Raw genomic sequence first — 72,089 nt, forward strand, 5'->3', positions numbered from 1 at the left:
ACCCTTTTACAACAATGGCATTCCGCCAACATAACTGAGGCCCCGTGGCCAGTAAACAAGTAGATCCCAATCTTGCAGCTCAACCTGCTTAATACCTGAAAAAGATTCAACAACGTGGGATGAACATATAGTCCAGTAGGGAACTCAACATGATCCTCAACAATAACAACTTACAGATAGCTATGATCATGAACACTCATTCTCATACTAGAATAGTAGTGTGACAGTTTATACAAAATATATATATGTTTGAACTTTTCTCGAAAACAACCGTTTCATTCAACACTACAAGTGGTTTGTCTTTCCTTTTTCCTTTCATTAACCCCCATTCCCAATCTTTCATAACATTAACAAAATACTTAGGAAGTAATCTCACTAAGCCCGATACTCTCTTCCATTTCCTATACATACTCAGATGTACCTTTTCAAACATGTTTATCTTTAAAACATACGTTCTCCTCCACACTTTCCAAAAGACAAAAAGACATTTTGGTTCGTTTCCATTGCTATCATAACTATACATGCATATCTTTGTAAAAATATAAATTTACAACCCACCAACATGTATACAATCAACCAATGGAGTAACTCGGTCCTCCGAACTGTAACCAATCAAAATCCATGATATTTTCAGTTACAACGAAACAACAACAATCCCACTTTGTCTACTAGCTATGTGTTTAGTAAGCCAAAGATATACGGAAATAACTACAACCAACTTCGCTCTACTAGCTATGTGCGTAGTAAGCCAACAATACACCTTTTACAACAACAAGCCAGTTTACCAGGCGCTAGCTGGAGGGGTATGGTACCTTCGATTATTAGCGCAGACAGTTCTCCAGGCGCTAGCTGGAAGGTAACGGTACCTTTGATTTTAAGCGCGGGGTATAACACCAACAATCACAGCACATCAAGGCATAACCAACATGTATAATGCATATACATAAACTATCAAGACACCAGCAATGTGTTAAAGTATATGAACACATGACTATCTCCTTCCGAGCAAATATACATATACATAATGTATCTAGCACTTCATCACATACGATGTTCAATTAATCAATGGTAAAATGCATACCCGATAATTCTACACAACCGTGTCATCCTCCACCGATGACCAAGGACAAAACCTCTAGATGCATATAGTTAGTACATCTATTAAAAGACTTAAATATCATGAATCACAAACCCAACAACAATATTAACATGGTAATTAAAGAAACAACTTCCACATGTGTGTTCAACACTCAAGATACAACAATCCAATTCTCAAACTTATTTCGAAAACACTTCCCTCATTTTCACAAAAACGATTCCATTTATTTTTTTGTTATCACAAAACCAACTCCACTAATCTTGTTTCCATAAAATCAACTCCAAAGCCATGGATAATCCCTTAGGCATTAACACCCTTACCACACTCATTTTGACAAAAGAGATTTACACACAATGGTCAACGAACCTCTATTTTAATTTACCCAACCAAAATATAATTTAGGGCTTTTCTTCGTTTAACTACAACATGCTAATTTATATTTTAATTAGCCAAGACAACAATCAATGAAGCCAAAACCATTCTCCACACAACCAACCCTAGGTTTATTTCATGATTTTCAAACAAATCCAACATGGTACAATTTTCATGCAATATAAAAATTACCACATGTCTATCTATAGACGGAGTATTGAAAAAGAACAAGGAAAATCCCTACCTCAAATGGAGAACTCAAATAGAGAAGATGACCCGAAATCAAAGTGCTCCAAATCCCAAATTTCTTGGATCACAACGAAGCCCTCGACGATCAACACACTTCTTACAAAGACCCAAGGTGAGGAAAACACTCTAGCTAGATCAATCCTAAGACAGAAGTTAGGTTTTAGAGTGAGGTGCTCTCCAATGGCTTTTTCGGAAAAGTAAGAGAGAGAAAGGAAATCAAAAAGTGATTCAAAAAGCTGAATCTCGGTGTGTTATACAGGTCGCCCCGCTCGAGCGTGGAAACCCCCGCTCGAGCCTCACTCACAGACTCCCGCTCGAGCGCCAAAAACCCCGCTCGAGCGGCGGATACAACCATTCAGAAGTTTTGCAGAACAGACCCCTGCTCGAGCGTCCAACTCCCCGCTCGAGCGTCTCACACAAACCCCCGCTCGAGCGTCAAACCTCACGCTCGAGCGTCCAACACTACAGAGGAAATACTGGGAAGGTGATTTTCCCGCTCGAGCCCCGAAACCCCCGCTCGAGCGGAGAGGTCAAAAACTGGGCAAAGATTCTAGGTTTTAAAACACAACCAACAAAACCTAACAAGTCCAACACAACCCAAAACTCTAAGATAAAGAGTAAGGGACAGAAAAGAGAATGAGACAACAACAGATCTACGGAACCGAGTCCGGATTATAGTTCAATAACAACAGGGAATACTGGGATCGCTATAAATTGTATTCATTTGATTTGATACCATTTGGGTTTAAGTAAATGCCTTTTTATGATTTATTTTTCTAATTTTCCGATTCATTTTTGGAATGAGAATGGAAATGTGAGGTGTAAAAGATTTTTTTTGAAGGAATGTATCAATAACAATGGGATCTCAAGGGTCAATCAATGGGACCATAATGAGTCAATCAATATATCATATCCAATGTGACCATTAAGGTCTAACAGCAGAGATCTCTGTGTTTCAATTGTCCAATGGGCCATGGTATTATCTCCCCCGTGCGAAGGCCAATGGGTCATGGTATTAATTTCCCCCAGACAAGGGCCTCTTTGTCAATGGGCCATGGTATTAATCTCCCCCAGGCAAGGGTCAATGGGCTATGGTATTAATCTCCCCCAAGCAAGGGTTAATGGGCCATGGTATTGTTTCCCCCAAGCAAGGGCCTCACTAAAGGATATCACGATTACAAATTCAAATGGAACTTCATTCATTAAGGACAAGTAGTACTTCAATAAACCATTCAATCATTCATATATCAATTTCTATAACAATAACATTTTCGAAAGTAAACATAACTTGAACATATCTTTATAAAGTTATTACTCATAGTGGGTCAAGTCGATATAAGGCCTCAGACGTCCACGCATACAAATCACATGACAAAGAGATAATAGAAGCACCATTCAATATTCATTTCATTTTAATTCAACTCTCTTTATGTGTTTCTACCTTATTCCATGACTATATGAGTCTAATTGGTGCCTAAGAATTCTTAAAATGTCATGAGGTCAGTATTTTTTTTTTTTCAAAACCAACAAAATAATTTCCAAACACAATTTCAAAACTTAGACTCTTGCATGAACCAATTTAAATATGTAATTTTATTAATAAAAATGAACCCATGACTAATTTTCTAATTTCTAATACAAAAATCTCTTTGATCATTAAGATTAGAACCAATAACTTCTTGAATATAATAATTTCAAAATTCTTCTTTCTTTGTTTTATAAAATATAGATTGAAGCTATAAAGTCCCTTTAAAAAATATTTACATTTAAGAAATTTAAATCAAAATCAAAATTTTTTTTTTTTATTCTTAAATATAAATTATAATTTATTCCCAAATTTGTCCAAATTTAGATTTAATTCATTTTCTTTATATCAAACCCGCAAATTTTAAAATATGAATTAAACTTTCAAAAGAAATTTCATGATGTATGTAAAAATAGAACCCAATTTCATTATTAATAACAAAAATCAAACTTAACTAATGAATTACAAAATCAATTTCTTAGAATTCAACTAAACTAAATTTTTAATCAAAAACTTAATTTACGATCATAGATGTTCCAAACTGTGTTTAGATTGAATAAAACTTTTAAATTCAATTGCATGCATGGATCAAACAAATTCCAAATTTTCATAATAAAATCGAAACTTTGTCTTACTTTAGGATTAATTCCAAATTCTATAAATTTGATTTATTCTAAAGCTTTTCCTTTCTCTGTTCAAAATATGAGATTGAATTAGTTCAAATTCTTCAAAATCCATGATGCATGTATAATTAGAATATTAAACTTGTAGAATTTACTCATACATGTAACAGTGAGGCTTAATTTCATGCAAGATCACAACATCAAACCCAAAATAATTAATTTCCATAACCATGAACCTAACTTAATCTCTTCATCCTTGTTTTCTAATTGCTTCCAAATTATATGAAATTGAACTCAAACTCATCATTAATTTTAAGTGTAATACATGAATTTTACAAAAATCAAAAATAAATTCCATACCTTAAACTTTAATTGGCTGAAATTCTTGAGCTCTCTCTTTCTACAATGTCTCAACTCTTAAACCCACTCTTTCTTGCTCTAGCACAATGACACACACCCACTTCTCTCTCTGTACATGGTGTGTACTTGAATTATAGCAAGATGGACCCTTCTTTTTGACTTTGAAAAGTTCCTCACCAAGTGATATACACTCTCAGCACCATGCACAAATACACACACCTCATTCTTCCATTACACACCATGTGTGCACATACACACTAGCACATTTCATTGAGGCTCCAGCACATCACTCACATGCAGGCACACACAGTAGATTTCTCAATACACCTACACCCATAAACACTCTCAATTCTGGACTCTTCCATAATTCAATATATAATTAAATTAATTAATTAGGCAACCTTTAGTCTTAATAAATCTTGATTAGCACATAATTTAATCAATCATAACTACTCACAAATCCCACATTTTTTAATTAGTCCAATTGACTCCAATTAAGACCCAATTAATTATATTTAATTTTTATCAATGTGAATCAGATTTTTAATTAGGCTCCCAAAAGGCTCCAAATATCAAATTAAACTTATTTCCATCATCAATTTTGGTTTCTTAGCCTGTGTTTGGTTGTGTTTTGTAATTATGATTTGAGAGTATGAGTTGTATTTTGAGTTTATGGGGTTTGGAATTATGATTTGAGTGTAGAAAATTTGTTTGGTAAAGAGTTTTGAAAATAGTTTTGAAAAGAGTTTTGATTTGAGTGGGGAATTGTTGATGTGACATTTGATATTTGATACAAAAATTTACAACTCATAACTAAGCATACAACTCAAAATTATTTTAAAGCACATAAAAAATTTTAAAAATTTCAGAAAATATTTTTTTCGATTATATAAAAATTAACATATCAATTGCAAAAAAAAAAAAAAAAATCACTATTCCAGTCAACCGGCTGGACGTCTCGTCAGGCAAAATTTTCAAAAAAAAATTCTGAAAAGCGCGGCTGAGAAAGCGGCTGAGATAGAGCTCTCCGCAGAGCTTTCGAAACGTGATTCTAAAACACTAAACAAACATCATATTCAAACTCTGGTGTAGAAAACTAGTTTGAAAACATAAGCAAACATAGATCTTTAAGGCCTTCAATTTCTAATCAAACCCAAAATCCTTGTCAATAAATTTCATATTTAAGTTGGATACCTCATAAATAGATTTAATTCATAATAACCATAATTTCTCAAACCTTATAACATAATTAACATAATTAACTTCAATTTTTGGACCCAACTAATCAAATCTTGATTTTACTAAACTGAACCAAATGTTAATTAAATTTCCAAATGGGTCTGTGTTTAAAATTAAATTGATTCAGCTTATTACTTTCACTTAAGCCATTTGGACCCTTAATTTCAAATTTCAAAATAAATCATTATTAAAATCAAATACGAGTCAGACTCCAAAATTCTCATAAATCCCAAAGTACATTAGAGTAACAACCAAATAGAATTCAAATCTCCTTAATCAATTTAACATAAAATCTTATACATGATCTGGTTAGCTTAATCTAAGTTTTATGCTAACTAAACTCGATTAATTCATTATGAATCGGAATTTTGCCAAATTTCACCACAGGCTCTAAAAGTCATGCTAAACATAAACGTAAAGTCGGTTTTGGTTTCTGGCGCCTCTAAAACTATAAATTCTCAGTTCAAAGGCCAAATTGCAATAGATTTTTCTACACTTAACAGATATAAATTCATAATCGCATAAATCACATAATTAAACATACAAATTCATATCAAACACAACCATATGCATAATTAAGTATATTACGGGTTGGGTCGTCATAGTCTTTCCCCCTTTAGGAAGTTTGGTCTTCCAAACTCAAGTCACTTGTACTACAAATAAAACATACAGCTTTGTCTCATTCCGCTCTTATTTTTATTTTATTTTTCTTTTTTGTTCTCAAGCAACTTCCTTACCACTAAAATCTCGTCACAGGAGTTCAACTCATTATCATTTACTTATAGATTAATAACCCAAATTGGCTTAGTCACCAAAGATTATCATGTAATATAATGGTGTGTCTGGAAGTCAATTTCATAACATCAAAACATAAAACACATCATCCATAAAACTCATATATTTTGTGTAGTTATTCACATATCTCCAAATGATTCACATATTTCCCAAATAATCAAGGCTCAATCTCAAATGATATTCATGATTATGAATCACAATATTCTATCATTGACATCCACATGAAGCCTTCAAAATAGGTTAAGTATTTGATACAATCTTAATAACAAATTCAAATCTTAGTCCACAATAATCTAAATATTAATTTTCATACAATTCATGTGCTTTATTGACAAATGGGGATTCACTCCATTAGTTCCACAAAATGAATCATTTATATTCAGAAGCCAAAAATAATTTGCTTATCACACATTCTAATAATCCATAAAAAGGGCATTGAATTAAATCCATAGTACAACATTTCCAATAGTATAGATTCTCCAGATATCAAAGAAACACTTAACACATAATATTAACCCCAATGATCAACTCTTTTTATAATCAAATGAGTCATGTAAACGAACAAGTCCTGGACTAATCATAAAAATATCTTGCTCACAATGACTTAGGCATTCGAAATAGCGGTCTTAGTACATTGAAGTGTTCTCAGTCTAATTATCTTAGTATTTCAGGTTAAGTTTCATTCATTCGTGCAAATGAATTCTAAACTCTCCAATGGCCAATCAAGCAATTATAAGAATGCCAATTTTAACTTAATACTTCTTGCATTTACTGGACATTCTCATTCTAATTATTTCAACAATTTCATATTAAGAGGTTGTTTGGGATGAACTATACAATTGTACTTTTTGACTTTTTGGATAAAAAAAGTAGAGGAAAAAACGATGATTATTTGGGGTAACTTTTTGACTTTTCACGAAAAAATGTATATTAAAATATTATATAAAATAGCAAAATTACAGTATTACCCCTATGCCCTATTCGTACTGATAGTGCTGATTGAAGGACCAGTACAAATTGCTTTGAAATGCGATGGTGCCTTCAGAACATATATATATATATATATAGGATGAGGCTTCCCGGGTACTGTTGGGCCCGTGGGGGCCCACTACGAGTCCTATTTCGATAATTTGAAGTAGAACTCGTTGAGTACTATATGCTTGTAAAAAATCACGTTGATCAGGCATCGATAGCTATGTGATCAAATCAGTTTTATAGGGAAAAAATAGACAGTGAAGAATAAACGGCTGACAAAATTTTGATTTGATCATATAGCTATCGATATCTGATGTAACGCCCTCAAAAAAAATAACATTAAAGCCAACAATATAGACATGCATTGATATATAAAAGCTCCACATTCCTTTATTCATCAGAGTTCCATTACCAAAAAATATTAGATGTTAACAACAAAAGCAAATGCCCTACGGGCTTACAGCTTTCCAAGTTAACACTTGGTTACAAAAAAAAGAGTACTAACTCAATTACATATTAAGCCCTTGGCTTGAATTTACATGTAATACATCAAAAGAAATAAGACAACAAAAGGATGCCCGCCTCTAGCCTCCCAAGCTATGTCCTTGGAGGTTGCATGCTACCTGTACCTGAAAATGATGTTCCCATATAGGGTGAGCCACAGCCCAGTAGAAAAACACTAAACCAAATATGAACAATGACTAAAAGATTAGCAGTTGATAGATGGCCAACACTGAAACTTTCCCTTATCACACTTTACAGTTTCATGACATACAAGGCCATGTTACAATCCATTTTCTAATTCCTTTCAATTCTCAATTTATAACCATGGCTCAGAACCTGGCCAAACGACTCATATGAGACCGTAACTCATATTAAGCACTTTCCCATTTCATAATAGATAAGCATACAAGCTATATCATCACTTCCATAGATATGCATAAGAGCACTATCACACTTCTAAAGACAAGCATATGAGCTCTGTCAACACATTACTAGATAAGCATATGAGCTCTATCTATGGAGTCCATCCCCTATCTCCTCCCAACAACATCCGGTTTAGAGGTCCATCCCCTATCTTCCCCTAAACCGTGGAGTACATCCCCTATCTCCTCCAACACAACACAATGCATATAAACAATAATTATACACATCATCACACAACACATATATTAATGCATTCTTTCAACCGTCATACTCAATGACACATTCCAGTGATTAGTTTCAGTTTGCCTAATCATCATGTATTGTCTACAACAATCAAGACTATCCTCCACCGATAGCCCAAAGCAGTTATTTCTACACAGAAAATAAATGCAACAATGGATATATAATCAACATTCCAACCAGATGAGCGATAAATAATCCAACTACACCCTTTAACCCCTTCCCTTTCCAATTTCCACATTCTCAATTCAATCCCTCATTTCCAACAATTAATTATGCAAATTAATCAATCAATGTAATTAGGGCATTTTCCATAATTAACATTGCAACCCTTAGGTTCCATTTTCATTAATGTTTCAACATTAATTTCACTTTTCCATGCCAAACATGCATTTAGGTTTTATATAAATAAAAACCCCAACTTTCGTAAAATTACACAAAAGCCCCAAACTTTCACAAAATTACCAAACCAACCCCAACATCTCAAAATACCAAAATTTAAAGACAAAGCCCATAGTGAGGAGTAGGTTATTCCTACCTCAAAGTTAGAGCTCGGATGGAGAAGAGACCAAAACCAAAGTGCTCCAAAGACCAAGATTTTCGGATCAAAACGACGCCCTCGACGATCAACACAACTTTTACAAAGGGCGAAGAGAAGGAGGACACTCTAACTAGATCAAACCCTAGAGAGAAGGGAGTTTCTAGAGAGAGAGGCTCTCAAAAATGGGTTTTAGAAAAAGTAAGAGAGAGAAAAAAAAGCAAAAAGTGATTTAAAATCACCCAGCGGATAACTCATATACGTATGACCCGCTCGAGCAGAGAACACAACACTCGAGCGCCAAGAACAAAAATCTGGACACACTCGAGCGCAATAAGGCCCGCTCGAGCTCCAAGACACAAGAATAAAGCACTTCCGCTCGAGCGCGAAAACCAGTCCGCTCGAGCGTAGATTTCCCCCTCCCAGAACTTATACACAGAAGGTACTACCCGCTTGAGCGCCAACAAACCCGCTCGAGCGCTACCGCTCGAGCGTAAACAAACCCGCTCGAGCGTAAAAATCACATCTGCAGAAGTTTTGCAGGAACACGAAATACTGGAAGTGTGCAATCCCCGCTCGAGCAGATCGTCTAAAAACTGAACAACAAGGAATTGAAACCAAGGCCTAACCAACCTGTAACAACCCTGCTCAAAACATCCTAAAACTCAATCAAGTGGAATTAAAAGACAACAACAAGATAGATACCACTACCAACTTCGCGGAACCGAGTCCGGAATACTACAGAATAGTAAAAGGACAACCGGGATCGCTATAACCTCCCTCCCCTTAAAGAATTTCGTCCCCGAAATTAAACACAAGTTTTTCAAAAATAGGTTTTCTCCATTCTCAACAATATTACGACATAATATTAAGCATTTCGACCCATTACCGGTCAATTCCATCTCTTTTCAAGAGGCATTTCACAACATATATTACAAGTGCATTATCAACATGCAATTTTCTTCCATTTCCAACCATTTCCAACATACATGGTTCAGAGTTCATATCATAATCAATATACATGATACAACATAGCCAACATATGCAATATCATAATCAACTCCCATATCAAGGTAAGTTCTACAACATACTTCCATTAAATCAAAACATTACCAATGGTTTACGACTCAAGACATATATAAAGCTCTTAAGTCCAACAGCATTACAAAATTTAAATACAAGATTACTCATCAATGAACAAGTCCGGATATTTCTCGCGGACCTCCAACTCACGTTCCCAAGTGACTTCCTCCACTTCGTGATGTTTCCACAAAACCTTTACCAAAGGGATGGTCTTGCCACGCAGGACTTGATCCCACCTATCCAAGACCCGAACCGGTCTCTCCTCATACGAGGCACCCTCATCTACCTCCAAGTCGGTCCAATCCAACACATGGGACAGATCCGGCTCATACTTCCAAAGCATACTCACATGGAACACGTCATGAACTCCGGACAACTACGGCGGTAAGGCTAAACGATAAGCAACCTCTCCAATCCTCTCAAGGATCTCAAAGGGACCAATAAACCGAGGGGATAACTTCCCACTCTTCCCAAACCTCATCAAACCTCGCCTAGGTGATATTTTCAAGAAGACATGATCACCTACCTCGAACGCCAAAGGCCTCCTCCTATGGTCGGCATAACTCTTTTGGCGACTCTGGGCTGTAACAAGCCTCCTATGGATAAGCTCAACTTTCTCCGTCGTCTCCCTAACTAACTTCGGACCCAACAAAGGTGCATCACCCACCTCGGCCCAACACACTGGAGACCTACACGGTCGGCCATACAAGGCCTCAAACGGTGCCATACCGATGCTAGACTGAAAACTGTTGTTGTAGGCAAACTCCACTAAGGGCAAGTGCCTCTCCCACGTCCCACTAAAGTCAAGGACACAACCTCGAAGCATATCCTCAAGGATCTGAATAGTACGCTCGGACTGCCCGTCAGTCTGAGCATGATAAGCCGTACTAAAGGTCAACTTAGTACCCAAGGCACTCTGCAAACTCTGCCACAACCTAGCAGTAAAACGAGGATATCTATCTGAGACGATCGTCACTGGGACCCCGTGCAATCTCACTATGTCCCGAATATACAAGTCGGCAAGATGGTCTATCGAATCTCTCACGCGCATAGGAATGAAGTGCGCCGACTTAGTCAACCGGTCTACAACCACCCAGATAGCATCACTACCCCGCTGAGTCCTCGGAAGACCTACAACGAAGTCCATAGTGACATGCTCCCACTTCCACTCGGCAATAGGCAAGGGTTGCAACAAACCTGCTGGCCTCTGATGCTCGGCCTTCACTTGCTGACAAGTAAGGCACTTAGACACAAAAACTGCCACATCTCTCTTCATACCCCACCACCAAAACTGGCGACCCAAATCCCGATACATCTTAGTGCCTCCCGGATGCACCGCAAAACGTTAATGATGGAACTCTCGGAGTACTTCCTCTCGGCAAGACTCCGGCACAAACAGACGGTCTCGGTATCTCACACTCAAGTCGGGATACACCGTCAAACCCTTCTCAACCTTCCCACTGGAGATCTTCTCTCGGAGGGATTCTACCTCAAGGTCACCTCTCTGTGCCTCTGACACTCGAGTCACAAGTGTAGGCTGCGCAACAACAGAAAACAAGGCCGCAGCCTCAACAGATTCGCCCAGATGCAAATCAAACTCGCCAAGTACACCCAACATTCCCCATTCCCGGATGGCTATATAAGCTACATCACTAATGGATTTCCTACTAAGGGCATCGGCCACCACATTGGCCTTCCCCGGGTGATAGTGCAACTCAAAATCATAGTCCTCAATGAACTCCATCCATCTCCTTTGCCTCAAATTCAAGTCTCTCTGTGTAAACAGATACTTCAAACTCTTGTGGTCCGAGAACACCTCGAACCTCTCACCATAAAGGTAGTGCCTCCAAATCTTCAAGGCAAAATCACTACTACTAACTCTAGGTCGTGTGTAGGGTAGTTCTTCTCGTGAATTTTCAACTGACGTGAGCCATAAGCTAGTACTTTCCCCTCTTGCATCAACACACAACTCAAACCCTCTCGTGAGGCATCACAATAAACCGCATAACCCAACCCCCTCTCTGGAATAATCAAAATCGGAGCGGTGGTCAATCTAACCTTCAGCTCTTGGAACGACATTTCACAAGTCTCACTCCACACAAATTTGACTCCCTTCCGAGTCAATCTAGTCAACGGCGAAGCTAGCCTGGAGAAATCTTTCACAAACCGACGGTAATACCCAGCTAATCCCAGAAAACTGCGGATCTCAAACACGCTCTTAGGCTGTGCCCAATCTTGCACTGCCTCAACCTTGGATGCATCAACGGACACCCCTTCCCCGGATACCACGTGGCCTAAGAATTTGACTTCCCTTAGCCAGAACTCACACTTCCCAAACTTGGCATACAGCCTATGGGCTCTAAGCAACTCAAGCACCACTCTCAAGTGTTACTCGTGCTCCTCCTCAGAAGGCGAATAGATAAGAATGTCGTCCACGAAAACGACTACAAAACGGTCTAAGAATTCCCGGAAGATCCAGTTCATCAAGTCCATAAAGACTGCCGGTGCATTGGTACGCCCGAATGGCATCACCAAAAACTCATAATGGCCATACCGCGTACGGAATGCCATCTTAGGAATATCCTCCTCCCTGACCCTCAACTGGTGGTAACCCGATCTCAAGTCTATCTTAGAGAAACAACGGGAACCCTTCAACTGGTCAAACAGATCATCTATACGGGGCATAGGGTACTTATTCTTCACCGTAGCCCGATTCAACTTCCGGTAGTCTATACACAATCTCAAGGCACCATCTTTCTTCTTAGCAAAGAGGGCTGGTGCTCCCCACGACGAAACACTAGAGTGAACAAAACCCTTATCTAGCAATTCCTGGAGATGAACTTTCAACTCAACCAACTCTGCTGGAGCAAAACGATAAGGTGCCATAGAAATCGGCGCCGTACCGGGCACTAGATCAATAGAGAACTCTATCTCTTGGCGAGGTGGCAAACTAACAAGGTCCTCGGGAAAGACATCTGAATACTCACAAACCACTCTCGGCAACACAAGCTGGGTCTCATCACACTCGCCACTCTCAAAGCTAGCAAGTAGACCACTAAGCTCACTCCGCCCTCGCGAATCATACCCCGGTGGCAAAACACTACCAACCCGGTCTCCCAAGAAATGGAACCACTCCCCGCTCAAGGTACATAACGTGACCCTCTGGCGGTAGCAATCGATAACAGCTCGGTATGACGATAGCCAGTCCATACCCAAAATAACATCAAAACCCTTCATGGGCATGACAACAAAAGGAAAAGGAAGCCTATGGTCAGCGACCTCTATATCACAACCTCTAACACCTTGTTTCAAGATCAACTCACCACCAATAGGTGATACCACACAAATAGGAGATGCTAACTGTGCCAACTCCAATTCCAAAACAGATACAAATGCAGCAGATACAAAAGAATGAGATGCACCCGTGTCAATCAACACATTAGCAACCGAGTTGCAAAACAGAAAAGTACCTCTCACTACTGATGGAGCCGGTACTAGATCCTGCGCGGTAACAGCATACACGCGCCCCGTAGGCCCCTGATCTACTTGCTCACCCCTCGGAGCATACGACTGCTGCACTGACTGGGATGACGAAGCTCCCGGATTGGCCCTCGAGGCCTGCACAGACTGAGTTGGCTGATAACTCTGTGTCTGCCTAGAACCAGACGCTCCTGAAGTTGCACTCAACTGAGGGCAATACCTCTTCAGGTGCCCAAGCTGCCCACACTGATAGCAAGATAAGGGCTGCCCCCTGCTCAAACTCTGACTCTGGGGTCTAGCGGAAGAAGAAGGAGCTCTCTGACCTCCGCCCTTCTGTGGGCAAACCGAAGACTTGTGACCCAGCTGGCTACAAGTGTAGCAAGTCAAACCTCCCTGATTACCTCTCCCCGAGCCTGCACTCGGCACCGGAAAGGTCGATCTAGCAACTCCACCCTGAGACTGCTGAGGGTTATAACCCCTCTGTCTCTTGCCATCACCCTAACCCTCCTGGCCCCGCTTGGAGCCTCTATGTTTCTCCTCGTCTTCCTCCTGCATCATAAGCTCCATATGAGCTGCAGCATCCACTAAATGTCTATACTCTCGGATGTAAGACCCATCAACCCTCAACTTGAGGCCCCGCCTCAACTTCCGCTCAAACTCATAACAACGGCGTTCTTCGGATGCCACAAACTCAGGTGCAAACCTGGACAAACTAGTAAAAGTGGCCTCAAACTCTGCCACGGACATACCCTGCTGATTAAGCTGGTTAAACTGATCCTTCAGCTTCTCCCTAGCAACTGCAGATAAGAACCTCTCATGGAAAGCATTCACAAACGCCTCCCATGTACCACCAACACGAGCCTTCTCGTACTTCCACCATTGACCCGCATCTCCCTTCAGCTGGAAGGATGCCAAGGTCACTTTCAATGCTCCGTCCTCGATGCCAAGCATCTCGAACGTCTTCTCCATCTATTCTAACCACTCGTCAGCCTTAAGTGGCTCCTTTGGATCCCCAACAAACTCGTCCGGATTAGACCGGAAGAACTCCCTCTTCAAGAAAGAAGGCCCTACCTCAGCTGCCTAGCTCCCTACTCTGAGAATACCCAAAGCTCCTGCTATCTCTCGGGCCAAGGCACTCATAGCCTGCTGACCCGCTGGCTCAGCCACATTGGCCTGGCCAACTCCCTCCTGCACTGCCGGACTATCATCCGGTAAAGGTACTTCCTGCCTCGCAGGCCTACCATGCCTAGCACCTCTTCCTCGTCCTGACATCCTAATAAAGGTAATACAAAACGTTAGCACATTCACAATGTGCCAAAACTAAACACTCACGTCCTAATGCATGGACAACTGTAATTCATTCCACGTAAGCACATAAACACATAAGCACTTACGAATTTCCTTTTCGGATAATGATAGTCCTGAGGCGTTACTAGAGTTCCGATTAGAAACGGCATTGATCAAGTGCCTTTCCAACAAGACTCCCAGAAACCCAAGGATCCAGTCAACATCCTAGAAATTAAATCCCATACCCATATAAACACATAAGCATGTTATTAATTTAAACACATGGCATATGACACTACACCTAAGTCTTTATCAAGCGAGACAAACCCATTGTGATACTAATCACTTCCCACGTACTCAAAGTATTCAAACCCGGTACGCTTTGATACCAAGTTGTAATGCCCTAAAAAAAAATAACATTAAACCCAACAATATAGACATGCATTGATATATAAAAGCTCCACATTCTTCTATTCATCAGAGTTCCATTACCAAAAAATATTACATGTTAACAACAAAAGCAAATGCCCTACGGGCTTACAGCTTTCCAAGTTAACACTTGGTTACAAACAAAAGAGTACTAACTCAATTACATATTAAGCCCTTGGCTTGAATTTACATGTAATACATCAAAAGAAATAAGACAACAAAAGGATGCCCGCCTCTAGCCTCCCAAGCTATGTCCTTGGAGGTGGCATGCTACCTGTACCTGAAAATGATGTTCCCATATAGGGTGAGCCACAGCACAGTAGAAATACACTAAACCAAATATGAACAATGACTAAAAGATTAGCAGTTGATAGATGGCCAACACTGATACTTTCCCTTATCACACTTTACAGTTTCATGACATACAAGTCCATGTTACAATCCATTTTCTAATTCTTTTCAATTCTCAATTTATAACCATGGCTCAGAACCTGGCCAAACGACTCATATGAGACCGTAACTCATATTAAGCACTTTCCCATTTCATAATAGATAAGCATACTAGCTATATCACACACACCAACAGATAAGCATACAAGCTATATCATCACTTCCATAGATATGCATAAGAGCACTATCACACTTATAAAGACAAGCATATGAGCTCTGTCAACACATTACTAGATAAGCATATGAGCTCTATTTATGGAGTCCATCCCCTATCTCCTCCCAACAACATCCGGTTTAGAGGTCCATCCCCTATCTTCCCCTAAACCATGGAGTACATCCCCTATCTCCTCCAACACAACACAATGCATATAAACAATAATTATACACATCATCACACAACACATATATTTAATGCATTCTTTCAACCGTCATACTCAATGACACATTCCAGTGATTAGTTTCAGTTTGCCTAATCATCATGCATTGTCTACAACAATCAAGACTATCCTCCACCGATAGCCCAAAGCAGTTATTTCTACACAGAAAATAAATGCAACAATGGATATATAATCAACATTCCAACCAGGTGAGCGATAAATAATCCAACTACACCCTTTAACCCCTTCCCTTTCCAATTTCCACATTCTCAATTCAATCCCTCATTTCCAACAATTAATTATGCAAATTAATCAATCAATGTAATAAGGGCATTTTCCATAATTAACATTGCAACCCTTAGGTTCCATTTTCATTAATGTTTCAACATTAATTTCACTTTTCCATGCCAAACATGCATTTAGGTTTTATATAAATAAAAACCCCAACTTTCGTAAAATTACACAAAAGCCCCAAACTTTCACAAAATTACCAAACCAACCCCAACATCTCAAAATACCAAAATTTAAAGACAAAGCCCATAGTGAGGAGTAGGTTATTCCTACCTCAAAGTTAGAGCTCGGATGGAGAAGAGACCAAAACCAAAGTGCTCTAAAGACCAAAATTTTCGGATCAAAACGACGCCCTCGACGATCAACACAACTTTTACAAAGGCCGAAGAGAAGGAGGACACTCTAACTAGATCAAACCCTAGAGAGAAGGGAGTTTCTAGAGAGAGAGGCTCTCAAAAATGGGTTTTAGAAAAAGTAGAAGAGAGAAAGAAAAGCAAAAAGTGATTTAAAATCACCTAGCGGATAACTTATATACGTATGACCCGCTCGAGCGGAGAACACAACGCTCGAGCGCCAAGAACAAAAATCAGGACACGCTCGAGCGCAATAAGGCCCGCTTGAGCGCTCGAGCGTAAAAATCAGATCTGCAGAAGTTTTGCAGGAACACAAAATACTGGAAGTGTGCAATCCCCGCTCGAGCGCAAGAAGACCCGCTCGAGCAGATCGCCTAAAAACTGAACAACAAGGAATTGAAACCAAGGCCTAACCAACCTGTAACAACCCTGCTCAAAACATCCTAAAACTCAATCAAGTGGAATTAAAGGACAACAACAAGATAGATACCACTACCAACTTCGCGGAACCGAGTCCGGAATACTATTGAACAGTAAAGGGACAACCGGGATCGCTATATCTGATCAACGTGATTTTTTACAGGCATATAATACTCGACGTGTTCTACATATTGAATGGTTCAGATTATCGAAATGGGACCCATGCGTATCTCCCATGGGTCCAACAGTACCCTCTAGTTTAATGAATATATATATCTAATTTTTTCATAAGATATATGAAAAGTACCCCCACGGGCCCACACGTGAGCTTGTACCATCACTAGAGGGTACAATTTTGCCTTCTATTTTTTTTTGTACTTTTTTGGTGAATAGTGATTATTTTTTGAGTATTTTAGTAACTTTTAGGCTTTTTATCTTTTATAAACTATGCCAAACAAGCACTAAAATAACCAAAAATCTAAAAAGTCATAAAGCCAACCCACTTTCCAAACGAAATAACAACAAAACAAAACACAAATTTTTTAATGGAAGGTGACATGTCATAATTTCATTGGCTAGTCCAACTACATTAAAGCCAAGTGGGAAACAACAAAGCAGGGCTTAGCGTATGCCGGTCCACTTATCATACGCCTTGTTGTGCATGCAGACTATTATCAAATGCCAATTCAATTCCTATTTCCATTTCCACCCGAACGAGCCTAATGACAACCCTATATATATAGATATATACATATATATATATATATATATATATATGAATGTATGTATTGATTTTGTACTTTCTTCATTCTCTCTGTCCTCTCTCTCTTTCTTTAAAAACCCTAATCATCTCTTTATATCTCTCTCTCTCTCTCTCTCTCTCTGTGTGATGAACTAATCGAATCTTCAAGGTATACTTTTTGATTTCTGCTTTCGAATCTTTAATCAATTTCTGTTTTTTTTTTTTTTTAAATTCTACTATGTATCAATCTTTTATCGAATGATGCAATCTGTTCGTTGTTTGTTTTTTTAGAATTCATGTTCAATTTGATGTGTTGTTAAATTATAAATATTTGTTTATGTTTAGCTATTTTTTTGGTTGGATTTCGCGGGGGTTCGTGTCAGGATCTATAGTGATTGAGCTCTGAGTAAGTTGATTAATCTTTTTTTTATTGCTTTGATTTGCTTCGTTTTTATTTATTTATTTATTTTTGGTCGTAGTTCATTTTCCGTTTGGTAGCTAAGAAAAGGAAATAGGAAAATTCAATGAGATTTCGTAATTTATGTGTTTTTTTCACTAGAAGAGTAAGCTCAATTATGTCTTTTACAATTAATTGAGTCGAGTGATATTCCTTCGTAATTTGGTTCTAGAAAATACAAACTGAAAGGTTTTTCCTTTATTTTCTCAACAACCAAACAATCAAGTTTGTGCTTTTCTTAGCTTAGACACAAATTTAATCATGTCTTGTTCATTGATTCACTCAAATCTGCTAAATTGCTATCTTTGGCGATGAATTCTTTAGTTATTGATCTAAATTTTCTGCCAACTCTTCATACACTATTATTTTGGGAGGTTATTTGGCCTTTCATTTTGGAGTTTAAACTAAATATATAGAGATTCTGCTTAGATTTTCTTTTACCTATTTATATTTTGGTCGATTTATGTAGTCTGTTTTGGATTTGAATTTCATTAGCTTTGGAAATACATGTTTCTTTTAAATTTCACATGTAGCACTCAATTAATTGTCTAACAGACTTTTTAAAATCTGTATCATTTTTTTATCCTTGCTCTCTGATCTTCATTTCATAAAAACTTTATTAATGTAAATGTGTAATTGTTTTGATTTTCCTTTATTACAATGATGGTAATGAAATAATGATTATCTATTATATAATGAAATTATGATCATCTATATAAGGAAACAGAGATCATCTATAGAATGAAACATATTTATTGACTCTGTATTATTGATGTGTGAATTTATTTCATTAGCACAAATTTTTACGAATCAATAATTAGGAAACAGAAATGATTAGAAAACAAACATTAAAATATCCTATATAATGAAATTATGATTATTTATTGAAACAGATTTATATAATGAAATTATGATCATCTATATAAGGAAACAGATTTATTGACTTTGTATTAATTTTAGCATTTTTAATTAATTTGCAATGAGGTTTTATGACATCATATGTTGTCATGAATTTTTTTATGAAATATTATGTGATTTATGTCATTTTTTGATTGATTTAATTCCAGTGTTATGTCAAGAATTTAAATAGAGTTTTATAACTTTTAATTAAATTATGGTGGTGATTATGATATTCATGTAATTATCAATGGATCTCTTGTGGGGTATTATTTCGAAAAGTATATTTCATGTGTAAAAATTCTCAATTTTAGTTTAATACAAAATGCATATATATTAAAATTCGTTGTGTACTGTTTTTACCCGAATGTGTGTTTGAATACGATTCTACTTCGTGTTGAATTGTTACTACAATCCATCTAATCTTGTTTTATTCGCTATTGCAGAAATGATTAGGAAACAACAATCTATCTAGTTTTCTTCGCTATTGCAAAATTGTTATTACAATCTATCTAATCTTGTTTTACGAATCAACAATTAGGAAACAGAAATGATTAGGAAACATACATTAAAATATTCTATAAAATGAAATTATGATCATTTATTAAAACATATTTATATAATGAAATTACGATCATCTATATAAGGAAACAAAGATCATATATATAATAAAACATATTTCTTAAGTCGTGTCTTCTTCCTCATATCAGGTAATGTTGTCGCTAACTTTCTGTCTCAAGCACGCGGTGAAGCCCAACACTCTTTGATCATACCTCGTCGAATTCATCTCTACCTTCCTCTTCGTCTTTGCTGCAGTAGGCTCTGCTATGTCTTCTAGGAAGATGATGCCGGATGCTACAACAGATCTGTCTACACTTGTAGTGGTTACGGTAGCGAATGCATTTGCATTGTCGGTAGCGGTTTATACAGTGACTAATATCTCCGGCCACCATGTGAACCCGTCGGTCACGGTCGAGATGGCGATTAGGGGTCATATTACTGTTCCTATGGCTATTTTTCACGGGATTTCACAGTTAGTTGGGTCTGCAATGCCTTGTCTTTTCTTAAAAGTTACCACCGTCTCACAACATGTACCTGTCCATGGAATCCCACAAGAAATGACTGGGTTTGGAGCATCCATTTTGGAAGGGGTGATGACATTTGGTTTGGTCTACACAGTTTATGCAGCCAGGGACCCGAGACGTAGTCCACTGGGAGCAATTGGACCCTTAGCAATTGGGTTCATTGTAGGAGCCAATGTATTGGCATTCGGGCCATTTACGGGCGAGTCAATGAACTCGGCTTACGCGTTCAGGTCAGCTCTTTTTGGAGGCAGTTTCCAGAACCATGTAGTCTATTGGGTCGGACCTTTAATCGGGGTCTGCTCTTGTTGGTATCCTATATGATAATGTGGTCTTCCCGGTTCAAGTACCTGGCATTGCAGATGGAGTTGGGGTTTAATTAAATGCAGGAAAATGTTGATTTTGTTTTATTTTATTTTGGGAAAGATAAATTAGAATATTCTATACAACGAAATTATGATCATTTATTGAAAAAGATTTGTATAATGAAATTATGATCATCTATATAAGGAAAAGAGATAATCTGTATAATGAAACATATTTATTGACTCTGTATTATTGATGTGTGAATTTATTTCATTTGCATAGATTTTTACGAATCAATAATTAGGAAACAAAAATTAAAATATTCTATATAATGAAATTATGATCATTTATTGAAACAGTTTTATATAATGAAATTATGATCATCTATATAAGGAAACCGATTTATTGACTTTTTATTAATTTTAGCATTTGTAATTAATTTTCAATGAGGTTTTATGACCTCATATATAGCGATCCCGGGTTTACCCTTGTTGAACAGTGATCCGGACATGTGTCTGTGGATGTTGGTAGTTGTTTATTATCTTGTTTGCATCCTCTTTATTTTGTATATTGAGTTATAGGATGTGTTGGGCAGGTTTGTTACAGGTTGGTTGTGTTTGGGAGCCTAGTGTTGCTGCCCAGATTTTTGGACCTTTGCTCGAGCGAGGAGTTTGTCGCTCGAGCGAGAGTTGAGTTCATGTCTGGTGGATCGAGCCAGAGTGGCTTCGCTCGAGCGAGCGATGGCGTCTGGTTCTGGACCTGAGAGTTGTATTTCTTGGCTCGAGCGAGCTTTTCTTGGCTCGAGCGGTCTGGTTTGTTCTTCGCTCGAGCGAGAGGTCTGTCGCTCGAGCGTGCTTCTGGTTGCAGACCTGAGGGTTTGAGTTGTTGGCTCGAGCGAGTATTCTTCCGCTCGAGCGCACTTTTGAGTTTTTGGCTCGAGCGAGAACTTCTTGGCTCGAGCGAGAGTTTTCTATGTCTGGTCGCTCGAGCGAGCGTGTTTTATATCAGCGGACAGTAGCATTTTTGAACATCACTTTTTCACTTCCTTTTTCTTTTAAACCCTTGATCCGAGACTCTCTCTCTCTAAACTTGCATTCTCTCTAAGATTTGATCTCCCTAGAGTGTGAATCTAGCCTAGGGCCTTTGTTAAAAAGATAGAGGGCGTTGAGAGCTTTGATTTAATCTGAAAAAGTTTGGATTTGGAGCACGTTGATCTTCGGCACGTTGATCTTCGAGTCTTCATCTCCTTTTTGGCTCAAACTTCGAGGTAGGGATATCCTACACCTCTCTATGGATTTTGTCTTTAAATTTTGGTATTTTGAGAAGTTGGGGTTTTATTCATAATAAACCTAGATGCATGTTCGGCATGGAGAAATGAAATAAATGTTGAATCATTGATGAAAATGGAACCTAAGGGTTGAAATGTTAATTATGGAAAATGACCTAATTACATAGTTTGATTAATTAGGATAATTAATTGGGAGAAATGAGGGAATGAAATGTTGATTGAATATCCATTGTGCATTTATTTTCTGTTTAGAAATAACTGCTTTGGGCTATCGGTGGAGGATAGTCGTGATTGTTATAGACAATGCATGATGATTAGGCAAACAGAAACTAATCAATGGAATGTGTCATGGAATTTGATGGTTGATAGAATACATTAACTGTATGTATTGAGTGATTGTATATAGAACCAATGTGTTTGTATACGTTATGTGTAGAGGAGGAGATGGGGGATGTACTCCGCGGTTTAGGGGAAGATGGGGGATGTACCTCTAAACCGGATAATATTAGGAGAAGATAGGGGATGAACTCCGTAGATACAGCTCATATGCTTGTCTAGAGAAGTGAAGATAAAGCTCATATGCTTATCTTTGTGCAGTGTGGATATAGCTTATATGCTTATCTTTGTGCAGTGTGGATATAGCTTATATGCTTATCTGTGAATGTGGATATTGTCGTTATACATATCTGTTGAAATGATGATAGAGCTAACATGCTTATCTGTTGAAAAAGGGGAAAATGAAAAGTAACTTGGACTCATAAGTCGTGTGACCTAAATATGTGATTTATGTGAATGTGTCAGTGTTGGCCATCTATCAATTGCTAATCTTTTAGTCATTGTTCATGGTTGGTTTAGTACATTTCTACTGGGCTGTGGCTCACCCTATATGGGAATATCATTTTCAGGTACAGGCAGCATGCCACCTCCAAGGACATAGCTTGGGAGGCTAGAGGCGGGCACACTTTTGTTGTTTTACTTTTTGATGTATTATATGTAAATTCAAGCCAAGGGCTTAATGTGTATGAGTTAGTACTCTTTGGTTGTAACCAAGTGTTAACTTGGAAAGCTGTAAGCCCGTAGGGCATTTTGCTTTTGTTGTTAACATGTAATACTTATGTAATGGAATTCTGATAAATGGAAGAATGTGAAACCTTTATATATCAACGCATGTCTTATTTAATGGGTTTAATGTTAATATTTTGAGGGCGTTACAACTTGGTATCAGAGCGTACCGGGTTCAAATACTTTGGGTACGTGGGAAGTGATTAGGATCACAATGGGTTTGTCTCGCTTGATAGAGACTTAGATGCAGTATCATATGCTATGTGCTTAATTGATAACATGCTTATGTGACTATGTGGGTATGGGATTTAATTTCTAGGATGTTGATTGGATCCTTGGGTTTCTGTGAGTCTTGTTGGAAAAGCACTTGATCAATGCTGTTTCTAACTGGAACTCTAGTAACGCCTCGGGACTATCATTATCCGGGAATGAAATTCGTAAGTGCTTATGTGTTTATGTGCTTACGTGGAGTGAATTACAGTTGTCCATGCATTAGGACGTGAGTGTTTAGTTTCGGCACATTTATGAGTGTGCTAATGTTCTGTGTTACCTTTATTAGGATGTCAGGATGAGGAAGAGGTGCTAGGCGTGGTAGACCTGCAAGGCAGGAAGTACTGTTACCGGGTGAGATTCCGGCAGTGCAGGAGGGAGTTGGCCAGGCCAATGTGGCCGAGCCAGCAGGTCAGCAGGCCATGGGTGCCTTGGCCAGAGAGATAGCAGGAGCTTTGGGTATTCTTAGAGCAGGGAATCAGGCAGCTGAGGCAGGGCCTTCTTTCTTGAAGAGGGAGTTTTTCCGGTCTAATCCGGATGAGTTTATCGAGGATCCGAAGGAGCCATTGAAGGCTGATGAGTGGCTAGAACAAATGAGTAAGACGTTCGAGATGCTTGGCATCGAGGACGGAGCACTGAAAGTGACCTTGGCATCCTTCCAGCTGAAGGGAGATGCGGGTCAGTGGTGGAAGTACGAGAAGGCTCGTGTTGGTGGTACTTGGGAGGCATTTGTGAATGCTTTTCAGGAGAGGTTTTTGTCTGCAGCAGCTAGGGAGAAGCTGAGGGAGCAGTTTAGCCGGCTTAAGCAGTAGGGCTTGTCAGTAGCCGAGTTTGAGGCTACCTTTACTAGTCTGTCCAGGTTTGCACCGGAACTAGTGGCGTTTGAGGAACGCCGTTGCTATGAGTTTGAGCGGAAGTTGAGGCGGGGCCTCAAGTTGAGAGTTGGTGGGTCTTATATCCGAGAGTATAGACACTTGGTAGATGCTGCTGCTCATATGGAAATTATGATGCAGGAAGAGGAGGAAGAACAGAGGGGCTCCAAGAGGGGCCAAGATGGTCAGAATGATGGCAGGAGGCAGAGGGGTTATAACCCTCAGCAGTCTCAGGGAGAAGTTTCTAGATCGACCTTTCCAGTGCCGAGTGCAGGCTCGGGGAGAGGCAATCAGGGGGAGTTTGCTTGTTACAAGTGTGGCCAGCTAGGTCACAAGGTTTCAGCTTGCCCGCAGAAGGGTGGGGGTCAGAGAGCTGCTTCTTCTTCAGCTAGACCGCAGAGTCAGAGTTTGGGCAGGGGGCAGCCCTTGTCTTGTTATCAGTGTGGACAGCCTGGGCACCTGAAGAGGTTTTGCCCGCAGTTGAGTGCCACTTCGGGAGCGTCTGGTTCTAGGCAGACGCAGGGTTTTCAGCCAGCTCAGTCTGTGCAGGCCTCGAGGGCCAATCCGGGAGCTTCGTCATCCCAGTCTGTGCAGCAGTCTTTTATTCCGAGGGGTGAGCAGGTAGACCAGGGGCCTACGGGGCGCGTGTATGCTGTTACCGCGCAGGATTTAGTACCGGCTCCATCGATAGTGAGAGGTACTTTTCTGTTTTGCAACTCGGTTGCTAGTGTGTTGATAGACACGGGTGCATCTCATTCTTTTGTATCTGCTGCATTTGCATCTGTTTTGGAATTGGAGTTAGCACAGTTAGCATCTCCTATTTGTGTGGTATCGCCTTTGGGTGGTGAGTTGATCTTGAAACAGGGTGTTAGAGGATGTGATATAGAGGTCGCCGACTATAGGCTTCCTTTTCCGTTTGTTGTCATGCCCATGAAGGGTTTTGATGTTATTTTGGGTATGGACTGGCTATCGTCATACCGGGCTGTTATCGATTGCTACCGCCAGAGGGTCACGTTATGTACCTTAAGCGGGGAGTGGTTCCACTTCTTGGGAGACCGGGTTGGTAGTGTTTTGCCACCGGGGTATGATTCGCGAGGGCGAAGTGAGCTTAGTGGTCTACTTGCTAGCTTTGAGAGTGGTGAGTGTGTTGAGACCCAGATTGTATTGTCGAGGGTGGTTTGTGAGTATTCGGATGTCTTTCCCGAAGATCTTGTTAGTTTGCCACCTCACCGAGAGATAGAGTTCTCTATTGATTTAGTGCCCGGCACGGCGCCGATTTCTATGGCACCTTACCGTTTTGCTTCAGCAGAGTTGGTTGAGTTGAAAGTTCAGCTCCAGGAATTGCTCGATAAGGGCTTTGTTCGCCCTAGTGTTTCGCCGTGGGGAGCACCGACCCTTTTTGTTAAAAAGAAAGATGGTGCTTTGAGATTGTGTATTGACTACCGGAAGTTGAATCGGGCTACGATTAAGAATAAGTACCCTATGCCCCGTATAGATGATTTGTTTGACCAGTTGAAGGGTTCCCATTGTTTCTCTAAGATAGACTTGAGATCGGGTTACCACCAGTTGAGGGTCAGGGAGGAAGATATTCCGAAGACGGCATTCCGTACGCGGTATGGCCATTATGAGTTTCTGGTGATGCCATTTGGGCTTACCAATGCACCGGCAGTCTTTATGGACTTGATGAACCGGATCTTCCGGGAATTCTTGGATCGGCTTGTAGTCGTTTTTGTGGATGATATCCTTATCTATTCGCCTTCTGAGAAGGAGCACGAGACACACTTGAGAGTGGTGCTTGAGTTACTTAGAGCCCATAGGTTGTATGCCAAGTTTGGGAAGTGTGAGTTCTGGCTGAGGGAAGTCAAATTCTTAGGTCACGTGGTATCCGGGGAAGGGGTGTCTGTTGATACATCCAAGGTAGAGGCAGTGCAGGATTGGGCACAGCCTAAGAGTGTGTTCGAGATCCGCAGTTTTCTGGGATTGGCTGGGTATTACCGTCGGTTTGTGAAGGATTTCCCCAGGTTAGCGTCACCGTTGACTAGACTGACTCGGAAGGGAGTCAAGTTTGTGTGGAGTGAGACTTGTGAAAAGTCGTTCCAAGAGCTGAAAGTTAGATTGACCACCGCTCCGGTATTGATTATTCCAGAGAGAGGATTGGGTTATGCGGTTTATTGTGATGCCTCACGAGAGGGTTTGGGTTGTGTGTTGATGCAGGAGGGGAAAGTGGTAGCTTATGGCTCACGTCAGTTGAAAATGCACGAGAAGAATTACCCCACACACGACCTAGAGTTAGCAGCAGTGATTTTTGCCTTGAAAATCTGGAGGCACTACCTTTATGGTGAGAAGTTCAAGGTGTTCTCGGACCACAAGAGTTTGAAGTATCTGTTTACACAGAGAGACTTGAATTTGAGGCAGAGGAGGTGGATGGAGTTCATCGAGGATTATGATTTTGAGTTGCATTATCATCCGGGAAAGGCCAATGTTGTGGCCGATGCCCTTAGTAGGAAATCCATTAGTGATGTAGCTTGTATAGCCATCCGGGAGTGGGAGATGTTGGGAGCACTTGGGGAGTTTGATTTGCTATTGGGCGAATCTGTTGAGGCTGCGGCCTTGTTTTCTGTTGTTGCACAGCCTACACTTGTGACCAGAGTGTTAGAGGCACAGGGAGGTGACCTTGAGGTAGAATCCCTCCGAGAGAAGATCTCCAGTGGGAAAGTTGAGAAGGGTTTGACAGTGTATCCCGACCTGAGTGTGAGATACCGAGACCGTTTGTTTGTACCGGAGTCTTGCCGAGAGGAGGTACTCCGAGAGTTTCATCATTCGCGCCTTGTGGTGCATCCGGGAGGTACTAAGATGTATCAGGATTTGGGTCGCCAGTTTTGGTGGTGGGGTATGAAGAGAGATGTGGCTGTTTTCGTATCGAAGTACCTTACTTGCCAGCAAGTGAAGGCCGAGCATCAGAGGCCAGCGGGTTTGTTGCAACCCTTGCCTATTGCCGAGTGGAAGTGAGAGCATGTCACTATGGACTTCGTTGTAGGTCTTCCGAAGACTCAGCGGGGTAGTGATGCTATTTGGGTGGTTGTAGACCGGTTGACTAAGTCGGCGCACTTCATTCCTATGCGCGTGAGAGATTCGGTAGATCATCTAGCCGATTTGTATATTCGGGACATAGTGAGATTGCACAGAGTCCCAGTGACGATCGTCTCAGATAGAGATCCTCGTTTTACGGCTAGGTTGTGGCAGAGTTTGCAGAGTGCCTTGGGCACTAAGTTGACCTTTAGTACGGCCTATCATCCTCAGACTGACGGGCAGTCCGAGCGTACTATCCAGATCCTCGAGGATATGCTTCGGGGTTGTGTCCTTGACTTTAGCGGGACGTGGGAGGGGCACTTACCCTTGGTAGAATTTGCCTACAACAACAGTTTTCAGTCTAGTATCGGTATGGCACCGTTTGAGGCCTTGTATGGCCGACCGTGTAGATCTCCAGTATGTTGGGCCGAGGTGGGTGATGCACCTTTGTTGGGTCCGGAGTTGGTTAGGGAGACGACGGAGAAAGTTGAGCTTATCCGTAGGAGGCTTGTTACAGCCTAGAGTCGGCAGAAATCTTATGCTGACCGTAGAAGGAGGCCTTTGGCATTTGAGGTAGGTGATCATGTCTTTCTGAAGATATCACCTAGGCGAGGTTTGATGAGGTTTGGGAAGAGCGGGAAGTTATCCCCTCGGTTTATTGGTCCTTTTGAGATCCTTGAGAGGATTGGCGAGGTTGCTTATCGGTTAGCCTTACCGCCGCAGTTGTCCGGAGTGCATGACGTGTTTCATGTGAGTATGCTTCGGAAGTATGAGCCAGATCCATCACATGTGTTGGATTGGACCGAGTTAGAGGTAGATGAGGATGCCTCGTATGAGGAGAGACCGGTTCGGGTCTTGGATAGGCGGGATCAGGTCCTGCGTGGCAAGACCATTCCTTTGGTGAAAGTCTTGTGGAAACATCACGGAGTGGAGGAAGCCACTTGGGAACGTGAGTTGGAAGTCCGTGAGAAATATCTGGACTTGTTTGTTGATATGTAATCTTGTATTTAAATTTTGAACTATTGTTGAACTTAAGAACTTTTATATATGTCTTAAGTTGTGAAACATTGAAAATGTTTTGGTTTGCTGAAAGGATGTTTTGGAACTTGCCTCATATGGAAGTTGAATGTGACACTATATGTGTTGAATGTATTGTTGAAATTGGAAAGATAAAGCGTAATGTTAATACATGTTGAAAGTACATATGTTGTTTACATATTGTGAAATGCCTCTTGTTAAAGGGAGGGGGTGACCGGTAATGGGTCGAATTGTTGAATGTTAAAGTGTAACATTATTTAAAATGGAGAAAAACCTGTTTTGAAAACTTGTGCTTAATTTCAAGGACGAAATTCTTTAAGGGGGGGAGGTTATAACGATCCCGGGTTTACCCTTGTTGAACAGTGATCTGGACATGTGTCTGTGGATGTTGGTAGTTGTTTATTATCTTGTTTGCATCCTCTTTATTTTGTATATTGAGTTATAGGATGTGTTGGGCAGGTTTGTTACAGGTTGGTTGTGTTTGGGAGCCTAGTGTTGCTGCCCAGATTTTTGGACCTTCGCTCGAGCGAGGAGTTTGTCGCTCGAGCGAGAGTTGAGTTCGTGTCTGGTGGATCGAGCCAGAGTGGCTTCGCTCGAGCGAGCGATGGCGTCTGGTTCTGGACCTGAGAGTTGTATTTCTTGGCTCGAGCGAGCTTTTCTTGGCTCGAGCGGTCTAGTTTGTTCTTCGCTCGAGCGAGAGGTCTGTCGCTCGAGCGTGCTTCTGGTTGCAGACCTGAGGGTTTGAGTTGTTGGCTCGAGCGAGTATTCTTCCGCTCGAGCGCACTTTTGAGTTTTTGGCTCGAGCGAGAACTTCTTGGCTCGAGCGAGAGTTTTCTGTGTCTGGTCGCTCGAGCGACAAAGGCTTCGCTCGAGCGAGCGTGTTTTATATCAGCGGACAGTAGCGTTTTTGAACATCACTTTTTCACTTCCTTTTTCTTTTAAACCCTTGATCCGAGACTCTCTCTCTCTAAACTTACATTCTCTCTAAGATTTGATCTCCCTAGAGTGTGAATCTAGCCTAGGGCCTTTGTTAAAAAGATAGAGGGCGTTAAGAGCTTTGATTTAATCTGAAAAAGTTTGGATTTGGAGCACGTTGATCTTCGAGTCTTCATCTCCTTTTTGTCTCAAACTTCGAGGTAGGGATATCCTACACCTCTCTATGGATTTTGTCTTTAAATTTTGGTATTTTGAGAAGTTGGGGTTTTATTCATAATAAACCTAGATGCATGTTCGGCATGGAGAAATGAAATAAATGTTGAATCATTAATGAAAATGGAACCTAAGGGTTGAAATGTTAATTATGGAAAATGACCTAATTACATAGTTTGATTAATTGGGATAATTAATTGGGAGAAATGAGGGAATGAAATGTTGATTGAATATCCATTGTGCATTTATTTTCTGTTTAGAAATAACTGCTTTGGGCTATCGGTGGAGGATAGTCGTGATTGTTGTAGACAATGCATGATGATTAGGCAAACAGAAACTAATCAATGGAATGTGTCATGGAATTTGACGGTTGATAGAATACATTAACTGTATGTATTGAGTGATTGTATATAGAACCAATGTGTTTGTATACGTTATGTGTAGAGGAGGAAATGGGGGATGTACTCCGCGGTTTAGGGGAAGATGGGGGATGTACCTCTAAACCGGATAATATTGGGAGAAGATAGGGGATGAACTCCGTAGATACAGCTCATATGCTTGTCTAGAGAAGTGAAGATAAAGCTCATATGCTTATCTTTGTGCAGTGTGGATATAGCTTATATGCTTATCTTTGTGCAGTGTGGATATAGCTTATATGCTTATCTGTGAATGTGGATATTGTCGTTATACATATCTGTTGAAATGATGATAGAGCTAACATGCTTATCTGTTGAAAAGGGGGAAAATGAAAAGTAACTTGGACTCATAAGTCGTGTGACCTAAATATGTGATTTATGTGAGTGTGTCAGTGTTGGCCATCTATCAATTGCTAATCTTTTAGTCATTGTTCATGGTTGGTTTAGTACATTTCTACTGGGCTGTGGCTCACCCTATATGGGAATATCATTTTCAGGTACAGGCAGCATGCCACCTCCAAGGACATAGCTTGGGAGGCTAGAGGCGGGCACACTTTTGTTGTTTTACTTTTTGATGTATTATATGTAAATTCAAGCCAAGGGCTTAATGTGTATGAGTTAGTACTCTTTGGTTGTAACCAAGTGTTAACTTGGAAAGCTGTAAGCCCGTAGGGCATTTTGCTTTTGTTGTTAACATGTAATACTTATGTAATGGAATTCTGATAAATGGAAGAATGTGAAACCTTTACATATCAACGCATGTCTTATTTAATGGGTTTAATGTTAATATTTTGAGGGCGTTACATCATATGTTGTCATGCATTTTTTATGAAATATTATGTGGTTTGCGTTATTTTTAGATTGATTTAATTCCAATGTTATGTCAAGAGTTTAAGTACAGTTTTATAAAGTTTGTGAACTTTTAATTAAATTATGGTGGTGATTATGAAATTCATGTAATTTTCAATAGATCTCTTGTGGGGTATTATTTCGAAAAGTATATTTCATGTGCAAGAATTCTCCATTCTGGTTTAATACCAAATGCATATATATTAAAATTCGTTGTGTACTATTTTTACCCGAATGTGTGTTTGAATTCTACTTCGTGTTGAATTGTTATTACAATCCATTTAATTTTGTTTTATTCGCTATTGCAGAAATGATTAGGAAACAACAATCTATCTAATTATTTTTGGAAACATAAATTAAAATATTATATATAATGAAATTATGATCATTTATTGAAGCAAATTTATATAATGAAATTATGATAATCTATATAAGGAAACAAAGATCATCTATACAATGAAACATTTTTATTGACTATGTATTATTGATATGTGAATTTATTTCATTAGCACCGATTTTTACAAACCAATTATTAGGATACAGAAATGAGTAGGAAACAGAAATTAAAATATTATATATAATGAAATTATGATCATCTATATAAGAAACAAATTTATTGACTACGTATTAATTTTAACATTCTTAATTAATTTGCAATGATGTTTTATGACATCATATGTTGTCATTAATTTTTTATGAAATTTTATGTGATTTAAGTTATTTTTTGATTGATTTAATTCTAGTGTTATGCCAAGAATTTAAATAGAGTTTTATAAAGTTTGTGAACTTTTAATTAAATTATGGTGGTGATTATGATATTTACGTAATTATCAATGGATCTCTTGTGAGGTATTATTTCGAAAAGTATATTTCATGTTTAAAGATTCTCGATTCTGGTTTAACACAAAATGCATATATATTAAAATTCGTTGTGTACTGTTTTACCCAGATGTGTGTTTGAATATGATTCCACTTCGTGTTGAATGATTATTACAATCCATCAAATCTTGTTTTATTCACTATTGTAAAAATGATTAGGAAACAACAATCTATCTAATCTTTTTTTTATTCGCTATTGCAGAATTGTTATTACAATCTATCTAATCTTGTTTAATGAATCAACAATTAGGAAACAGAAATGATTAGAAAATATACATTAAAATATTCTATATAATGAAATTATGATCATTTATTAAAATAGAAATGATTAGGAAACATACATTAAAATATTCTATATAATGAAATTATGATCATTTATTAAAATAGATTTATATAATGAAATTATGATAATCTGTATAAGGAAACAGAGATCATCGATATAATGAAACATATTTATTAAGTCATGTCTTCTTCCTAATATTAGGCAATGGTGTCGCTAAAGTCCCGTCTCGAGCGCGCGGTGAAGCCCAACACTCTCCGATCATACCTCGCCGAATTCATCTCCACCTTCCTCTTCGACTTTGCTGTAGTTGGCTCCGCCATGTCTTCTACTGAGATGATGTCGGATACTACAAAAGATCCGCCTGCGCTTGTAGCGGTTAAGGTAGCAAATGCGTTTGCATTGTCGGTGGCGGTTTATGCAGCAACTAATATCTATGGCTGCCATGTGAACCCTGAGATCACGTTCGGGATGGCAGTTTGGGGTCATATTACTGTTTCTATGGATATTTTTTACTGGATTTCACAGTTGGTTGGGTTTGTAAGTGCTTGTCTTTTCTTAAAAGTTACCACTGTCTCACAGCATGTACCTGTCCATGGAATTCCATAAGAAATTAGTGGGTTCGAAGCATCCAATTTGGAAGGGGAGATGACATTTGGTTTGGTCTACGCAGTCTATGCAGCTCAGGACCCGAGACATTGTCAATTGGAAGCAATTGGACCCCTAGCAATCGGGTTCATTGTAGGAGCCAATGTAAGGGCATCCAGGCCATTTACAGGCGGGTCAATGAACCCAGCTTATACGTTCGGGTCTGCTCTTGTTGGAGGCAGTTTTAAGAACCATGTAGTCTATTGGGTCAGACCTTTGATCGTTGCTGCTCTTGCTGGTATCCTATATGTAATGTGGTCTTCCCGGTTCAAGTACCCGGCATAGTAGATGGAGTAGGGATTTAATTAAATGTAGGAAAATGTTGATATTATTTTATTTTGGGAAACATAAATTAAAATATTCAATATAATGAAATTATGATCATTTATTGAAACAAATTTATATAATGAAATCATGATCATTTATATAAGGAAATAGCGATCATTTATATAATGAAACATATTTATTTACTCTGTATTATTGATGTGTGTATTTATTTCATTACCACAAATTTTTACAAATCAATAATTAGGAAATAGAAATGATTTGGAAACAGAAATTAAAATATTCTATATAATGAAATTACGATCATTTATTGAAACAGATTTATATAATGAAACTATGATCATTTATATTAGGAAATAGTGATCATTTATACAATGAAACATATTTATTTACTCTGTATTATTGATGTGTGTATTTATTTCATTACCACAAATTTTTACGAATCAATAATTAGGAAACAGAAATGATTTGGAAGCAGAAATTAAAATATTCTATATAATGAAATTATGATCATCTATATAAGGAAACAGATTTATTGACTCTGTATTAATTTTAGCATTTTTAATTAATTTGCATTGAGGTTTTGTGACATCATATGTTGTCATGAATTTTTTTATGAAATATTATGGGATTTGTGTTATTTTTTGATTGATTTAATTCCAGTGTTATGTCAAGAATTTAAATAAAGTTTTATAAAGTTTGTGAGCTTTTAATTAAATTATGGTGGTGATTATGATATTCATGTAATTTCAATGGATCTCTTGTGGGTTATTATTTCAAAAAATTTCACGTGTAGAAATTCTCGATTCTGGTTTAATACAAAATGCATATATATTAAAATTCGTTGTGTACTGTTTTTACCCGAATGTGTGTTTGAATATGATTCTGCTTCGTGTTGAATGGTTATTACAATCCATCAAATCTTGTTTTATTCGCTATTGTAGAAATGATTAGGAAATAACAATCTATTTAATCTTGTTTTATTCGCTATTGCAGAATTGTTATTACAATCTATCGAATCTTGTTTTACGAATCAGCAATTAGGAAACAGAAATGATTAGGAAACATAAATTAAAATGTTTTATATAATGAAATTATGATCATTTATTAAAACAGATTTATATAATGAAATTATGATAATCTATATAAGGGAACATAGATCATCCATACAATAGAGCATATTTATTAAGTTGTGTCTTCTTCCTCATATCAGACAATGGCGTCGCCAACTTTCCGTTTCGAGCACGCGGTGAAGCCCAACGCTTTCCGATCATACCTCGCCGAATTCGTCTCCACCTTCCTCAACGTCCTTGCCACAGTTGGCTCCGCTAGGTCTTCTACTAAGATGATACAGGATGCTGCAACAGATCCTTCTGCACTTGTAGCAGTTCCGGTAGCGAATGCGTTTGCATTGTCGGTGGCAGTTTATACAACAGCTAATATCTCCGGCTAGCATATGAACCCGGCGGTCACGTTTGGGATGGCGGTTTGGGGTCGTATTACTGTTCCTATGGATTTTTTTACTGAATTTCACAGTTGGTTACGTTTGTAATTGCTTGTCTTTTCTTAAAAGTTACCACTGTCTCACAGCATGTACCTGTCCATGGAATCCCACAAGAAATGAGTGGGTTCGGAGCATCCATTTTGGAAGGGGTAATGACATTTGGTTTGGTCTACACAATATATGCCGCAGGGGACCGAGATGTGGTCAACTGGGAGCAATTGGACCCTTAGCAATCGGGTTCATTATAGAAGCCAATGTAATGGCATCCAGGCCATTTACAAGCGAGTCAATGAACCCGGCTTACTCGTTCGGGTCTGCTCTTGTTGGAGGCAGTTTCAAGAACCATGTAGTCTATTAGGTCGGACCTTTGATCAGTGCTGCTCTTACTGGTATCGTATATGATAATGTGGTCTTCCGGGTTCAAGTACCCGGCATAGCAAATGGAGTTGGGGTTTAATTAAATGCTGGAAAATGTTGATATTAATTTATTTTATTTTGGGAAACAGAAATTAAAATATTCTATATATTGACATTACGATCATTATTGAAACATATTTATATAATGAAAGTATGATAATCTATATAAGGAAATAGAGATCATCAATATAATGAAACATATTTATTGACTCAATATTATTGATGTGTGAATTTATTTCATTAGCACAGATTTTTACAAATCAATAAATAGGAAACAAAAATGATTAGGAAACAAAAATCAAAATATTCTACATAATGAAATAATGATCATCTATATAAGGAAACAGATTTATTGACTCTTAATTAATTTTAACATTGTTAATTAATTTGCAATGAGGTTTTATGACATCATATGCTGTCATGAATTTTTTTAAGAAATATTACGTGATTTGTGTTATTGTTTGATTGGTTTAATTCCAGTGTTATGTCAAGAATAGAGTTTTATAAAGTTTGTGAACTTTTAATTAAATTATGGTGGTGATTATGATATTCATGTAATTATCAATGGTTCTCTTGTGGGGTATTATTTCAAAAAGTATATTTCATGTGTAAAAATTCTCGATTCTCTTTTAAAACAAGATGCATATGTATTAAAATTCGTTGTGTACTGTTTTTACTCGAATGTGTTTGAATATGATTCTACTTCGTGTTGAATTGTTATTACAATCTATCTAATCTTGTTTTATTCGCTGTTGTAGAAATGATTAGGAAACAACAATCTATATAATCTCATTTTATTCGCCATTGCAGAATTGGTATTACAATCTATCTAATCTTGTTTTACGAATCCGCAATTAGGAAATAGAAATGACTAGGAAACAGAAATTAAAATATTCTATATAATGAAATTATGATCATCTATATAAGGAAACCGAGATCAGCTATATAATGAAACATATTTATTAAGTCGTGTCTTCTTTCTAATATCAGGCAATGGCGTCGCTAACTTCCCGTGTCGAGCACGCGGTGAAGCCCAACACTCTCTTATCATACCTCACCAAATTCATCTCCACAATTCGCTTCGTTTTTGCCATAGTTGGCTCCACCATGTCTTCTAGGAAGATGATGCCAGTTGCTGTAATAGATCCACTGCCCTTGTAGCAGTTGTGGTAGCGAATGCGTTTGCATTGTCAGTGGTGCTTTATGTAGCGGCTAATATCTTCGGCCGCCATGTGAACCCATCGGTCACGTTCAGGATTACTGTTCCTATGGCTATTTTTTTTTACTGGATTTCACAGTTGGTTGGGTTTGTAATGGCTTGTCGTTTCTTAAAAGTTAACACTGTCTCACAGCATGTACCTGTCCACAGAATCCCAAAAGAAATGAGTGGGTTCGGAGCATCCATTTTGGAAGGGGTGATGACATTTGGTTTGGTCTACACAGTCCGTGCAGCCGGGGACCTGTGAAGTGGTCCTTTGCGAGCAATTGGACCCTTAGCAATTGGGTTCATTGTAGGAGCCAATGTATTGGCATTTAGGCCATTTACGGGTAGGTCAATGAACCCGGCTTACTCATTCGGGTTTGCTCTTGTTGGAGGCAGTTTCAAGAACCATGTAGTCCATTCGGTCGGACCTTTCATCGGCGCTGCTCTTGCTAGTGTCCTATATGATAATGTGGTCTTCTCGGTTCAACTACCCGGTATAGTAGATGGAGTTGGGGTTTAATTAAATACAAGAAAATGTTGATTTTATTTGGGTAAACAAAAATTAAAATATTCAATATAATGAAATTATGATCATTTATTAAAACAAATTTATATAATAAAATTATGATAATCTATATAAGGAAACTGAGATCATCTATATAATTAAACATATTTATTGACTCTGTATTATTGATGTGTGAATTTATTTCATTAGCACAGATTTTTACGAATAAATAATTAGGAAACAGAAATGATTAGTAACCAGAAATCAAAATATTCTATATAATGAAATTATGATCATCTATATAAGGAAATAGATTTATTGACTCTGCATTAATTTTTGCATTTTTAATTAATTTGCAATTAGGTTTTATGGCATCATATGTTGTCATGAATTTTTTATGAAATATTATGTGATTTGTGTTATTTTTTGATTGATTTAATTCCAGTGTTATGTCAAGAATTTAAATAGAGTTTTATAAAATTTCTGGACTTTTAATTAAATTATGGTGGTGATTATGATATTCATGTAATTATCAATGGATCTCTTGTGGGTTATTATTTCGAAAAGTATATTTCATGTGTAGAAATTCTTGATTCTGGTTTAATACAAAATGCATATATATTAAAATTCGTTGTGTACAGTTTTTACCCGAATGCGTATTTGAATATGATTCTACTTCGTGTTGAATTCTTATTACAATGCATCTAATCTTGTTTTATTCGCTATTGCAGAAATGATTAAGAAACAACAATCTATCTAATATTGATTTATTCACTATTGCAGAATTGTTATTAAAATCTATGTAATCTTGTTTTATGAATCAACAATTAGGAAACAGAAATTAAAATATTCTATATAATGAAATTATGATCATTTTTTAAAGCAGATATATATAATGAAATTATGATCATCTATATGAGGAAACAGAGATCATCCATATAATGAAACATATTTATTATGTCGTGTCTTCTTCCTCATATCAGGCAATGGCGTCGCTAACTTCCCGTCTTAAGCACGTGGTGAAGCCCAACGCTTTCCGATCTTACCTCGCCGAATTCATCTCCACCTTCCTTTTCGTCTTTGCCACAGTTGGCTCCACAATGTCTTCTAGGAAGATGATGCACTCGTAGCGGTTGCAGTAGCGAGTGTGTTTGCATTTTCGATGGCGGTTACGCAGCGGCTAATATCTCCGGCCGCCATGTGAACCAAGCGGTGACGTTCAAATGGCAGTTAGGGGTCATATTACTGTTCCTATGGCTATTTTTTTTTTTATACTGGATTTCACAGTTGGTTGGGTCTGTAATGGCTTGTTTTTTCTTAAAAGTTACCACCGTCTCACAGCATGTACCTGTCCATGGAATCCCACAAGAAATGACTGGGTTCGGAGCATCCATTTTGGAAGGAGTGATGACATTTGGCTTGATCTACACAGTTTATGCAGCCGAGAAGCCGAGACGTGGTCCATTGGGAGCAATTGGACCCTTAGCAATCGAGTTCATTGTAGGAGCCAATGTATTGGCATTCGGGCCATTTACGGCGGGTCAACGAACGCAGCTTACTCATTCAGGTCTGCTCTTGTTGGAGGAAGTTTCAAGAACCGTGTAGTCTATTAGGTCGGACCTTTGATCGATGCTGCTCTTGCTGGTATCCTATATGATAATGTGGTCTTCCCGGTTCAAGCACCCTGCATAGCAGATGGAGTTGGGGTTTAATTAAATGTAGGAAAATGTTGATTTTATTTTATTTTATTGTGGGCAACAGAAATTAAAATATTATATATAATGAAATTATGATGATTTATTGAAACATATTTATATAATGAAATTATGATCATCTATATAAGGAAACAGAGATCATCCATATAATGAAACATATTTATTGACACTGTATTATTTATATGTGAAATTGTTTCATTAGCACAGTCTTTTACGAATTAACAATTAGGATACAGAAATGATTAGGAAACATAAATTAAAATATTCTATATAATGAAATTTTGATCATCTATATAAGGAAACAGATTTATTGACTCTGTATTAATTTTAGCAATTTTTAATTAATTTGCAATGGGGTTTTATGACATCATATGTTGTCATGAATTTTTTTATAAAATATTATGTGATTTGTGTTTTTTTTTTTTTTTTTTGATTGATTTAATTCCAGTTTTATGTCAAGAATTTAAATAAAGTTTTATAAAGTTTGTGAACTTTTAATTAAATTATGGTGGCGATTATGATATCCATATAATTCTCAATGGATATCTTGTGGGTTATTATTTCAAAAAGTATATTTCATGTGTAGAAATTCTCGATTCTAATTTTATACAAAATGCATATATATTAAAGTTCGTTGTGTACTGTTTTTACCCGAATGTGTCTTTGAATATGATTCTACTTCGTGTTGAATTGTTATTACAATCCATGTAATCTTGTTTTATTCGCTATTGCAAAATTGTTATTACAATCTATCTAATCTTGTTTTACGAGTCAATAATTAGGAAACAAAAATTAAATTTCCTATATAATGAAATTATTATCATTTATTAAAACATATTTATATAATGAAATTATGATCATCTATATATGGAAACAGAGATCATCTATATAATGAAACATATTTATTAAGTCGTGTCTTCTTCATCATATCAGGCAATGGTGTCGCTAACTTCACGTCTCGAGCACGCAGTGAAGCCTAACGCTCTCTGATTAAATCTCGCCGAATTCATCTCCACATTCCTATTCGTCTTTGCCACAGTTGGCTCTGCCATGTTTTCTAGGAAGATGATGCCGGATGCTGCAGCAGATTCGTCTGCACTTGTAGCGGTTGCTGTAGCGAATGCCTTTGCATTGTCGGTGGTAGTTTATGCAGCAGCTAATATCTTCGGCCGCCATGTGAACCCGGCGGTCACGTTCGGAATGACGGTTAAGGGTCATATTACTGTTCCTGTGGCTATTTTTTACTGGATATCTTAGTTGGTTGGGTCTATAATGGCTTGTCTTTTCTTAAACGTTACCACCATCTCACAACATGTACCTGTCCCTAGAATCCCACAAGAAATGACTGGGTTCGAAGCATCTATTTTGGAAAGGGTGATGACATTTGGATTGGTCTACACAGTCTATGCAGCTGGGGACCCGAGACATGGTCCTTTGGGAGTAATTGGGCCCTTAGCAATCGTGTTCATTGTAGAAGCCAATGTATTGGCATTCGGGCCATTTACGGGCGGGTCAATTTACCTGGCTTAGTCGTTCGGGTCTGCTCTTGTTGGAGGCAGTTTCAAGAACCATTTAGTCTATTGGGTCAGACCTTTGAAAGGTGCTACTCTTGCTAGTATCCTATATGATAATGTGGTATTCCCGGTTGAAGTACCTGGCATAGCAGATGGAGTTGGGATATAATTAAATGCAGGAAAATGTTGATTTTATTTTATTTTATTTTGGGAAACAAAAATTAAAATATTCTATATAATGAAATTATGACCATCTATATAAGGAAACAGAGATCATCTATAAAATGAAACGTATTTATTGACTCAGTATTATTGATGTGTGAATTTATTTCATTAGCACAGATTTTTATGAATCAATAATTAGGAAACATAAATTATTAGGAAACATAAATCAAAATATTCTACATAATGAAATAATGATCATCTATATAAGGAAACAAATTTAGTCACTCTTTATTAATTTTAGCATTGTTAACTAATTTGCAATGAGGTTTTATGACATCATATGTTGTCATGAATTTTTTATGAAACATTATGTAATTTGGGTTATTTTTTGATTGATTTAATTCCAGTGTTATGTCAAGAATTTAAATAGAGTTTTATAAAGTTTTTGAACTTTTAATTAAATTATGGTGGTGATTATGATATTCATGTAATTATCAATGGATCTCCTGTGGGATATTATTTCAAAAAGTATATTTCATGTGTAGAAATTCTCGATTCTGGTTTAATACAAAATGAATATATATTAAAATTCGTTGTGTACTGTTTTTACTTGAATGTGTGTTTGAATATGATTCTACTTCATGTTGAATTGTTATTACAATCCATCTAATCTTGTTTTATTCGCTATTGTAGAGATGATTAGGAATCAACAATCTATCTAATCTCGTTCTATTCGCTATTGCAGAATTGTTATTACAATCTATATGATCTTCTTTTATGAATCAACAATTAGGAAACATAAATTAAAATATTCTATTTAATGAAATTATGATTATTTATTAAAAGAGATTTATACAATGAAATTATGACCATCTATATAAGGAAACATAGATCATCTATATAATGAAACATATTTATTAAGTCGTGTCTTCTTCCTCATATTAAGGAATGGCGTCGCTAGCTTCCCGTCTCGAGCACGCGATGAAGCCCAACACTTTTCGATCATACCTCGCCGAATTCATCTCCACCTTCCTCTTCGTCTTTGTTGCATTTGGCTCTGCATGTCTTCTAGGAAGATGATGCCGGATGCTACAACAGATCCGTCTGCGCTTGTAGCAGTTGCAGTAGCGAATGCGTTTGTATTGTTGGTGACGGTTTATGCAGCGGCTAATATCTCCGGCCGCCATGTGAACCCGACAGTCACATTCGGGATGGTGGTTAGGGGTTATATTATTGTTCCTATGGCTATTTTTTACAAGATTTCATAGTTGGTTGGGTCTGCAATGGCTTGTCTTTTCTTAATAGTTACCATTGTATCACAGCATGTACCTATCCATGGAATCCCAAAAGAAATGACTGGGTATGGGGCATCCATTTTGGAAGGGGTGATGACATTTGGTTCGGTCAACACAGTCTATGCAGTTGAGGACCCAAGACGTGGTCCATCGGGAGCAATTGGACCCTTAGATTTTGGTTCATTGTAGGAGCCAATGTATTGGCATGCGGGCCATTTACGGGCATGTCAATGAACCCGGCTTACTCGTTCGGGTCTGCTCTTGTTGGAGGCAGTTTCAAGAACCATGTAGTCTATTGGGTCGAACTTTTGATCGGTGTTGCTCTTGCTGGTATCCTATATGATAATGTGGTCTTCCCAATTCAAGTACCCAGCATAGCAGATGGAATTGGGGTTTAATTAAAAGCAAGAAAATGTTGATTTTATTTTATTTTAGTTTGGGAAACAAAAATTAAAATATTCTATGCAATGAAATTATGATCATTTGTTGGAAATTGGGCGCCCATGTGGCATGACCCTTTGAACCTTTTGAACCTGAACCTTTTGAACCTTATCCATGTAAGTTTGAATTTGAATTCAAAACTTATTTGGATAACCATTCAGGATATTTATATATATCATATCAATAGATATGGATAGATGGATAGATAGATATTGGTTGATATATATTTAATTATATACAACTGATATGATGAGAGATACGTATATCAGATACGCTATGTGATTTTTACCCGTAACCTTTTTTCCCAGACTCTCTCTCTGACTCTCTCTCATTAAACAATGATCAAGCCATCTTACACTGTGACTTGTGTGAGTGATACTCATTTTGTAGTATCACTCCACTGCTGGGTTCGTTGTTCGGATTCTGGAAGCACGTGACTTACCCACGAGGTTCTATCACCTAAAGGTATGATCTAAATGTTTATCCCACTGTGTTATAATACTTTGATTTTCATTGGTATCAGAGCCAATATGGGTATTTTCGTGCTTATTTTTATGCATTAAAATATGTGTATATTTTTATATAAATATATATACATAATATATGCATGAATATTAATAAAGGAGGAAGATGTCCACTCTCATTAGATTGAGAGTGTAAAACACCTTATTTTTATGGCCATTAAACGTTATTTTTGAGATCATAAATATTTTTATTGTGAAAAATTGAGTTCGGGAGTACTGAAATTAGACCAGAAAACATCCCGGAAGGTGGCATGTGTGCCTCACGCGCCAGATGACGCCATTAGCTATGGGCACGCGCTACCACGCACTCTTACGTGCTGCCACGCGCGCGCTGTCTGCGTTTTCACCCGCGCACCGTCCGCGCTGCGCACGCGTGCGCCGAGCGTTGAGCCACTTGCTAAGCCGCTTGCTGAGCCGCCTCTGAGCCGTGTCGTTTTTCCTCTGAGGCTTGGCTGCTGTACTAAGGCGTTGTTTGTTTTGTTTTAAATTCTGAATCACGTTAAATGATCATAAGTAATTCGTTATAGCTTTGTTTTAAGCGTGGTTGGGACCATTAGACTCAAAATTAAATTTTCTATATTCTGTAAAATTTTCAAAATTTTATGAAAATAAAAAATATTTTTCCTGAAATAATATCTCATTATTTCTGCTTTAAAATGCATCTAGTGTTTCATGATTAAGTTTCTAGGGCTGAATTTTTTATTGTAGACTATTGTTGTAGTTTACTATTTACTGGTATGGCTATTGCATTTTACCAGATTCTAGAATATTTATTTCTAATTTTATGTGTGTTTATTAGTTATTTAAAATTCCAGAAAATACCAAAAAATTTCAGAAATTTTCAGAAGTGATATACTTTCTGTTATGGCATAATTTGAATGTTAAATATAGCATATTGTTATTTTTTGCCTAGAGTTTCTAATATGTTGTAATAAGAATAGAATGATTAATTGTTATTTGTTTAAATTCCATTATTAATTGTGACATAGCATGAGTTGGTTGTGAATCTACATCATGATGCTATTGTATGGAATTAGAATTTTTTTATTATGCTTTTAGACATGCCATAGTCAGTGGGAGGTTATTCGGTTGAGAGAAATCTTTGTAGATTAACTCCCGAAAACCAATATTTTGCACATAAATTAAATTAAATTTTAGATAATTGTCACCTGTGGCGTAAGAGATGATTACGAGCATAGCGAATTTTCGATCTTGCGACTTGTGTAATATTGTCACTATTTAATTTAGATTTTTGTGGCAAATTATATTATGCTAATCAAATTAATCCCAATGCGAATTTCTCTCTAAATTGACTTAGCTTATGGAAGTTAATTGGTTGACCTAGACTTAGTAGAGATGTTCAAATGTGAACAATGTAATCCTATTCTTTAGATGAGCAAAAGTCTTGGAGACTTTAAGTCAGACTCTAATTGAGCCAAAGTAAGGAAACATGACTCAAAGTCGCCGTGGTTTTGTTGCCTTGTTTGGCACAATAAAAACTAATGTGTGCGCTATGGTTAGCGGTACGCTACGTAGCCTTGATTGGTGAGTTTTGGAGTTATGAAATTAGTAAGCCCTCAATAGATCTGTATATGATCTTGACTATTGAGTTGCGCGGATTGACTTTGTAATTTGACTTGTAATGATGTTGCATCATTGGATGAAGTAACATTCAAGAGTCACGTCATCCAAGAAATACGAGCTTAAATGAATTAGTCATTAAGTGTAAGATGAGTAGCTAGTATGAGCAGTGTTTTGCTCTCTACCCAACTATTGGGAGTGGATAGAGCAAAAAAACAAAAACAAAAAAAATTCACGCACTATAATAGTGTGCATTGAAGTATCACTTGAAGTTAAAAGATTAGCGATTAGTAGCAGCAAAATCTATTAACACTAAGTGAAAAGATTAGCGCCAAGTGGCTGCAGAATCTATTAGCATTGCCAACTTGTCTAAGTCTGGACACTTACTGTTTCCATACTTGAGTGTGAGACATGTTGAGGTGCTTCTTTGTATGATTCCATAGCTAGGCTAACGTTTTTTTTTAATAACGTTTACCACTAAGCGCAAAAGTTGCAGCATAATAATGAAAAGGTCAAGGCCGACAAGGTTGTTATGACACTAAGAATTTGACGCATCGCTTGTGAGAGCATTGTGTTGAATAAGACTCTTTAGCCTAATTCGTGCTTAAGTTACTTCAGGAACTGTCATAGATTGATAGCTTATTCTCTCCTTCTTGTGGATAGTAGAATTAATTGCAAGTAACTATGAAGCGAGAAATAGATATGGCAAGAGGAGTATCGTCATCTTTCAACTAGATGCATTAAAGTGTATGGAGAATAAAATTGACTTGAAGGTGTAGGGGATTAGCACTTACTAGTTAAATTTACGATTTAGGCGCACTTGATATCTCCATGACATCCTTTTATGATCTAGTGAATATGAATTAGTTGCGAGTCATTACCTAGTTGGGCCTAAACCTTTAAAACTTGTCTTCGAGAACTCACACATTAGGATGATTGGAATTAGTTTATGACTAGGTCATGAACCGGTGGCTTATTATACTTAATCACATTAATGAGATGATGACAGGATGGTTTGAGTAGGTCCTCTCGGGCCCACTTGCTTGTGACATCATGCTCTCATGTGAATGTATAACTTTGTTCGCAATGTTTGCGCACAAGTAAGTAGGAAAGCCGTAGAAGGTCATTTGTATTGGCGCATTTAGTCCACTATGGTATTTGTGACTAGACATGTGTAAGGGTATGATAGCTAAGCCTCAATCTCGACACATTTATAGATTTACGATACGCATCTGAGTCAAGACTATTTGATCTCCCATAAGTCAAAAGTTTTGAGATGATTTTTGACATTGCACATATGAGGTCGAGATCAATTAGATAAGAGCTTTTGTGATTTTAGTTTTGACCAAGGTGGCGAGTATCTATTTCAGTTTTTTTTTGAAAGCTCTGTAAAAATAAATGGATGCCTAGAAAATTGATTATTCCTAGTACTCAACAACACAGTGGTGTAGTAGAGAAAATGAATTAAATATTGTTAATGTTAGGTGGATAATAGCGCAAAATGTTTCCCAATCAAGGAATTGCACAAGTTTGTTGCCTATATCCCTAACTAAGTGCCCTCCATATCAGTTTTTACACTCCATTTGAGTAATGGGTTAGCGGAGAGCCATCTACGGGCGATCTGTAACCGTTAAGCAGCTTATCTTTATTTTTTACTTCTCATAAGGTTGCGAAGTTAAGACCTAGAGTTCTGTGGCGCATTATTGAATGCTGTCTTATAAACACATAGGGTCATGTGGCACATTATTGTATGTGGTCATGTAAACCCTTCGGGTCATGTGCATAAAGGTAAGCAGCTTTGTGGTAGTGTAACTAAGTCACATAAAGTTTTCTTAGTAAAGGTGACATGAATAGAGTTTTGGAACTCTATAAGATAGAGAATTCTAAGCATAGCGCTTTATGTAGCCTAGTTGAGAATGGAAAGAAATTTCCAATATCCTAGGGACAGTGGGAGCGATGTGCCTACTAATGGATTAATCCGTTAGAGAAGAATACTCTATATTCTTAGTTGCGTGGTAGCAATTGTGAAATTTTTCCACATCATCACTGGGTGATTGAGAGAGAAACATTCATGATTGCTCTGCAAGATGATAAAGAGCCTAGGATAATGCCAAAAGCTCTAGTTCCTATTTTTAGAAAGTGGATTAATGTTGCACAGTTTAAGACAAAGTCTTTGAGGATTAACCATTTCTATAATTTGGTTGACTTTCCATTATGGCGCGAAACTGTTCTAAAGTTATGCGTAATTTGGATAGTCAATTTTGAGGCATAAGGCTCGCTAGATACCGAAAAGTCGCACCATTGAGGAAAGTGTAGACCATGAGAAAACTTCCTCCTGGGGAGTGAGGTTATTTTGACTTAGGCTATGATTGACATAAGTTCGGAACATTGATTTGTGGACATTGTGACCCAACTTTCTCGTTAGAGAATTGGATAAGTAGATCCGTAGGGATTTACCTTCTGTTTTTATGGTGAAAAGTTAGGAGCACAAAAAGGTTGCTAGTTCCAATAAATCTTTTACACCCTAAAACAGTTATCCAAATAGTGGTTCTTAGATTTCGTCAAGCCATGATAGGCCAACGATGATCGATGAAGACCACTGAGGCATGATCAATGGTCCAAAAGAAGTGTTTCCTTACTTAGTCATTATGAGCCAGGAATTTATAAGGTTGTCGCCACCTAGGGTGGGCAGTCCTCTATTTTAGATATGATGGACATGGGTAATGTAATTTATTTGCTCGGATGTACGATCCTTAGGGATTGTTTTGGGAGAATTCTTGTTTTGTCTTCGATGACTTACATAAGGAATATCCTAGAACAATTCTAGATGCAAAATTGCAAACCCATTGACTTACCTATCGGTAAAAGCCAGAGCCTTAGCTATTGAGTGAATCCTCGGATTGTCTTTGGGAGAAACAGATGACCTATATTCCTTGATCTTTTCTTTGTTGTGGGAGCCTAAAGTACGCTATGTAGGCGTATTCGGCATGATAAGTGTTATCTTTGGTTAATGGTCAACTGAGTTGTTTAGACATTGACATTGCTCATTAGACTATGGATAGAATGCTTTACTAGTAGTATATTAATTTGCTCCTTGTAAGATTCAATGCGCTAGTTAGGCGCATCTGTGTTAGTTGGGCTCATCAAGAATGAACACAAATTGGTCACCAAAATATCTTTAGAGAGGTTATTGAGCAAGAGGTAGGGATTTTGAATCACTTCATGTAAGGCGCACATGGAGGATTCCATTGTATATGCTTATCGCAAGAGGTGCTGATAAGGCTTATGTTTGGAATCTAGAATTGCCAAACTGTGGTCATGTTTTTTAGATCGATCATTTATTTGCTGTGAGATGACGAGATGTTGACGTTATTATGGTTTGTGTCATAATGATTAGCAGATGATGATGTCACCAGGCAAGATTGGCTCACTCACATGAGCAATCGCCCTTGGTGCTTGGGAGCAAGCAAGGATGAGACTAGTTGTCACGACCCGAACCCGCCCCTATGGGTTAAGGCCATAACCGGCCAGTAATCATGAGATTACCTACGGCCTCAAACCAAATAAAACAAAACTCATCAGAGTAAAGGGGCCAAACGGAAGCAAATTTAAAACTTTGTCCATAGAGTTGTGCTTATATGCACACCATAACATTCCAAACATTTATATGTTAATAACTCACATCAAAATATGTACTAACACAGAACACTGTATATACAGGATCATACAAGTTTAAGTCAGTCGAACCCAAGACTTACATACAAAAGTAGTCCAATGCTTTCGCCAACATAACAAAACTATGAACAAAGGACAAAGGCGAAGACAGTCTCGTGCGTGAGACGTTTGGGCTGACTCCTCAAAACTTTGACTATTTCTCACAATTTCATTGAGGCTGGTTCTGGACGTCCCTTGGCTCACCTACATGTATATGAATGAGCGTGAGCGAAAGCCCAGTGAATAATATCGAATAAGGAAGATACATAAGCAATCTTTGAAACAGTTACAGCAGATGGCCTTTCGCCCAATCACTTGTATCAATCGGCCTTCGGCCTAATCATTTATGTCAATCGGCCTTCGGCCCAATCATTCATGTCAATCGGCCTTTGGCCTAATCATTCATGTCAATCGGCCTTGGGCCCAATCATTTATGTCACTCGGCCTTCGGCCCAATCATTTATGTCAATCGGCCTTTGGCCCAATCTGTAGCGACCCTAATTTTCTTAAGTCATTCTTTTGTTTTATTATTATGGTTATTATTATCTTATTTTATTTTTGGCTTTATTAATTGTATCGTTACATGAGAATTTAATGTGTTGTTTAGTTAATTTAATGTGATATTTAATTAATTTAATGTGGTATTTAATTGTATATAATTAATAAGAATATTTATATTTATATATTCATAAATACAAAAAAAAAAAAAGAGGGTGTTATATGTATTGTTTTTATAAAATATATTTATATATGTGGTAGTTATTTGATAACATAAAATATATATATATATATATATCATATTTATTTAGGTTTTATTTATATTGTATTTGTATTATCTAATATAATAACTATTAGGATTTATCACAAGTGTTTAGGTTATATAATAAATGTTTAGGTTATAAACTTAAGGAAAAAGAGAAGTAGAGGCAGCAGCTACAGGAGGGAGGGAGAGAGAGAGAGAGAGAGAGAGAGAGAGAGAGAGAGAGAGAGAGAGAGAGAGAGAGAGAGATTAATCACAAAATAGAGATACTGCCGAGAGAGAGGGGACTGACGGGAAAGAGAGGAAGAAAGAGGAGAGGAAAGAAAAAGAAATATTAAGGTTTTGTTTTGGTGGCTTTATTAGTTTTCAAATATTCTTTAATCTTCAATAAAATATTGTGAGTACAAAATTCACTTTTCTTTGTTTATATTTGATTCGTTATATTTATTTATTTGTATTTATTTAATATTGATTTATTTTTGTATTGATATGAAGATGACATTTTAATTGTTTTGATTAATTGGATATGTAAGGTTTATGATTTTTTTTAGATGAATGATTAATTTTAATTATGTTGATTAGATGTATATGTAAGGTTTATGATTTTTAGATGATGGATTAATTTTAATTATGTTGATTAGACGTATATGTAAGGTTTAGGATTTTTAAATGATTAATTGATTGTAATAATTTTAATTAGTTGGGTATGTAAGGTTTAGGATTTTTAGATGATTGATTAATTTTAATTATGTTGATTAGACGTATATGTAAGGTTTAGGATTTTTAGATGATTAATTGATTATAATAATTTTAATTAGTTGGGTATGTAAGGTTTGGGATTTTTTAGATGATTGATTAATTTTAATTATGTTGATTAGACGTATATGTAAGGTTTAAGATTTTTAGATGATTAATTGATTGTAATAATTTTAATTAGCTGGGTATGTAAGGTTTGGGATTTTTTTTAGATGATTGATTAATTTTAATTATGTTGATTAGACGTATATGTAAGGTTTAGGATTTTTAGATAATTAATTGATTGTAATAATTTTAATTAGTTGTGTATGTAAGGTTTGGGATTTTTTTTTAGATGATTGATTAATTTTAATTATGTTGATTAGACGTATATGTAAGGTTTAGGATTTTTAGATGATTAATTGATTGTAATTATTTTAATTAGTTGGGTATGTAAGGTTTGAGATTTTTTTAGATGATTGATTAATTTTAATTATGTTAATTAGATGTAGATGTAAGGTTTAGGATTTTTAGACGATCGATTGATTTTAATTATGTTGATTAGATGTATATGTAAGGTTTAGGATTTTTGGATGATTGATTAATGTTAATTATGTTGATTAGATGTATATGTAAGGTTTAAGATTTTTAGATAATTAATTGATTGTAATTATTTTAATTAGTTGGATATGTAACGTTTAGAATTTTTAAATGATTGACTAATTTTTAATTATGTTGATTAGATGTGTATGTAATGTTTAGAGTTTTTGGATGATTGATTGATTGATTTTAATTATTTGCATTAGTTGGGTATGCAAGGTTTAAGGTTTATTTTGGGTGACTTTATTAATTCTTTGAGTGATTCTTGGATCTTTAAAAATAATTGTGAGTACAAAACCCACTTCTCTTGATTTATATTTAATTCTTTGTTTTTACTTATTTATTTGATAGAAGTTTGATTTTGTATTCACATAAAGATGATAGATTGATTTTAATTATTTTGACTAGTGGTGTATGTAAAGTTTAGGGTTCTTAGATAATTGATTGATTTTAATTACTTTGATTAGTTGTGTAGGTAAAGTTTAGGGTTTTTAGATGATTGATTAATTTTAATTATTTTGTTTAGTTGTGTATGTAAGGTTTAGGGTTTATAGATGATTGCTTGATTTTAATTATTTTGATTAGTTGTTTATGCAAGGTTTAGGGTTTTTTATATGGATTGATTTTATGATTGTAATCACACTCATGATTATATAAAATTAAAATAAACTTAGAATCCATAGATATTGGTTAGAGGATGGATTGATTCGTTGTTTTTATTTATTTATTTTTATTTGATGTTGGATTGATTTTGTATTTGCAGGTAGATGATGGAGTGATTTTAATTATTTTGATTAGTTGTATATGCCATGTTTAGGATTTTATATGAATTTATTTTATGGTTGTAATTACACTCATGGTCATATGAAATTAAAATTAATTAAGAACCTATAGATAAATTCTTATACACCACCATGACTCCATGGATTGTTGTTGTACTTGAGTGATGGTGAGAAAGATTGTATAAAAAAAAATTGAGGATTATGAGATTTATTTGAATGCCTTAGGCTCGGCATTGTTATGTTTATTCTCATGTGTGAGATGTTGTGTATATATATATTGTTGCCTCGTTCTCATGAGTAGACGAGTGCTTTGATTTGCGTGTGTACGTATATGCTAACCATCCGGGGAGTGTGAGTCAAACTCGGGACGATATCCCCGTGCAAGTTTGGCTTCGGAGCGGTGTTAGGTATACGGGAGGCACATGGAATATATGTGTAGGCCGGAAGGAGAGAGCCGAAGTGGTGGAGTTAAGGAACAAAGAATTTAATTATGAATTTATTAGTATAGTGTGTATGGTACTGTTATGTATATGATAAAAAAAAATAGTAAACAATCTTGATAAATTATGAAATTTGAGCAGAAGCATGTATACGTGATTTTGGACAACTCTTGTGTTGTAACTTTTTATTAAAAAGATCGATTAGAACTTATAATCGGATGACCTTGGTTATTGTCGGTTTGATTCACTTTGGTAATGCAGATTTTATAGGCTGTTTTAACCCATGAAATGAGCTCATTTTTATTGGTTTCGCGTAAACTGAAGTAAAACATTATTCTGCACACTTTTCATGTTTTGAACTTTTCCGAAAAAAAATCATCTTAGGTTAGTTTCTGTTCATTTTTAGTTTCATATTTTTCGGTTGAATTCTGTCTAGATCTTTATATCAAGTTTTCTCTTAACCTGTTCAGTTTCTGTTAAATTCGTTCACACTGTCTTATAGAAAATTTGATTCTGTACAACTTTTGTTCTTTGAGTTTTGATCAATTCGAATTATTTAAGTATGAAATGGTGTAATTTTATATTTTGTTTTTAATAAGTTACTTATGATTAAATTATACTAACTTTATTTGTTTTGCAGGATGGTGGGTCTTACTAACTTTTTATGCAGGACTGACCCACCATATTTTTTTTTTATTTCTATTTTGTCTATTTTATAATCAATTTATATTTCTTTGTGTACGGACAAGAAACTAAATGCTACCGTATCTCGAGAAACTACCCATTTGTCTCGGTGCGGTTGGAACTACTTGTCTTGTCTCGTAATAAGAATTTAATGTATTTTTGTTTGTGTCTGGTGGACACGTGAGTGTTGAATCTTATACTCATACCAGTATACCTGTATACTGACCCGTTTTGTCTCTTGGCAACTCGGGTACGTTCTGTTGGAGCGCAGTTGAGCTTCCTTTGCAGGATTAGTAGAGGCTTTGGTGGTGACAAGAAATAACCGTGATCGTAGGACATGTCGTTTGGAGTACTTTTATTTTTCTTGAGCTTAGGGTTGATACTAATTTATGTAATTATTATTTTTTTTTAATGACTTTAGTATTGGAATAATTTGGAATGGTTTGTAACCGTATTTTATTTAAGTTGTTTTGACTATTTATTGTTACCTTGATGTTGAGGTATTGGTCAGTTATGAATTTATGGTGAATGGTTTGGTTATTGTAGTTTTTTTTTGTTTGACTCCCAGAATTTGGATGATAGAATATCGATTGGGGTTTAGCCCTAATTTAATATTTAATTGTCCGAATTTTGGGGCGTGACACAATCATTCATGTCAATCGGCCTTTGGCCCAATCATTCATGTCAATCGGCCTTCGGCCCAATCATTTATGTCAATCGGCCTTTGGCCCAATCATTCATGTCAATCGGCCTTCGGCCCAATCATTTATGTCAATCGTTGTCTACCATTCAAATTAATGAACTTATAAAACTTACATAGAAGTAAACAATTGGACAACAACATATTTCAAATATCTTGTTAAGATATTACTCACAGTGATCGGTTTGTGGATTTGCCCTGGAGCTTGACCCTACACATCATATAGCACATATGGGTCCAAACGATGCAATCCATTCTTTAATTCACATATTCCTCTTTAGGCTTCATTCTTATCTCTTTAACTCAATTACAATGCTTAATGCATGCCTAACAGTGCTTGCAAGTGAAAGAGAACGGAAAACGAAACACAGAAGCCCAATCTATAGCAAATTCTTGAGTTTAATCCTCTAATCTTCACAAACTTGAGCCAAACACCCAACTCTCCTTCTCCCTCTCTCTAGCTGACCCCTTTCCCTTTTCTTAGAGTTTATAATCAGCCAAATGAAGCTAAGGAGAGAAATTGAGTGTATAAAGGCCCCTTATAAGTTCCCACTCAACACATTATTTTATTATAAAACAATTGGGCACTTAATTCATTAATTTAATCTGATTAATTTGATCCAAATCAATTTCCAATTAAATTTCACCGTAGACTCTAAAAATTACGCCAATCACAATGGTGCAATCAATTTCGGGTTCTTTGGCCGATAAGGCCTTCAATTTAATTTCCAAAGCAGATAATTAAACAGATATTCCTACGGTGAACAGATAGAAATCCAAAACCACATATTTTCACCTAATGGCACACAAAATCACATTAAACACATAATCATATTTATATTAAGGACCAATTAGCACAAAACGGAACAGGGTTATCACAGTCTTCCCCTCTTTAGGAAGTTTGGTCCCTCAAACTTATTTTACCTTTGTCGAGAAACAAATGTGGATAGCGTAGTCGCATTTCCTCCTCTTTTTCCCATGTAGCATCCGTCCCATAGTGTTCTTTCCATTCTACTTTCACCATTGGGGTGGACTTGCTTCTCAACTGTTTCACTTACCGGTTGACGATTTGCTCCGGCCATTCGGCGTACTCCACATTTTCATCAATAGCTACCCAGTGATAATTAATCACATGAAACGAGTCTCGGAGGTAACCCCTCAACATCGACACATGAAACACATTATGGATTTGTTCAAATCCCGGTGGCAAAGTAACTCTATAAGCAACTGGACCAAGCCTTTCCAGAATCTGAAACAGCCCAATGTAATGGGGCGTCAACTTGCCCTTCTTTCCAAACCTGACTTGGCCTTTCATTGGGGACACACGGATAAACACGTGGTCACTGACCTCATACTCAAGAGGTCTTCTTCGAACGTCTGCATAGTTCTTTTGTCGGTCCTGAGCTGTTTTGAGCCTTTGCCGAATAGTTTTGATTTTCTCAAAAGTATCTTACACAATTTCAGGCCCAAGTAAATCTCTATCCTCGACCTCTGTCCAACAAATTGGTGATCTACACCGCCTACCATACAAAGCCTCGTACGGTGCCATACCGATGCTGGAGTGGAAGCTGTTATTGTATGGAAATTCTACAAGTGGCAAATAGTCTTCCCAATTCCCCTGAAAATCTAAAGCACACATTCGAAGCATATCTTCCAAAGTCTGTATTGTTCGTTCTGATTGCCCATCTGTCTGTGGGTGGAATGCAGTAATGAACCTTAGTTCTGTCCCTATAGCTTCCTGCAAACTTCTCCACAATCTAGATACAAATTTCAGATCTCTATCCGACACAATAGACACCGGAACTCCGTGTAAACGAACAATCTCATCAACATAGATAGTAGCTAATCTATAAGCATTAAACATAGTTCTAATAGGTAGAAAGTGTGCAAATTTAGTCAGTCTATCAACTACAACCCAAATAGAATCCATACCTCGAGGAGTCCAAGGTAGGCCAACAACGAAATCCATAGTCACATGTTCCCACTTCCATTCAGGAATAGGGAGAGGTTGCAGTAGACTGCCTGGTTTCTGATGTTCAACTTTAACTTGCTGACACCGAAGACATTTGGACACATATTCTGCAATCTCCTTCTTCATTTTAGGCCACCAATAGGTTTGTTTCAAATTGTAACGCCCTCAAAATAATAACATTAAACCCATCAAATAAGACATGCATTGTTATGTAAAAGTTCTACATTCTTCCATTTATCAGAGTTCCATTACAAAAGTATTACAACAAAAGAAAATGCCCTATGGGCTTACAGCTTTCCAAGTTAACACTTGGTTACAACAAAAGAGTACTAACTCGTTTACACATTAAGCCCTTGGCTTGAAATTACATGTAATACATCAAAAAGAAAACGACAAAAGTATGTCCGCCACTAGTCTCCCAAGCTATGTCCTTGGAGGTGGCATGCTACCTGTACCTGAAAATGATATTCCCATATAGGGTGAGCCACAGCCCAGTAGAAATACACTAAACCAACCATGAACAATGACTAAAATATTAGCAATTGATAGATGGCCAACACTGATACATTCACATAAATCACATATTTATGTCATACGACTTATAAGTCCAAGTTACCTTTCATTTTCCCTTTTTCAACGGGTAGGCATGTAAGCGCTACCCACATTCTCAACAGATATGTATAACAACAATATCCACATTCTCAGATAAGCATATAAGCTATATCCACTCTTCACAAAGATAAGCATATAAGCTCTATCTTCACTTCTCTAGACAAGCATATGAGCTGTATCTACGGAGTTCATCCCCTATCTTCTCCCAACACTATCCGATTTAGAGGTACATCCCCTATCCTCCCCTAAACCGCGGAGTACATCCCCCATCTCCTCCTCTACACATAACGTATACAAACACATTGGTTCTATATACAATCACTCAATACATATAGTTAATGTATTCTATCATCCGTCAAGTTCCATGACACACTTCATTGATTAGTTTCAGTTTGCCTAATCATCATGCATTGTCTACAACAATCACGACTATCCTCCACCGATAGCCCAAAGCAGTTATTTCTAAACAGAAAATAAATGCACAATGGATATTCAATCAACATTTCATTTCCTCATTCTTCTCAATTAATTATCCCAATTAATTAAACAATGTAATTAGGTCAATTCCCATAATTAACATTTCAACCCTTAGATCCCATTTTCATCAATAATTCAACATTCATTCCATTTCTCTATACCAAACATGCTTCTAGGTTTATTATGAGTAAAACCCCAACTTTTGTAAAATAGCACAAAAGCCCCAAACTTTCACAAAATAACCAAACCAACCCCAACATCTCAAAATACTAAAATTTAAAGACAAAATCCATAGAGAGGAGTAGGATATCCCTACCTCAAATTCGGAGTCCCAAAGGAGAAGACGACAAAACCCAACGTTCTCCAAAACCCGAGATTTTCAGATTAAAAAGTAGCCCTCGACGATCAACAACTTTTTTTGTAAAGGCCAAAGGTGAGCAAATCACTCCTACTAGATCAAAACCTAGAGAGAAGGTAGAGTTCTAGAGTGAGAGGCTCAACAATGGTGATTTTGGAAAAGTAAGAGAGAGAAGAGAAAGTAAAAAGTGATTTGAAAAGTCACAATTTCGGGACTTAAACCCAGTCTCCCGCTCGAGCGTAAAACACCCCGCTCGAGCGTCACTCACAAACTCCCGCTCGAGCATCCAAACTTCCGCTCGAGCGCCGGATGCACTCTCCCAGCATTTATACAGAACCAGGCCTCCGCTCGAGCTTCCAACTCTACGCTCGAGCGGCACTCAGACAACCCCGCTCGAGCGGCCAATCCCACGCTCGAGCGTACAACGCTGCACAGGAAAATACTGAATGGGTGTAATCTCCGCTCGAGCGCCAAAACCCCCGCTCGAGCGTACAGGCCAAAATCTGGGCAACTAGTTTTGGCTTCTAAACTCAACCAACCTGTAACAAACCTGCCCAACACATCCTATAACTCAAATTCGAAGTAAAAAGGATGTAAACAAGATAATAATCAACTACCAACATCCACGGACACATATCCGGATCACGGTATAACAAGGGTAAACCCGGGATCGCTATACAAATCCCGATACATTTTATTATTGCCTGGACGTATAGCAAACACTGACTTGTGGGCTTCATCTAAAATCCTCTTTTTCAGTTCCGGTACATCTGGGACACACATTTTGCTTCGAAATTTCAACACTTCATTTTCAATACTGAACTCTGCCTTCGGACTTATCTCAAATTCATCAATCACTTTCTTGAGGAATTCATCCTCTTTCTGTTTCTGCTTGATTTCATCAATGATTGCCGGCTCAGCTGTAATAGCGGCTATCAATCCGCCCTGTTCACACATTATCACTTCAATTTCAGACTTCTCAAAATCTTGCAAGATCTTTTTCTGTTCAGTAAGCAAACAAGCCATACTCCCGTTGATTTTCTGCTCAAGGCATTAGCAGCTGTGTTAGCTTTCCTGGGGTGATATTGAATCTCTAAATCATAATCCTTTATTAATTCCAGCCATCTCCTCTGTCGCATATTCAACTCCTTCTGCGTGAAGAAGTATTTCAGACTTTTTTGATCCGTGTAGACTTCACACTTTGTCCCGTACAAATAATGCTGCCAGATTTTCAAAGCAAAAACAACTGCGGCCAATTCTAAGTCATGTGTTGGGTAGTTTTTCTCGTGCAGTCTGTCGGGAGGCATAAGCAATAACCTTTCCGTTCTGCATTAGCACACAACCCAAACCTATATAAGACGCATCACTAAAAATTACAAAATTTTCCGTATCTGATGGTAGTGTCAAAATCGGTGCAGTGGTCAATCTTGTTTTCAATTCATGAAAGGCTGATTCTCTTTTATCATTCCACTCAAAAGGTTGCCCCTTGCGTGTCAGTTGCGTAAGAAGCACAGCTATTTTCAAAAAATCTTTCACAAACCTCCTATAGTACCCAGCTAAACCCATAAAACTGCGGACTTCTGTTACATTGGTCGGTGTAGGCCAATTCACAATTGCCTCTATTTTTTGTGGGTCCACTGAAATCCCTTCCTTGTTGATCATATGCCCTAAGAAAACAACTTCATCCAACCAAAACTCACATTTCTTTAGTTTAGCAAACAATTTCCTTTCCCTAAGTATTTGCAGGACAGTTCTCAAATGCTGTTCATGTTGAAGTCTATCTTTAGAGTATATCAAAATGTCATCAATAAAAATCACAACAAATTCGTCAAGGTAGGTTTTAAAAATTCGGTTCATTAGGTCCATAAATGCCGCCGGAGCATTAGTCACTCCAAATGGCATAACAAGAAACTCAAAATGTCCATACCTCATTCTGAATGCGGCTTTCTCAACATCTTCCGCCTTTACCTTCAACTGATGATACCCGGATCTCAAATCAATCTTGGAAAACACTTGTGATCCTTGTAACTGGTCAAATAGGTCATCAATACGGGGTAAGGGATATTTATTCTTTATTGTTATCTTGTTCAATTCCCGATAGCCGATACACAAGCGTAGGGTTCCATCTTTCTTTTTCACAAACAACACCGGTGCACCCCATGGTGAAGTGCTAGGTCTGATAAATCCTTTGTTAAGCAGGTCTTGTAACTGTTCTTTCAATTCTTTCATTTCAATTGTAGCTATTCTGTAGGGAGTTTTAGAAATAGGTTGGGTGCCTGATACAGTTTCAATAGTGAATTTTATCTCCCCGTCCACCAATTCCCCTAGTAGTTCATTTAGAAACACATCTGGAAATTCTCTAACAATAGGGATATCATTCAATTTAGCATTTACAGATTGTTCAGACAACACATAGCACAAATAACCCTGGCACCCTTTCCTGATCAATTTACATGCTTTCATTACAGATATCAAATAAGGTGGAGGCACTACCCCGTTACCCACAAACACAATTTGTTCTTGTTCTGGTGGTCTAAACACAACCCGTTTTGTCACACAGTCAATGGTGGCACAATATTTAGTTAACCAGCCCATGCCTAAAATTATGTCAAAGTGCCTAAAGTTCAAGGGTCACAAGTCCACATATAAAATGGCATTTCCAATTCGCATGTCACAAAAACAATAGACAGATTCACATAATACCGATTCCCCAGATGGAGCAGACACACATAGTAGATATGGCAATAATTCTAGAGGTCTACTCAGTCTAGATGCAAATGCACATGTTACAAATGAGTGTGTTGATCCAGAGTCAATTAACACAAAGGCATCCTGATTACATATAGAAATTGTACCTGAGACAACCGCGTTGGCATTCTGGGTATCGCCCGAAACAAGTGCAAAAACTCTCTCTTGTCTCACGGTATCTCCGGCGAGAGTAGATCTCGTAGCATTTCCTGGTTTTGGGATTGATGCTGTTGAACTAGCAGCAAATTTTCCACTGTTCTGTTTGCAATCTCTGGCCATATGCCCCTGTTTACCATAATTAAAACAAGCTCCTGACACACGGTAACAAACCCCATGATGCCTGTTACTACAAATAGTACACAACGGGGTTATATATCGGGAAGAATTAGAAGTATTCGAGGAGCCCGTATTTTGCTTCTTCGTAAACTTCTTCTTTGAAAAGAAGCCCTGCCTTTTACTACCCTTCCAGTCAGTTGTCGGTTTAGTTTGTCTAGCTATATTAGATTCTGATATTATGGCCATGTCTAGTACCCCAATGTAGGTTTCCAGCTTCAAGACATTCACCCTCTCTAGAATGTCGTTTCGAAGCTCACCTTCAAAATATCTCGCCTTCTTATAGTCTGTATCAATCACGTGTGGCGCAAACCTGGCCAATTCAGTGAATTTGGCCTCATACTCGGCTACAGTCATACTGTCTTGCCTTAGTTCCATGAATTCTGCCACATTCCTATCCCGGACACACTGCGGGAAGTGCTTGTCATAGAAAACTTCCAGAAATTTTGCCCAATCAGCATCTTTGCAATTCTCACGCATTAGCATCCATCATCTTCTTGCTTCGTCTTCTAGCATAAAGGTGGCTAGAAGCACTTTCTGTGTCTCCGAACACGGGAACACTTCAAACAATTTTTTGATGCTGAGGACCCAAGCTTCAGCTTTCAAAGGTTCTAATCCACCATGGAACGGTGGTGGTTTCATTTTCTTGAACTCTTTGGTGAGAGTTATGATTCGGTCATCATTCTGATTATCTGGCACAGGAGGTGCCGGAGGTGGAGGTGGAGGATGTGGCTGCTGCCACTATTGTTGCCATTCCTGTTGTTGCCTCAATGTCTCTGTCATTTCCTGAATCAGTCTTTCCATTCTATCCAGTCTGGCAGTAGAAGATTCCTCTATCTCATCACCTCTTGTTCTCACCATCTGATTAAACTTGCATTATACTTTATACAAAAGATACACAGGTATGCATATACTAAAGAGCATACATAATCAAATAATTCGAAATGCAAGCAGTTCACAAACTTATAACACATAGTTGTTTACATTTAACAGTTAAGCGTATTCTTGATGCTTTCAGATTCATACTTATCACATGACTTCATCCTAGATCTTTTCTAGACGCTTATTGCTCTTTTGGACAAGTGTGTGGGTTATTAACTCGTGCTCTGATACCACTCTGTCACGACCCGAACCCGTCCCTATAGGTTAAGGCCATAACCGGCCAGTAATCATGAGATTACCTACGGCCTCAAACCAAATAAAACAAAACTCATCAGAGTAAAGGGGCCAAACGGACGCAAATTTAAAACTTTGTCTATGGAGCTGCGCTTATATGCACACCATAACTTTCCAAACATTTATATGTTAATAACTCACATCAAAATATGTACTAACATAGAACACTGTACATACAGGATCATACAAGTTTAAGTCAGTCGAACCCAAGACTTATATACAAAAGTAGTCCAATGCTTTCGCCAACATAACAAAACTATGAACAAAGGACAATGGCGAAGATAGCCTCATGCGTGAGACGTTTGGGCTGACTCCTCAAAACTTTGACTGTTTCTCACAATTTCACCGAGGCTGGTTCTGGACGTCCCTTGGCTCACCTACATGTACATGAATGAGCGTGAGCGAAAGCCTAGTGAATAATATCGAATAAGGAAGATACATAAGCAATCTTTGAAACAGTTACAGCAGACGGTCTTTGGCCCAATCACTTGTACTAATCAGCCTTAGGCCCAATCATTTATGTCAATCGGCCTTTGGCCCAATCATTTATGTTAATCGGCCTTTGGCCCAATCATCTATGTCAATCGGCCTTCGGCCCAATCATTCATGTCAATCGGACTTTGGCCTAATCATTCATGTCAATCGGCCTTCAGTCCAATCATTTATGTCAATTAGCCTTTGGCCTAATCATTCATGCCAATCGGCCTTCGGCCCAATCATTTATGTCAATCGGCCTTTGGCTCAATCATTCATGTCAATCGACCTTTGGCCCAATCATTCATGTCAATCGGCCTTCGGCCCAATCATTTATGTCAATCGTTGTCCACCATTCGAATTAATGAACTTATAAAACTTACATAGAAGTAAACAATTAGACAACAACATATTTCAAATATCTTGTTAAGATATTACTCACAGTGATCGGCTTGTGGATTTGCCCTAGAGCTTGACCCTACACATCATATAGCACATATGGGTCACAAACGATTCAATCCATTCTTTAATTCACATATTCCTCTTTAGGCTTCATTCTTATCTCTTTAACTCAATTACAATGCTTAATGCATGCCTAAGAGTGCTTGCAAGTGAAAGAGAACGGAGCACGAAACACAGAAGCCCAATCTATAGCAAATTCTTGAGTTTAATCCTCCAATCTTCACAAACTTGAGCCAAACACCCAACTCTCCTTCTCCCCCTCTCTAGCTGACCCCTTTCCCTTTTCTTAGAGTTTATAATCAGCCAAATGAAGCTAAGGAGAGAAATTGAGTGTATAAAGGCCCCTTATAAGTTCCCACTCAACACATTATTTTATTATAAAACAATTAGGTACTTAATTCATCAATTTAATCTGATTAATTTGATCCAAATCAATTTCCAATTAAACTTCACCGTAGGCTCTAAAAATTACGCCAATCACAATGGCGCAATCAATTTCGGGTTCTTTGGCCGATAAGGCCTTCAATTTAATTTCCAAAGCAGATAATCAAACAGATATTCCTATGGTGAACAGATAGAAATCCAAAATCACATATTTTCACATAATGGCACACAAAATCACATTAAACACATAATCATATTTATATTAAGGACCAATTAGCACAAAACGGAACAGGGTTATCACATTAGTGGTTTATTTTTTTATTTGGAGCCAAGAGAGGCTTAAATTATCCACTGTGCATGTCGCCTTGGTTACAACCAAGATGAGGTCGTGTTAAGGACCAAACATGGATGTTAGTACCCACTTTCCATGTTGTGCCTGTTATGATTAGCCAGATGCGAGATCTCATTTGGCGCCTAGAAGGCGAGCAAATAGAGAATTCAGGTTAGGCGCTAGAAAGCGACTAGACTAATATCTGTACGGTGTATCGAGTATGACGCCACTCTTTTGGAAGAGTTACTCCACCATAGCATGTATTCATACTATATGTGCTTAGCAAGCGAGTAATGAGGTGAGAGAATGGATCCCTGTTTCCTCACCGTGTGAGTCTTACGTTTCATTATTGATATGACTTTAATTTATGTACCCTTTTGTGACTTTTGACTATGTCATAAGGTAAGGGGTTGATGTTCTGCTACTTTGGTGTGTTGCCTGCGGTCATGTATGATTCGGCCTTAAGGGACATCACTGGGAAAGCAGTCAATCCTAAACTAAATGGCATAAGGGCAAAGGGAAGATCATCTAGTATTACACCACTATTGTATATTCACTGCCGGCAACTCACATCGCTCTGTATGAGAGACGGATTGAGTGTGAATATATTACAAGAATTGAGAGGGTCAAACATGCTCTTTTTGAGAGATTAGAGATGTTTTTTGGACCTATGTAATTAGATGGGTCTGGGGTATATGAGACACTATTTCTGTTCTTTTTGGGTTGATGTCTCTATGTTGGCTCATTTTGAGTTTCTAGTATAGAGCTCCCACATGCATGTGTTCTCAGCAGTCGCACAGTGTATTGGCTAGTATGAGATTGTTCATTTTTGGGGAGATTGAGATAAAGATGTAGCAGTGTCATGCCAACTCATGTGCGAGTGGAGAGATGTTGGAAATTGGGCACCCATGTGGCATGACCCTTTGAACCTGAACCTTTTGAACCTTATCCATGTAAGTTTGAATTTGAATTCAAAACTTATTTGGATAACCATTCATGATATCTATATCTATCTTATCAATAGATATGGATAGATGGATAGATAGATATTGGTTGATATATATTTAATTATATACAATTGATATGATGAGAGATACGTATATCAGATAAGTTATGTGGTTTTTACCCATAACCTTTTTTCCTAGACTCTCTCTCTAACTCTCTCCCATTAAACAACGATCAAGCCATTTTGCACTGTGACTTGTGTGGGTGATACTCATTTTGTAGTATCACTCCACTGCTGGGTTCGTTGTTCGAATTCTGGAAGCACGTGATTTACCCACGAGGTTCTATCACCTAAAGGTATGATCTAAATGTTTATCCCGCTGCGTTATAATACTTTGATTTACATCATTTATTGAAATAGATTTATATAATAAAATTATGGTATCTATATAAGGAAACAAATCATCTGTATAATGAAGCATATTTATTGACTCTGTATTATTTATGTGTGAATTTATTTCATTAGCACTGATTTTTACGAATCAATAATTAGGAAACAAAAATGATTAAGAAACAGAAATTAAAATATTCTATATAATGAAATTTTGATCATTTATTGAAACAGATTTATATAATGAAATTATGATCATTTATATAAGGAAACAGACTTATAGACTTTGTATTATTTTTAGCATTTTTAATTAATTTGCAATGAGGTTTTATGACATTATATGTTGTCTTGAATTTTTTATGAATTTTTTTGTGATATGTGTTATTTTTTGATTGATTTAATTCCAGTTTTATGTCAAGAATTTAAATACAGTTTTATAAAGTTTCAGAACTTTTAATAAAATTATGGTGGTGATTATGATATTCATGTAATTATCAATGGTTCTCTTGTGGCATATTATTTCGAAAAGCATATTTCATGTGTAGAAATTCTCGATTCTAGTTTAATACAAAATGCATACATATTAAAATTTGTTGTGTATTGTTTTTATCCGAATGTGTGCTTGAATATGATTCTACTTCGTGTTGAATTATTATTACAATCCATCTAATCTTGTTTTATTCGCTATTGCAGAAATGATTAGGAAACAACAATCTATCTAATCTTGTTTTATTCGGCATTGCAGAATTGTTATTACAATCTATCTAATCTTGTTTTACGAATCAACAATTAGGAAACAAAAATTATTAGGAAACATAAATGAAAATATTCCATATAATGAAATTATGATCATCTATATAAGAAAACAGAGATCATCTATATAATGAAACATATTTATTAATTCGTGTCATCTTCCTCATATCAGGCAATTCGTGTCTTCTTCCTCATATCAGGCAATGGTGTCGCTAACTTCCCGTCTCAAGCACACAGTGAAACCTAACGCTCATGGATCATACCTCGCCGAATTCATCTCCACCTTCCTCTTCGACTTTGCTGCAGTTGGCTCCGCCATGTCTTCTAGGAAGATGATGCCAGGTGCTACAACAGACCCGTCTGAGCTCGTAGCAGTTGCGATAGCGAATGCGTTTGGATTGTCGGTAGCGGTTTATGCAGCGGTTAATATCTTCGGCCTCCATGTGAACCTGGCGGTCACGTTCGGGATGGCGGTTAGGGGTCATATTACTGTTCCTATGGCTATTTGTCACTTGATTTCACAGTTGGTTGGTTCTGTAATGGCTTGTCTTTTCTTAAATGTTACCACCGTCTCACAGCATGTACTTGTCCATGGAATCCCACAAGTAATGACTGGGTTCAGAGCATCCATTTTGGAAGGGGTGATGACATTTGGTTTGGTCTACTCAGTCTATGAAGCCGGGGACCCGAGATGTGGTCCACTGGGAGCAACTAGACCCTTAGCAATCGGGTTCATTGTAGGAGCTAATGTATTGGCATCCGGGTCATTTACGGGCGGGTCAATGAACCCGACTTACTCATTCGGGTCAGCTCTTGTTGGAGGCAATTTCAAGAACCATGTAGTCTATTGGATCGGACCTTTGATCAGTGCTGCTCTTGCTGGTATCCTATATGGTAAAGGATTCTTCCCGGTTCAAGTACCTGGCATAGCAGATGGAGTTGGGGTTTAATTAAATACAGGAAAATGTTGATTTTATTTTATTTTATTTTGGGAAACAGAAATTAAAATATTCTATATAATGAAATTTTGATCATTTATTGAAACAGATTTATATAATAAAAATATGATCATCTATATAAGGAAACAGAGATCATCTATATAATGAAACATATTCATCTATATAATGAAACATATTTATTTACTCTTTATTATAGATGTGTGAATTTATTTCATTAGCACAAATTTTTATGAATCAACAATTAGGAAACATAAATTAAAATATTCTATATAACTAAATTATGATCATTTATTGAAATAGATTTATATAATGAAATTATGATCCTCTATATAAGCTAACAGATTTATTGACTCTGTATTAATTTTAGCATTTCTAATTAATTTGCAATAAGGTTTTATGACATCATATGTTGGCATGAATTTTTTTATAAAATGTTATGTGATATGTGTTATTTTTTGATTGATTTAATTCTAGTGTTATTTCAAGAATTTAAATAGAGTTTTATAAAGTTTGTCAATCTTAGATTTGTGGGCATATTTGGTTGTGTTTTTGTTTTTGTTTTTGTTTTTGTTGTTTGTTTGTGTGTATTTTTAAAAACTAAAAACAAATGGAAAATTTGAACATATCCATCATTTTTCTTTTTCTTTATTGTGTAAAATATTTTTCAAAATAAATTTTTGGTTATCTTCATAACGTGTTATTCTCAAAAATATTTCTTAAAAACTGTTTTTGAAAGGTTATGACAACTTGTACAATCAATAGTAGTAGAATATGAAATGATTTTTATTTTATTTTATTATTTTGTTTTTGTGAGAACAGTAGTATATGAAAGGTTATTACTTGTGGCGGTTATGTAATTTGCAAAAATTTCAATTTGACTTGTTTGGTGAATCAATTTTCCAATAGATTACGATAGAACCACCAAAGTTACGACTGTTTGTGGTCATTGTTACTAGCTTTGTGAATAAAAAAAGTTATGATATTATGTGGGCTATGACTCTGGCTCCGAATAAGTCAAGTTTTGTGCTTATGAGTATGGTTATCAAAATCCTTATTTAGATGATAGGATCTTACGAGTTGTACCAAATAATTTGGATTATAATGAGATTTTAAAATAACTACAATCTTAATTATAAAATTATATAGAATTGTACTTTGATTTCAATTCTACTATGATTTTGATTTTACCAATTTTTTTTCTTCTTTTTATTTATTTCTTGTATGCGTATGCATATGCATATATTTATATTAAAAAAAATTGACTGTAAACTCCATTTTCAACCATATCCTCTAATTTATGTTAATATAGAAGATATATTAGCGGTTGACATGCGTGATGCGTTTGCAATTTAAATAATGATAAATTACCAATATGTCCTAATTTTGAGATTTATTACCTATTAAGTCTTACTGATAAATTTATCAAATTTATCAGTTTCTCTTGTTTCTATGAATAAATTTATATTAATAAATTTATGAATAAAGACTTATAGATAAATAAATCTAATTAATAGGGCTGACTGGTAAATGCTCCTTCAAATAAATGATAAAAAAATTAAATGATATTAAAATATGTATATTGCTCAAATGGTAAGAGTTTTATTTCTTAAACTTACGGTTTCGAAGATGGTGCATATATGTAACGCCCTGAAATTCACCCCATAGTACACCAAGATAGCATGATCATTTAATCCAAAAAGTCATCTTTCTCATTGAACTAAGAGTTAAGTGATTACAATTTAATAAATGCATTCCCACAATACCCAAAATACATGTTCCAGTTCAATAAACTAGATGACTTAACAAAACATAAGCCCCTTGAGCATACAACATCACAAGATACATTTAGTAGTCCGGTTACAAAAGTCCCAATTTAAAACATCCAACACCCTCTTGACTTCTACCATCTCCAAAAAGAGCTAGCGCTTGGACCAGTCCATCAACGAGGTTGTCCTTCGTCAATTCCTAAAAAACAAATTAGGGTTGAGCTATTTGCCTAGTAAAAACACATTTAACCAATTATTTAATCCTTTGAAAAAGATTATGGCATCCGTGTGACAAACTTTACAATAAAACTTATCTTCACGGTTAGTCTTTAACAAATCACAAGGAACCATGATATTCTAACACAGACAATAGCACATCATATCTTCATGTATAACAAATAAACATTCATAACCATGAAACATCAAGCCACACATTCATCTACAAGAGTCCAATTGAGAACATCCATCACTTTTATTTTTGGAAACCACCCCCACATTTACCGACTATTATATGGCAAGAAGTGGGCACTCAAAGGAAAATCACCCATTTTCCACTTTCGCCGGCTATTATACAGCGGGACTATGTGGACACCCCAAAACATTTTTCCCACATTCGTCCAGCGATAAGCCTAGACAGGGCATTTGGGCACCTTTTTGAACTCCCCGGCGCTGATACCAACATAACACCATATTCACCCAAAACCAACTCTCACTTGGACTCTTGCACAATCAACAAACATATCACATTTCAATGCACAATCAACAAACATCAAACCTCACCATAGATGAACACCAAATTACATTTAAGGAATAATAACAACCAAGCCACCATTCCTTTTACTATATCAATGACCTCAATTTCCATCTCTCCATTGTTCACAATATTTCATGAACTGAGTGAAATTCCACTCCATGTAGTGAATTCTACTCAATTTGGGTATTTAGGGTTTTACCTAATTTGGGGCTTTCTTTATCACCAATCTAGGTTTTAATAACATTTACATTCATGTTTAAAAGAAGGGATTGAGAAATTTCAAACTAAATGTTAGGCAAAAATGGTTTAAAGTGTGAAATAAGGGTTTAATCCAACAAAATCCTCAAATTAGTTCTCAAATCATACAATGCCATGAAATCCCTTCAATAATGAAGAAATACAAGGGTAAAAGTATCCCTACCTCAACAATCAAGCAAAAATCCAAGCTCCTACAAGAATCTTTCGCAAACCCACAATCCAATCGGTAGATAATGACAAACTTTAAATGTTTTTCACTCCTAGCAAGAGATTTAAGTTGGATCCCAAGGATATGAGAGGCATTTTATAGTGGAAATTTAGGGTTTCATAGAGAGAGGAAGAGGAGATGGAGGATAGAAAAAGAGAAATGAGAAAATGATCTAGAATTTAAAAAGCTGATATTGCGACCCTCGCTTGAGCGTGACTTCCTACACTCGAGCGACCAGACACAATCAAAAGGCCTCGCTTGAGCGACAACTTCTTCGCTCGAGCGGAGAAAGAGAAGCCTCAGAAATTTTGCAGCGCTACAGTGAAACTAGTAAAAGCTAGCATTCCACGCTTGAGCAAGCATGCCTTCAATTCAGCAAGATTCTGGGAGCAACGATTCTATGCTCGAGTGACCCCGAAAACAAAATGTCACAATCTCTCCCCCTTAAGAAATTTTGCCCCCGAAATTAACCTCCGTCTCTCACCTGATATAACATATGGCAATCTCAATAAATGCATACACATACATTCTAGTTTTCTACCATCTTCATTGTACCACTCATCAATCTTTAACAATTCTACCCGTAAACATCATATATATATATACCTCCACTTGAACATAGGAGCTAACAATGAGGAACAATGAAAAATTTGGCTTACTTCCAATACAACAACAATTCAAAGCAATAATAATACATTTGTAAATCCACTACAACATCCAATCTAGACATGATACCACCTCAAACTCAAGGTCAAAAATAAAGGAGACATTAAGAATTTGTGGCTCATGATTAATTTCATTAGATACTTCAGAAAAGCAAGGAAATTAATACATCACAAATTTGAGAATAATTCTGGATATTTCTTGCGGACTTCGGCTTCTCGTTCCCATGTCGCTTCCTCCACGCCATGATGATACCACAACACCTTAACTAGAGGGATTGTCTTACCTCTCAACACTTGTTCTCGTGTATCAAGGATTTGGATTGGCTTTTCTTCGTAAGATACATCATCATTGACTTCAATTTCCGTCCAATCTAACACATGAGAGGGGTCGGGTTCATATTTACGGAGCATAGATACATGAAACACATTATGGACTCTTGAAAGCTGGGGCGGTAATGCAAGATGGCACGCCACTTCCCCAACCTGTTTGATGATATCAAAGGGACCAAATTTAGCCTTCACTTAATATAAGAATATAAATATAAATAGTATAAATTATATTAATTTTTTTATAATAATTTTGAAATTATGTAAGATACATTATTATAATTCATAATATATCATGAGTCAAAACATGTTCGTTTGGGTCAAAATTTAAGAAAACACTTATAAATTCATAATATATCATGAGTCAAAAGCCATTTCGCAAAATTAAGCCCAAAAGCTCTGTCAATTGTACAAAATCAAGCTTAGAATGTTAAAAACATAACATGAGCATGACATGCATGATATGAATGAGATTCTAAGTCTCCAAATCATGATCAAATGAGATGTTCTACTAAAAAACATGGTGCATTCTTAAACTAAAACCAAAACATGGACATGCATCGGACAAATTCGTAGATAACATGCTCTAAATGCAATGTCATGCATATGCATATATGTATACTCTTCTCTTCTACTTCATTAAGCTTAATTCTTGCCTCAATTCACTTAATTCTTTTGACTACATGTGTTGGGTACTCCAATTACACAGCTAAAGGCTTGATTTCTTACCTTAGGTGCTCAATTATGGCTTATGCGTAGACGTTTTGAGCTCACAAGTCAATTCTTCAATTTCTCCTCCAAGTCTCTCCAATCATCAAACTTAGATGTGATTTTCTTGTTCTTACCCTCTCTCTTACGTTTTATGCTCAAAATGGATCAAATGGAGTGTATATGAAGAGCTTCTTGAGTTAATTAGGCCTTATATAGGCTCATTAAGGATGCTTAATCAAAATTGGTTTAAGACTAATCAAGTAACATTATTTTATTCTAATTTCTCTGTTATGAATCGAATTTCAATTGAATCTGTCATAAATTCCTAAAAATTTCAAATAACATATAAACCAAGTCAATTTTGTGATTAGATGCCAACAAGGCCTTCAATTTGCAAAACAGAATAGAAATACAGACATATATTTCTATAACAGACAGATAGAAACTCAAATATCATATAACACATGCAATTAGCTGAAGATTTCATCTTAATTACTTATTAGGCATACTTAATCATGGATTATAAGCTAATCACAGGTCGGGGTTGTTACAGGCAGGTTTGGATCATGATACGGTCGGCTATACAAGGCCTCAAAATGTGCCATACCAATACTCGCTTGAAAGTTATTATTGTAGGAAAATTTCACCAAGGGCAAATACCTCTCCCACGACCCCTTAAAATCGAGAATACAAGCTCAAAGCATGTCCTTTAAAATCTGAATGGGGCGCTCAAACTGCTCATCAGTCTGAGGATGATAGGTGGTACTAAAGGTCAACTTAGTACCCAAGGTACCCTGTAGGCTCTGCCACAATCGAGCCTCAAAACATGGATCCCTATCTGAAACAATGGTCATTGGGACCCTATGAAATCGCATTATGTCTCTAACATACAGGTCGACAAGGTAGTTTACCGAGTCACTCGTACACAAAGGCATAAAGTGTGCAGATTTGGTTTACCGATTGACTATTACCCATACGGCGTCATTACCCCGTTGACTCCTCAGAAGACTCATAACAAAATCTATCGTGACATGCTCTCACTTCCAGTCGGCTATAAGTAAGGGTTGTAACAAACCTGCTGGTCGTTGATGCTCGGCCTTCACTTGTTGACAAGTAAGGCACTTTGAAACATACAAGGCTGCATCTTTCTTCATTTCCCTCCACCAAAACTGGCGACAAAGGTCGTGGTACATCTTTGTGCCTCTTAGGTGTATCGTAAGGCGTAAATGATGGAACTCTCGGTGTACCTCCTCTCTACAAGATTCTGGCACAAAAGTGCCCTCTAGATATCTCACACTTGAGTTAGTTCAAACCTTTCTCTACCATCCCACTAGATATCTTTCTCTAGATAGATTCCACTTCGCTATCATCCTATTATGCCTCCAAAACTCGGCTCACTAGAGTAAGCTATGCAACTACAGTCAATAAAATGGCTGATTCGACTGACTCACCAAGATGCAAGTCAAACTCTTCCACTACGCCCTATATCTCCTATTCCCGAATGGTGATACTAGTTACATTGCTTATGGATTTCCTACTCAAAGCGTCGACCACTATGTTGGCCTTCTTCGGATGATAGTGTAACTCAAAATTATAATCCTCTATAAATTACATCCACCTCATCTGTCTCAAATTCAAGTCTTTCTATGAAAATAGGTATTTCAGACTTTTGTGATCAGAAAACACTTCAAATCTCCCCTTGTATAGGTAGTGCCTCTAGATTTTTAAGGTAAAAATCACTGCTGCTAACTCTAGATCGTGAATGGGATAGTTTCTCTCATGTGTTTTTTGTTGCCGTGAGTCATAGGCTACTACCTTCCCTTCTTGCATCAATACACGACCCAGACCTTCTCGAAACGCATCACAATGAACCAAATAACCCAAACCCCTCTCTGAAATAATCAAAACTAGGGCTATGGTGAGTCTAATCTTAAGCTCTTGAAATGCCTTTTCGCAAGTCTCACTCCGTAAGAATTTAATTCCCTTCCTTGTCAATCTGGTCAATGGTGAGGCCAGTCTAGAGAAATCTTTCACAAAGCGTCGACAGTACCCGGCTAACTCCAAGAAACTCTGAATCCCAAAAGTATTCTTAGGTTGTTCCTAATTTTACACTGCATCTATCTTAGATGAATCTACAATCACCCCTTCCCCGGATACCATATGGCCTAAGAACTAAACTTCCTTTAGCCAAAACACACACTTCCTGAACTTAGCATATAAACGGTGTACTTTAAGCAACTCAAGTACAACTCGCAAGTGTTCGTTGTGTTCCTTCTCGGAGGGTGAGTAGACTAACATGTCATCAACGAAGACAACCATGAATCAATCTAAGAACCACGAAAGACTCGATTCATCAAGTCCGTAAATGAACTCGGTGCATTGGTCAACCTAAAAAGCATCATTATGAACTCATAATGACTGTACTGCATATGAAAAGCCGTTTTCTGAATATCCTCCTCCTTCACCCTCAACCGGTGATACCCTAATCTCAAATCAATCTTAGAAAAACAACGAGACCTCTTCAACTGGTCAAATAGGTCATCTATTCGTGGTAATGGGTACTTGTTCTTAACAGTTACCTAGTTCAACTTTCAGTAATCGATGCATAGTCGCAGTGTGCCATCTTTCGTCTTAGCAAAGAGAGTCGGTGCTCCCCAAGGTGATGTACTAGGGTGTATGAAGCCCTTATCTAACAAATCCTAAAGTAGCACCTTCAACTCACATAACTCGACTGGTGCAAATCTATACGGTGCCATGAAAATTGGAGCTATTTCAGGAGCCAATTCAATGGAGAACTCAATCTCCTGGTGGGGTGGAAAATTGGTAAGGTCTTCAGGAAACACATCTGGGTGTTCACAAACTACTCTCTGTAAGTCACCTCGAATCATGTCACTCTCATTACCTAAGAAGGTTGCAAGAAGGAAATTAAGCTCGCCTCAATCACGTGAGTCGTACAATGGTGACAAAATTCAATTAGCTCAGTCTCCTAAAAAATAGAAACAATCACCGCTCAAGGTGGACGTAGTAACTCTCTTATGGTGGAA

At 37.2% G+C, this 72,089-nt stretch overlaps 1 protein-coding gene and 7 pseudogenes across 2 annotated transcripts; all 8 read left to right on the forward strand.

Annotated features, from left to right (window-relative positions):
- The first annotated feature begins 17,892 nt into the window (after positions 1-17,892).
- On the forward strand, positions 17,893-20,845 carry LOC114279305 (putative aquaporin TIP5-1). 2 transcript variants are annotated; one of them, XM_082893429.1, is made up of 3 exons: positions 17,893-18,023; positions 18,200-18,260; positions 19,949-20,845. In XM_082893429.1, exon 3 carries the CDS (start codon positions 20,036-20,038, stop codon positions 20,612-20,614), a length of 579 nt encoding a protein of 192 aa, XP_082749555.1. In that variant the 5' UTR covers positions 17,893-18,023; positions 18,200-18,260; positions 19,949-20,035; the 3' UTR covers positions 20,615-20,845. The 2 variants fall into 2 exon arrangements, with proteins under 2 accessions (XP_082749555.1, XP_082749554.1); XM_082893428.1 differs by having other exon boundaries at positions 18,200-20,845.
- An 11,130-nt stretch (positions 20,846-31,975) lies between these two features.
- LOC114279293 (putative aquaporin TIP5-1 pseudogene) lies at positions 31,976-32,721 on the forward strand (annotated as a pseudogene).
- A 1,124-nt stretch (positions 32,722-33,845) lies between these two features.
- Positions 33,846-34,662, forward strand: LOC114279292 (putative aquaporin TIP5-1 pseudogene; annotated as a pseudogene).
- Positions 34,663-35,615: 953 nt separating this feature from the next.
- On the forward strand, positions 35,616-36,346 carry LOC114314727 (putative aquaporin TIP5-1 pseudogene; annotated as a pseudogene).
- A 971-nt stretch (positions 36,347-37,317) lies between these two features.
- On the forward strand, positions 37,318-38,043 carry LOC114314728 (putative aquaporin TIP5-1 pseudogene; annotated as a pseudogene).
- A 939-nt stretch (positions 38,044-38,982) lies between these two features.
- Positions 38,983-39,729, forward strand: LOC114279288 (putative aquaporin TIP5-1 pseudogene; annotated as a pseudogene).
- A 944-nt stretch (positions 39,730-40,673) lies between these two features.
- Positions 40,674-41,418, forward strand: LOC114279287 (putative aquaporin TIP5-1 pseudogene; annotated as a pseudogene).
- A 22,182-nt stretch (positions 41,419-63,600) lies between these two features.
- On the forward strand, positions 63,601-64,347 carry LOC114279286 (putative aquaporin TIP5-1 pseudogene; annotated as a pseudogene).
- Positions 64,348-72,089: the final 7,742 nt, after the last annotated feature.

Source organism: Camellia sinensis, chromosome 10, assembly GCF_055761805.1.
Source record: "Camellia sinensis isolate YWXY chromosome 10, ASM5576180v1, whole genome shotgun sequence".
Lineage (NCBI taxonomy): Eukaryota > Viridiplantae > Streptophyta > Magnoliopsida > Ericales > Theaceae > Camellia > Camellia sinensis.

Bases quoted from the DNA above. Each gene is read 5' to 3' on its own strand.
- LOC114279305 (XM_082893428.1), top strand. From the start codon at position 20,036: ATGTCTTCTAGGAAGATGATGCCGGATGCTACAACAGATCTGTCTACA.